The sequence below is a fragment of the Equus quagga genome, chromosome 10, assembly GCF_021613505.1.
Source record: "Equus quagga isolate Etosha38 chromosome 10, UCLA_HA_Equagga_1.0, whole genome shotgun sequence".
Taxonomy (NCBI): Eukaryota; Metazoa; Chordata; class Mammalia; order Perissodactyla; family Equidae; genus Equus; species Equus quagga.
In genome coordinates this window covers 63,190,508-63,262,596 of record NC_060276.1, presented here as the reverse complement: position 1 = coordinate 63,262,596, position 72,089 = coordinate 63,190,508, and the positions used below count along the sequence as shown (strand labels likewise).

The 72,089-nt window shown below is 36.5% G+C and overlaps 1 protein-coding gene across 2 annotated transcripts; it reads left to right on the top strand.

Moving 5' to 3' along the window:
* Positions 1 to 48,990: 48,990 nt before the first annotated feature.
* P2RY10 (P2Y receptor family member 10) lies at positions 48,991 to 65,297 on the top strand. Of its 2 annotated transcripts, none has more exons than XM_046673570.1 (2): positions 48,991 to 49,070; positions 63,551 to 65,297. In XM_046673570.1, exon 2 carries the CDS (start codon positions 63,600 to 63,602, stop codon positions 64,584 to 64,586), a length of 987 nt encoding a protein of 328 aa, XP_046529526.1. In that variant the 5' UTR covers positions 48,991 to 49,070; positions 63,551 to 63,599; the 3' UTR covers positions 64,587 to 65,297. The 2 variants fall into 2 exon arrangements, with proteins under 2 accessions (XP_046529526.1, XP_046529527.1); XM_046673571.1 differs by lacking the exon at positions 48,991 to 49,070 and adding an exon at positions 63,013 to 63,034.
* The last annotated feature ends 6,792 nt before the right edge of the window (positions 65,298 to 72,089 follow it).

The window sequence follows — 72,089 nt, the reverse complement described above, 5'->3', positions numbered from 1 at the left end:
CAGTCGCTTGGAAATATGAATCACTAAAGATAGAGGAAAACAGTGAAAGATAGTATTTCTCTCTATGCGTACCATAAAATTGTTATACAAAGAAGAGGAATTGTTTTGGACTACTACACACGTTTAAAATTTTTAGAGAAAATCCTCCTCCCTATTGATAGAAACATCAATTCTTTCTCTTTATCTAAAGCAAATAGCAAAAGGATAGGGTACTTGCTTCTGGATGTACTGCTTCTCAGAAGCCAGTGTTGAGTAGTACTTCCATTCATAGAACAAATATAACTCATTTATCCAGACTCTGAGATCCATAAGACAATATATTTCTAAGAAGGAAGCAAAAATGGCTCCCAAGTGTCTAAAAGAGATTAATATCATGTTTCTCATAAGTTTCTGCAGAGAATGGTTTGCATCCAAAGGAATCTTAGAAATAATGCTTTGCCATTCACCATATGTCTCACAAATAGAAGATAAAGATACTATTAATTATAACTTATTTCTCTTTGAGACTACATAGCACTTTGCTTGTGTCTTAGAAAACGCATGCGGCCTTGCACTAAAATTATTTGTGTATTTTTCTTATCCTCTCAAACTGAGAATAGGGATTGTGTATTATATGTTGATTTCTTGCTTTTTCCCATGCCTAGGCACAGTGCATTGCACTTAATATATACTGAATACATTTGTTGCGTGGAATTGACCACACAGAGAAAAGTTAAAGGAGACCGTGGATATCACAACCAACTCCTGCAGAGAGATCAAAATGCATGATGACTGAGAAAGGCCATTGAATTTTATGTGCTTCATTTACAACAATTATTGAGCTCCTCCTATGTAAAACGCTCTGATCTAGGTTATGAGTTTCCAGAGGTGTAGGATATATCCTTTGCTGAAGACAATAGCATAGTGTAGTGGAAATATCACTTAATCTGAAGAGGACGTGGGTTCCCATGCTTACTCTGCCTCTTATTGGTACCTACTAAGTATGAGGCACTATATTAGGCATGAAGGTGGATAGAAAGAAAACATTTTATCTCTAAAACTTACCTTCTTCTAGTCTTTATGTTTAAAATAAGAATGAGTAGGACTCACCTCACAGATTTCTTTTGAATAAATAAGATGGTATATATAATATTAGTTGAAGTTGGATCCAATTAAAACGTCAAGGCCAATATACCAATGAAATAATCTTGAGAAAGACAGTGTAGATTGCATTTACACACAAAGTTGAGAGTGACTTTTAAGCTCTTTTCTAGATGATTCAGTGAATTGCACTGATTGACTTCTAAAGTCATGAAGAATGTTAATTATCTGATCCAGCATTTTAATAATTACTGATTGAATTGAGTGAATTTGCCCTTTGAGTCATAGCTGAAGAAGGTAGGTATTGTTATGGAGCAAATGATCTATATGCAATGTGATGATTAGATTTATTAGACAGTAGGTCTTTCCTTACAGCACGTCTTCCCTTTTAATGCTTTGGGTAATAACACGGTTTTCTAAAACTCATCTTATCTTTTGTGGCTTATATTGATAAGTATTATAGTCAAGTAACTTTATTCATAATTTGTGAAAAATATGTTACAATTCCATCAAGAAAAGAAAGCTTAATTCTGAATTGTATGTTAAAATTGGGCCAAAAGTTTGGAATATTCTTGCCTTAAGGTATTTAATCATCACCAAATTAGACTGAATAGATATTACTTATAGTACACTTGCATGCCTAACTTTAATTTGAAATTAATGACAGTAACAAGGCCTTGTATCTTTACAATCAATTTTGCTGGCAAATTCTTAAAATTTTTGATAAATATGAGTATTTTACCTATTCTTTCTATATATACCTGCATCGCACATATGTTGTGCCTGATGGAGCTATCAAATAGCATTATGACTACATTATCATTGTTGAAGTTGTGAAAACATCATATCATGTACTTGTGGATCAGTGTTGACTAGTGTGAGTGCATCAAATAACATGTCATGACTCTAGAACCTATTTGAATCTTCTGTTCAAAAGCCAACAGATATTGGCTGCTTTCAGTTCTCAGAACATATATATTAGTGTTTTTTGACAACTGTTGCCCATCTGGCAGAGGATAAGAGTACATTGTATAATCAAAAAGGACATTGCAAAATGAAGCAAGAACGTTTATTTCTTTTTAAGTTTCAGTTTCTACATTATTAAGTTGTTCCATACTTAATTATCGGCACTAAATGGATCAACATTCTAAAAGGGAACACAAGAGGCAATTGAACAATAGTAGCTATGTTTTAAAATGGAAATATAATTGACATGAAACATTGTGTAAGTTTAATGTGTACAACGTGTTGATTGATACCTTTATATACTGCAATATGATTACCACTGTAACATTAGCCAACACCTCTATCATATCACATAATCATTATTTCTTTTTTGTGGTGTGGACAATTAAGATCTAGTCTGTTAGCAACTCTGAAGTCTACAACACGGTATTATTGGCTATAATCACTAAGCTGTCCATTATCTCTCCAGGACTTATTTATCTACTAGTTCCCACTTTGTATCCTTAAACAACCTATCTCTAATTCTTCCACACCCAGATTCTGGTAGCCAACACCATACTTTGTTTTTATGAGCTTGGCTTTTTTTTAGATTTCATATATAAGTGATATTATACAGTATTTTTTTTTCTCTGTCTGACTGGAAATGTAAATTTGTTCAATCACTATGGAAAACAGTATGGAGGTTCCTCAAAAAATTAAAAATAGAACTACCATATGATCTAGTAATTCCTCTTCTGAGTATTTATCCAAAGGAAATGAGAGCAAGAGTTTGAAGACATATATGCACTCCCATGTTCACTGCAGCATTATTAACAATGGCCAAGATATGGAAACAACCTAAGTGTCCATCAATAGATGAATGGATAAAGAAGTTGTGATATATATATATATGTGTGTATATATATATATAATATAAAATAATATAAAATTCAGCCATGAGAAAGAAGGAAATCCTACCATTTATGACAACATGGATGAACCTTAAGGGCATTATGCTAAATAGCAGCTGTTGTTAATATTATCATCATCATTATTGTTGCTAATGTTGTTTAACATTTGGCCAATGGTGTTCATCATTTTTTGAAGAAGAAGAAGATTAGGCCTGAGCTAACATCTGCTGCCAATCCTCCTCTTTTTGCTGGGGAAGACTGGCCCTGAGCTAACATCTGTGCCCATCTTCCTCTACTTTATATGTGGGATGCCTGCAACAGCATGGCTTGCCAAGCGGTGCCATGTCCACACCCTGGATCCAAACCAGCGAACTCTGGGTCACCGAAGCGGAAGGTGCGACCTTAACCACTGCACAACAAGGCTGGCCCCAGTTCATCATTTTAAAGCATCTACTGCACATTTCTGTGCAGACACATGATAGATAAAACTTAGACCCATTGTCTTGACCCTTGATTTTAGTGAGGGAACAATTATAGAAATAAATAATTACAATACAGAATGATAAAATCCTCAAATAAAGTATTGTTGGAACCCAAAGAGTGAGCAAGTAACTTCCTACAAAAGTGAGAATAATGAAAATACCTACCCCATTGGCTTAGTGTAAGAGTTAGATTTAATAATATATGTAAAACATTTAGCATATAATAGGTGTTTAATAAATTAGAAAAATAAGATAGATAACACATGACTCTATACTTGATAAAAATATTGTGATGGTTAGTTTTTATGTATCAATTGATTGGCCCAAAGGATGCCCACGCATTTGGTCAAACATTATTCTGGTTGTGTCTGTGCGAGTGTTTCTGATTGATATTAATATTTTAATTGGTAGACTTAGTAAAGCAGATTGCCCTCCCCAATTAGTTGAAGTGGGCATCATCCAATTAGTTGAAGACCTGAATAGGACAAAAAGACTGTCCCTCACGTGAGTAAGAGGGAACTTCTCATGTTAGACTGCCTTCAAGCAGGGAAATAATTGGTTTATTCCTACCTCTGGAGTTGAATTAAAACATGAGATCTTCCTGGGTCTCGCACCTGCGAGGCTTTGGACTGGGACAACATCATCAGCTCTCCTGGTTCTCAGGCCTTCAGACTCCAACTGGAACTAGACTATTGTCTCTCTTGGGTCTCCAGTTTTCTAAGTCTAGATTTTGGGACTTGTCAGCCTCAATAATCACATAAGCCAACTCCTTATAGTAAATCCATCTATCTATCTATCCATTTATATCTATCTGTCTTATTTATTCTGTTTATTTGGAGAACCCTGACTAATACAGATTTGAAGATGTATGATACAAAGAAGAACATATTTTATGTGTCTGAAGTATAGGATGCACTGTGTGGGTATGATGCAGGGTATAAGACAGCAGTTATCTGGAGATGGAGACTACCCAGGAATGTTTTTTTTTTAATTTTATATATATATGTATTAGACTTCTCAAATTTCAGGTAGTATAAGGAGAGGTCAGAAGACAGCATGACAGAGAAGTCTTAAATATAAAAACAATTTAAAAAATTTTAAAAAGCATAGGATATATTTTTTTTAATATACCAAACAACTCCAGCTAGTGAGTAAACTGACCAAAAAGCTCTTTTTATGCAAGTAGTTTGGGCTACTAAGAAAGAATCTTTATGAGGTTTGAAAATTGCAATCAATTCATCAGGGAATAGCATTCGTAGGCTGTAGGAGTAATTCCATTACATATATATCCCATTTTTCAAATTATGGATAAAAATTAATGATATAGCTCAGTCTTTTAAGCCTCCAACTGGAAATTTTACTGCAGCCAGAATAATCATTCAAAAACACAACTGTGGGGACTATAGGTCCAGGCAAGACAGCATAGATACATATCTCCCTACTCCTCTCTCTAAGAACAACTATATAACTAAAAATAATGCAGGAAACAATCAAAGTGGTACGCTGAAAGGTGTAAAGAGGAAAGTGAGCTGGTTTGGAACATTGAGACTGAAAAATGTATAAAACTGAAGGGCATCTTAAAAGCCCCTTTAGCCAACAGAAGGCAACCCATGTCTGTTTTTTTCTCTATCACCAACCTAACAACTTAGGGTGGCCCAAGCTATTTCTTCTCCTTTGTCAACAGTTCCCCTGACAACACCCAGTGGTGATCCCAGCACCACTGGCAGGGGAGAATCAATTGGAAGCTTCACTGACTATAAGTGGTTAGGGAAAAGATTACCCTTATCTGTTGAGCTGGAGACTTCTTTTCCCCACTGAGAGTCACTGCCTGGCAGGGTGGCATTGGTGAGGGGATTCCCATCATAGCAAGTGCAAGACATTGGAAACCTCCTTATCCCCATGAGTCTGAGACTTCCTCCTCCATCATAAGACAACAGGAAGGCTGAGAAACACCTACAAGGCGGATCCTGCCATTACAAAATGCTCTTAAAATTAAATTTTTATTGGAACCACAGCCCAAAAAACAAAGCTAAATCTTGTGTGGTAAATCTAAACAGTGTGACTGCCTGCTAAAAGAAAAGAAAAGAAAAGAAAAGAAAAGAAAAGAAAAGAAAAGAAAACATTTCAATAGATTTCAACAAAATCTCCTAACATAATAGCCAAAATTTCCAGGTTACAATTGAAAGTCATGTGTCTACAAAGAACCAGGGAAATCACAACCTGAATGAGAAAAGACAATAAACAGATGCAAATACCCAGATGAGTCAGGTGCTGTGAACTAAGTGACACAGATTTTAAAGCAGTCATCATAAAAAAATGCTTCAACAAATGCAAATTCTCTTGAAAAAATATAAAACCATACAGAATAAATTGGTGATATTTAAAAAGAACAAATGGAAATTATAGAACAAAAAATTAGAAATGAAAAAAATTAGATGGGCCAAACAGTAGAGAGGAGATGACAAAATTTACAATCAGTGGAGTTGAGGACAGACAAATAGAATTTACCCAGTCAAAACAATGGAGAAAAAATAGACTGAAAGAAATACAGAGCCTCAGAGACCTATGGGAAAATAACAGAAAGTCCATCATTATTATCACTGAAGTGACAGAAATAAAGGAAAGACAGAATATTCCAAGAAATAATGGCTGAAAGGTTCCAAACTTTGGCAAAAGACATAAACCTACTGATTCAAGAAGTTGAGCAAATCCTAAAATAAGATAAACCCAAATAAATACATGCCAAGACAAATAATACTTAAATTTCTGAAAAATAAGACAAATAGAAAATCTTTAGAGCAAGAGCAAAATGGTGCATTACCTATAGGGTTACACCACTTCAAATTACTGCAGATTTCTCATCTGAAATTATGGAGCCGAGGATGAGTGGCACAGTATTTTTCAAGTAATGAAACAATGCAACTGGCAATGAGAAGTTCTATATCTGGAGAAACTTTCAGAAATGAAAGGAAAATGAATGCATTCACAAATAAAGGGGGAAAAAAAGAAAGTGTTTTTAGGAAATCTGCTCTTAAAAATGGCTCAGGGCTGGTCAGCAAGATGGCACAATAGGAAGCCCTGGCCCCACTTTCCCCATGAGCACACTGATTAAACAACAATTTGTGGACAGATTCCCTTTGTGAAAAGTTTAGAAACTAGTAAAGAAGCTCCTGTACCCAGGCTGAGTGTGAAACCAACCACATCAAACTCAGTAGGGACATTTGAGATACCTTCTCGCCATAATTCCTATCCCCAGAACAGCATCATATTATTGGGACAATACTTCCCAACTCCCAGCTTCTCCCTGGGGAGGAAAAGGGATGCACTTTGTGTCTAATGCCCCAACGTTTCTGGGGCTACCCAGGACTGACTTCTGTCTAGCCTGTCTTGGAGGGCTGATGAGACATGGCATATTCTAGCTGCCTGAGGCCAGTGAGAACAAAGATGTCAATTCAGGCTGATGGTAGGCATAGCTCCTCCTCCTTACTGCTTGCCTTGCTAGTAGTTGAAAAATTCCAGTTCCAAGCTTCTCTGTGGGGAGGAAAAGAGATACATTGCATATCCAGTTCCCCAACATTTCCAGGGGTTAACTAGATGACTAGTTTCTGTCTGGCCTGTTTTGGAGAGCTGATAAAACATGGGACATGGCATATGCTAGCTACTTAGGGCTAATGAGAACAGAGACAGCAATTCAAGTTGGCGGTAACCATAGCCATTCTCCCCAGATAAGCACAGAGATAGCAGTTGAAAAAACCCAGATACAAGTTTTTCCCTGAAGACTGATAGAGGAACACCACATGTCTAATGTCTCAACTTTTCTGGGGGCTACCCAGAGTGCTGACAGGACATGAGACACAGCATATTCTAGCCAACTGTGAACAGTGAGAACAGAAATAGAAAATCAGAAGATCAATTCCCATAACCACTCCAAAGCTCAACACAGAGAAAGTGGACCAAAAAACTCCAGCTCCAAACTTCTGGGGAAGGAAAGAGGTGCGCTGCATGACCAACATCTCAAAATTTCTGGGGACTACCCAGAGGACTGACTTCTGTATAGCCTGTGTCAGAGTACTGATGGGACTCAGCATACTCTAGCCATATTGGGGCCAGTGAGAACAGAGAAGGAGGTTTGGGGTACTCGTTACCAGAGCCACTCCCTGTGGCTCAGCATGGAGTGAACAGATACAAAAGTCTAGCTCCCAGCTTCTATCAGGTGAGGGAAAGAAGTGTACCATATGTCCAACAATCCAACTTATCTAGGGCCTGCCTCAGGAATTAACATCAGGCTTGTTTGTCTCACAGTGCTAGCTAACAGGACGAGGCATACTTTAGATGCCTGGAGGCTGTTAAGAACAAAGAAAGTTGGTTAGGATAGCACAAAGGTATTAGAGTCCCCTAGAACTTCAGGCTGTGCTGATTGATTAGTGTCTTCTCCAGCAGGAGGCCTGTCCTTGGAGACTAGGAGAAGTAACTGTCTTGTCTAATACACAGACAAAACAAAGAATAAAGGAAAATGAAGAAATCAGAGAAATATTTTCCAAACAAAGAAATAGAAAAAATATCCAAAAACTGGCTTTAAAGAAACAGAAGTATATAATTTATCTTACAGAGAATTCAAAATAACCATCATACAAATGCTCACTGAGGTCAGTGGAACAATGCATGACCAAAGTGAGAATTTCAAGACCAACAAATAAAACTTTAAAAATTACCAAACAGAAATTACAGAGCTGAAGAATAAAATCCACTAAAGGCATTAAAAAACAGACTAGATCAAGCAGAAGAAAGGATCAGAAAACTAGAAGACAGGTCATTAGAAATTAGTCAGTCAGAGGAGAAAAAAAATTAAAAGAGGGAAGAAAGCCTAAGGGACTTTTGGGTCAACAGCAAGTGAATAAATATAGACATATGGGAGTCCTAGAAGCACAAAAGAGAGAGAAAAAGCTCATTCAAATAAATAATGGCTGAAAAGTCCCCAAATCTCAAGAAGAAAATGGACATCCAGATCTGGGAAACCCAAAATATACCAAATAATATGAAACCAAATAAATCTACAGTGAGGCACATAATAGAAATTTCAATATATCTTAACAGTTGAAAGAAAAAAATGCCTGCCAAGAATACTATACCTGGTAAAGCTGTCTTTCAAAAATGAAAGAGAAATAAAGACTTTCTTAGAAAAACAAAAGCTGAAGGAGTTCACCACTAGACCTGTCTTATAAGAAATGATAAAGGGACTCTTCAAGATGGAAATAAAGGATGCTAAAGAGCAACACACTTGCTTAAGAAAGCCAAAATTCATTGATAAGGGTAAATACATAACAAATACAGAGTACTGTATTATTGTAATGATGATAGGTAAATCACTTTGAATTCTGATATAAAAATTAAAGGACAAAAGCATTAAAAATAACCATACTAAAAACTTATTAGTGGATGCACAATATACATAAATGTAAGTCGTGAAATCAATATTATGAAGTGTGTCTGTGGGAAGAAGTAAACATGTAGTTTCTGTATATGATTGAGGTTATTGTCAACTTAAAATGGACTGTTATATTTTGTATAAACCCCATGGTAACCACAAGGAAAATAGGAAAATAGAAGTTACACAAAAGAAAAAGAAGGAAGTAAAGTACATCAATACAAAAGAAATCAATGAAACACAAAGAAAGACAGAAAGGAAAAGAGGGACAAAAAGAACTATAAGGCAAACAGAAAACAACGAACAAAATGACAATAATAAATCCTTATCTATCTGATTACTTAATTTTTTCTGACAGTTTTTTAAGTTTATTTTACAATCAGAAGATAGTTCTCATCCATATTCACTGTCTGTAGATGTTTTAGTGTCATGACTGGTACATAGGTAACCAATGTATAGAGCTTGCTTGGTGAATCTTTATCCTCACTATAGTTTCTGGACGACTGCACACAGATATCGTATGGAACACCTTATCTCTTTGGCCCAGATAGCTTTGTTGAAGCTAATGTCAATGCGCACATCTGGAGTTCCCATTACTTTCATGGCAAGTTTCCAGGTCTTCTTGAGTGATCAAGGGGCACACTTTTAAAAGTTCATCTCATGGACGCATATCTGAATGTTCAGATCTATTCTCTGGTCACTTCCTTGTTGATGGCAGAACAGCTCTTCTTTTCACCAACTGTCTTTGGGAGAATCTTAAAGTCAGGCCTAAGTTATATAGGAAGGGAGTAATTATATTAAATATACATACAATAAACTCACCAATCAAAAGATATAGAGTGGTTGAGTGGATTAAAAAACAAGATCCAACTAATAGGCTATCTGCAAGAAACCCACTTTAGATTTAAAGATACACGTAGGCTAAAAGCAAAAGGATATTCCATGTAAATGACAAAGAACAGAACATAGGTGACTTTATTTATATCACACGAAATAGATTTTTTAATTAAAAATTGTCATAAGAGACTAAGAACATTATATAATATTACAGGGATCAGTTCAATAGGAAACTGTAAAATTTATAAATATATGTGCAACCAAGATAAAGCAGCTAAATATATAAAACAAATATTGACATAATTGAAGGGAGAAATAGATAGCAATGCAACAGGAGTAGGAGACTTAAATGTTCCATTTTCAACAATGGACAGATCAACCAGGCAGAAAATCAACAAAGAGCAGACTAGAACAACACTATAGACCAAATAGACCTAACAGACATATATAGAACATTCCACCAAATATCAACAGAATATACATTCTTCTCAAACATACATAAAACATTCTCAGGATACATAACATATTAGGTCATAAAATAACTTGTAACAAGTTTAAGAAGATTGAAATTGTAACAAGTATCTTTTCCAACCAGAATGGAAGGAAATTAGAAACCAATAGCAGATGAAAAACTTGAGTTCTCTCTAATATGTGGAAATAAATGACACTTTTAGAGATCTTGTCAAGAAAATGGAATAGACAGACTCTGAACTCACCTCCTCCCATGAACACAACCAGGTTATGACTATTCTTGGGAAAATTACCACTGAGAGAGACCTGAAAATTGGATAAAAAGAACCCTCACAACAAGGGATGGTCCTGACTGAGAGAAATTTCTTTCTGGAGAGAAAAAAGTCACCTTTGTGAGCCACAGAACTTCACAGCTGGCCCAGTGAGAGGAAGCCTAAGGTATGCAACCATCTCTGGATTAGTGGGAACCAGAGCAGGGGCGCATTACTGCTATAACCATCCTTTGGACTCAGAACAACTGAGATGAGTGTCATAATATCTGCCTTTGCTGCGTATTAACTACAAGGGGAACTACCCCCAGAAAAGCTATGGGACATAAGTGAAAAAACTCAGTTCTTAAAGGGCCCAAGCGCACATTCACTTGTTTCAGGAAGCAACCTAAAATCACCAGCAAGAAAGGTGCACAGTCCTTTGGAGAAAAGAGACTCACCTGGTAGGCTCTGGGTGCATCCCAGTGAGAGGTGAGGCTTCTCTGCGGACTGAGACATTGACAGCAGCCATTATTGTGACCTAGTAGAGGCATGATGACACAGACACTGGCAGATACCATTGGAGTTCTTCCCCTGGCCTGATAGCCCAGGGTCTGCCCCCTCGACTAGAACACCAATTTGATCCAGCTCACCCAGGGCAGGCAGCCTGTCCTAAAGACTGGCCCCATTCAAAAGCAAGCCCTAAGCTACTTGTTGGCCTTCATAGACTGGGTGCCTCAATCCTCTGCCTGTGATCCTCTGCAGGCAAGTGAGTGTGTCCACCTCTTTAAGGTAGGGCATGAATGAGGAGCATGTGGATTGTGGGAGGCATTACTGGAGAGTGTGGGGGACTCTGCAGTGGGGCAACTGGGTATACTCCAGGGGGTTGAGACATGTGCATGAGCCAGGACTGTGCTGACAGTGTGTGCAGACCTGTGGGGGTGGGGTTTATCAATAGCAGAACACCTGTGCTTCTCAAACAGACTCATAGGGGATCAGCCCCACATTTCAAAGCCTGAAACAATTGGGTGCTCCCATGCCTGAGGACCAGCCTCACTCAGCTGCAATCCTGAGAGAGGTGACAACAGCCTTGCAGGCCTGAGGCCTACATCAATTGTAAGCACCAGAAACTAGCTACCAGCCACACTGGGGGCCTACTGAATTAACAGAAAAACTGAAACAGTGGTATGCTATTAGCTGTTGCATGCAACTGTGCTGGGGCTCCCCAAACCCAACTGACAAACAGCTGGCTGGGGGAGGGGGGAACAAAGACTCCCTGAGTACATGCAGGAAGAGTAATCCTGCCACAGCAGGACACATGTATCCCACACAGGGATCACTCCTGCAACATTAGGACTGGTGACAAGTAAGAAGTATAATGCTGGGCCTCAAAATGTGTCTCTTACATAAGGCCACTTCTCCAAGATCAGGAGACATAGCTGACCCACCTAATACATAGATATAGTCACAGAAGAAGAGGCAAAATGAGGAGGCAAAGGAATATGTTCCAAGCAAGGGAACAGGACAAAACCCCAGAAGAATAACTAAATGAAACAGAAACAATCTACCTGACAAAAAGTTCAAATAAAAAGTCATAAGGATGCTCACTGATCTTGGCAGGAGACTGGATGAACACAGTTAGAACGTCAACCAAGTGTTCAAAAAATAAAAAAGAATGAATCAGAAATGAATAATACAATACTGGAAATGAAAAATTCACTAGAAGGACTCAGTAGCAGAGTATATGATACAGAAGAATGGATCAGCGAACTGTATGAAAGACTAGAGGAAACCACCCAAGCTGAACAGATAAAAGAAAAAAGAATTAAAAAGAATGAGGACAGTCTAAAGGAACTCTGGGACAACATCAAGTGAATTAACATTCATATTATATGTGTCCAAGAAGGAGAAGAGAGAGACAAAGGGGCAGAGAATTTATTTGAAGAAATAATAGCTGAAAACTTTCCTAGCCTAAGGAAGGAAGCAGACATCCAACTATAGGAAGCACAGAGAGCAACAACCAAGATAAACCCAAAGGGACCCACACCAAGACACACTATAATTAAAATGTCCAAAATTCAAAATAAATAGAGAATCCCAAAAGCCATAAGTGAGAGGGAACAAGTGACATACAAAGGAAACCACACAAGGCTATCAGCTGCCTTCACAGCCCAAACCCTACAGGCTAAAAAGGAGTTGCATGATATATTTAAAGTGGTGAAAGGAAGAAAACTACAGCCAAGAATACTCTACATGGTAAGATTATCATTCAGAATGTAAGTAAAAGATAAAGAATTTCCCAGATTATTGAAATTAAAAATTAAATGAGTTTATCACCAAGAAACCACTTCTACAAGAAATGCTAAAGGGACTAATTTGAGTGGGAACTATAGAGACCATAAACTCAATATAGATTGCTATATATGTAGATTATTATATATGAACCTCATGGTAATCACAAACCAGAAACCTATAATAAATGAACAAATAACTAAGAGAAATAAAGAAAACATATTACTAAGGAAAGCCATCAAACCCCAATGGAAGAGAGAAAGAGAAGAAGAAAGGAACAGACAACTACTAAAACATCCAGAAATAGTAAGAAAATAGCAATAAATTCATATTTATCAATAGCTACTTTAAATATCAATGGACCAAATGCTCCAATCAAAAGGCATAGTGTGGTCAATTAGATAAAAAAAAAAAACAAGACCCATATATATGCTGTGTACAAGAGACACACTTCAGACCAAATACACTCACAAACTGAAAGGGAAGGGATGGAAAAAGATACTGCATGCAAATGGCAAAGAAAAAAAAGTGGGGGTAGCAACACTTATATCAGATGAAATAGACTTTAAAACAAATATTGTGGGGGCTGGCCCCGTGGCCGAGTGGTTAAGTTCATGCGCTCCGCTGCAGGCAGCCCAGTGTTTCGTTGGTTCGAATCCTGGGCACAGACATGGCACTGCTCATCAAACCACGCTGAGGAGGCGTCCTACATGCCACAACTAGAAGGACCCACAATGAAGAATATACAACTATGTACTGGGGGGCTTTGGGGAGAAAAAGGAAAAAAATAAAATCTTTTAAAATACAAAAACAAATATTGTAACAAGAGTCAAAGAAAGGCACTACATAATGATAAAGGGAAGAATCCAACAAGATGATATAACACTTGTAAATATCTATGCACCCAACATGGGAGCACCTAAATGTATAAGACATTATTAACAGTCATAACAGGAGAAATATACAGTAATACAATTATAGTAGGGGACTTTAACACTCCACTTACACCAATGGGTAGATCATGCAAACAGAAGATCAATAAGGAAACTTTGGCTTAAATGACACATTAGATCAGATAGACTTAGTAGATATAGAGAGAACATTCCGTACAAAAACTGCAAAACACACATTCTTTTCAAGTGCTCATGGAATGTTCTCCAGGATTGGTCACATATTAAGCCACAAAACAAGTCTCAATAAATTTAAGAATATCAAAATAATACCAAGCATCTTTTATGACCACAAAAGTATGAAACTAGAAATCAACTACAGGAAGAAAATCAGAAAAGCCACAAATATGTGGAGATTCAGGAAAATGCTACTGAACAACGACTGGGTCAATGAAGAAATTAAAGGAGAATTCAAAAGAATACCTGGAGACAAATGAAAATGAAAATACGACATACCAAAATCTTTGGGTTACAGCAAAAGAGATTCTATGAGGGAAGTTTATAGCAATTCAGGCCTACATCAACAAACAAGAAAAATCTCAAATAATTTAACAATGCACCTAAAAGAGCTCGAAAAGAAGAAGAAGAAAGGAAATTATAAAAATCAGAGCAGAAATAAATGAAATAGGGACTAAAAACACAATAGAAAAAATAAAGGAAACCAAGAGCTAGTCCTTTGAAAAGATAAACAAAATTGGCAAACCTTTAGCTAGACTCATCAAGAAAAGAAAAACAAGGCTCAAGTAAATAAAATCAGCAATGAAAGAGGAGACATTACAATGGACACCTCAGAAAAACAAAAGATTATAAGAGAATACTATGAAAAGCTATACACCAACAAATTGGATAATCTAGAAGAAATGGACAAATTCTTAGAATCATACAACCGTCCAAATCTGAATCAAGAAGAAGTAGAGAATTTGAATAAACCAATCAGCAGTAACAGGATTGAAACAGTCATCAAAAACCTCCCCCAAAATAAAAGTCTATGACCAGATGGCTTCCCAGGTATATTCTACCAAACATTCAAAGAAGACTTGATACCTATCCTTCTCAAACTCTTCCAAAATATTAAAGAGGAGGCAAAGCTTCCTAGCTCATTCCATGAAGCCAAAATTGCCCTGATAGGAAAACCAGACAAGAATGACACAAAAACAGAAAATTACAAGGCAATACCACTGATGAACATAAATGCAAAAATACTCAACAAAATACTAGCAAATTGAATGCAACGATACATTAAAAATCATACACCATGATGAAGTGGGATTCATTCCAGGGATGCAGGGGTGGTTCAACACCAACAAATCAATCAATATGATACACTACATTTACAAAAGGAAGAATAAAAATCACATGTTCATGTTAATAGATGCAGAGAAGGCATTTGACAAACTATATCATATATTTATGATAAAAACTCCAGATAAAATAGGCATAGAAGGAAAATACCTCAACATAAGAAAGGGTATATATGACAAACCCACAGCTAGCATCATTCTCAGTGGAGAAAAAATGAAAGCTATCCCTCTAAGAACAGGAACCAGAAAAGGATGTCCACTTTCACCACTCTTATTTAACATAGCATTGGAAGTCTTAGCCAGAGCAATCAGGCAAGAAAAAGAAATAAAAGGGATCTAAATTGGAAAAGAAGATGTGAAACTGTCACTATTTGCAGATGATATGATTTTATATACAGAAAATCCTAAAGAATCCACTAAAAGTTTTTTAGAAATAATAAATGAATATAGTCAAGTTGCAGGATAAAAATCAACATACAAAAATCAGTTGTGCTTCTATACACTAACAACAATGTAGCAGAAAGAGAAATTAAGAATACAATCCTTTTTACAGTTGCAAACAAAGGAATGAAATACATTGGAATAAATTTACCCCAAGATGTGAAAGATCTGTACATTGAAATCTACAAAACATTGTTGAAAGAAATTTAACAAGTCACAAAGAAATGGAAAGATATTCCGTGCCCTTGGATTTGCAGAATTAACATAGTTAAAATGTCCATGCATCCAAAAGCAATCTATAGATTCAATGCAATCTCTATCAAAGTTCCAACAACATTTTTCACAGAAATAGAACAAAGAATCCTACAATTTATATGGTACAACAAAAGATCCTTAAGAGCCAAATGAATCCTGAGACAAAAGAACAAAGCTGAAAGTATCACACTTCCTGATTTCAAAACAAACTAAAAAACTATAATAACCAACACAGCATGGAAATGGCACAAAAACAGACACACAGATCAATTGACCAGAATCACGAGCCCAAAAATAAACCCACACATCTATGGACAGCTAATTTTTGACAAGGGAGCCAAGAACATACAATGGAGAAGCGAAAGTCTCTTTAATAAGTGGTGCTGGATAAACTGGACAGCCACATGCAAAAGAATGAAAGTAGACAAATTATCTTACACCATACACAAAAATCAACTCAAAATGGATTAACGACTTGAATGGAAGAACTGAAACCATTAAACTTCTAGAAGAAAACACAGGCAGTACGCTCTTTGACAGCAGTCTTAGCAGCATCTTTTTAATATACCATGTCTTATCAGGCAAGGGAAACAATAGAAAAAATAAACAAATGGGACTACATCAAACTAAAAGTCTTCTTCACAGGAAAGGAAACAAGCAGCAAAACAAAAAGACAATCTAATGATTGGGAAAAGATATTTGCAAGCCATATATCAGATAAGAGGTTAATATCCAAAATATACAAAGAACTCATACATCTCAACAACAAAAAAACTAACAACCCAATTAAAAAATGGGCAAAAGATCTAAACAGAGATTTCTCCAAAGAAGATACACAGGTGGCCAACAGGCACACGAAAAGATGTTCAACATCATTAACTATCAGGGAAATGCAAATCAAAACTACAATGAGCTATCACTTCACTCCCGTCAGAATGGCTATAATTAACAAGACAGGAAACAGCAAATGTTGGAGAGGATGTGGAGAGAAGGGAACTCTCGTACACTGCTGGTGGGATTGTAAACTGGTGCAACCACTATGGAAAACAGGATGGAGTTTCCTCAAAAAATTGAGAAGAGATCCAGCTATTCCACTGCTGAGTACTTATCCAAAGAATGTGAAAACAGGAATACATAAAGATACATGTACCCCTCTGTTCATTGCATCATTATTCACAATAGCCAAGACTTGGAAACAACCTAGGTGCCCATCAAGGGACGAATGGATAAAGAAGATGTGGTGTATATACACAATGGAGTACTACTTAGTCATAAGGAATGATGAAATCCAGCCATTTGTAATAACATGGATGGACCTTGAGGATATTGTGCTAAATGAAATAAGTTACAGGGAGAAAGTCAAATACCGTCTGATCTGACTCAGAAGTAGAAGATAAAAACAACGATAAACAAACACATATCAACAGAGATTGGATTGGTGGTTACCAGAGGAGAAGGGGGAGGTTGAAAGGTGTGATTAGGCACGTGGTGATGTATTGTAATTAGTCTTTGGCTGGTGAACATGATTTAATCTACACAGAATTCAACATATATTATGATGTATACTTGAAATTTATATAATGCTATAAACCAATGTCACTGCAATAAAAAAATAGAAAAATAAAATGACACTTTTGAACAAGCGAGTCAAAGAAGAAATCAAACTGTAAATAAGAAAATATCTTGAGAGAAATTAAAATGAAATTCTAATCACATGATCCTATTAATAGATACAGAAAAGGCATTTGACAAAATTTAACACCCTTTCATACTAAAATCTCTCCACAAACTAGGTAGAGAAGAAACATACCTCAATGAAATAAAGTCCATATATGACAAGCATGCAGCTAAAATCATGTTCAACTGTGAATAACTGAAAGCTGTTCCTCTAAGATCAGATGCAAGGCAAGGATACTCATTCTCAACACTTCTATTGAATGTAGTACTGTGAGCCCTGACCAGAGAAATTGGGCAAGAAAAATTAATAAAAACATCCATACAAGAAAGGAGGAAGTAAAATTATCTCTGCTCAGAACATCATCTTATATGTAGAAAACCCCAAAGACTCAAAAAAATAAGCACTGTTAGAAGAATAAATGAATTCAGTAAATTGGCAGGATACAAAATAATAATGCAAAGATCAGTTGCATTTCTATACATCAACAACATATGATCCAAAAGGGAAATTAAGAAAATAATCTGATTACTATAACATCAAAAAGAACAAACACTTAAGAATAAACGTAAGTAAGGAGGTGAAAAACTTGTACACTGAAAGCTATGAATTGATGAAAGAAGTTAAAGAATACACCTATAACGGAAAGACTTCCTGTGTTCATGGATTGGCAGGCTTAATATCATTAAAATGTCCATACTACCCAAAATGATCTACATATTCAAAGCAATCTCTTTCAAAATCCCAATACCTTTTTCACAGAAAGAAAAAAAGTCTTAAATTGTGTATGAAACCACAAAAGATGCCAAAAAGTCTAAACAAACTTAAGAAAAACCTGTATGTATCATACTTCTTGATTTCAAAACATATTACGATCAATAGTAATCAACACATTATACTACTGGCATAAAGACAGGCACATAGAACAATGGAACAGAATAAAAATCCCAGAAACAAATGTACACATCTATGATCAATTGATCTTTGACAAGAATAGCAGGAATACATAATGGGGAAAAGATAGTCCCTTCAACAAATGATTTTGGGAAAACTGAATATCCATGTGCAAATGAATGAATGTGTACCCATATCTCACACCGTATACAAAATTCAACTAAAAATGGATTGAAGACTTAAAATTAAGCCCTGAAACTAAAAATCCTGGAGAAAGCATAGGGTAAAAACTGTGATTTTGATCTTTGCAATGGTTTCATGATATGACACAAAAAGCAGGGGCAACAAAATTAATATTAAACAAGTGGGACTATGTCAAACTAAAGAGCTTCTGCACAGCAAAGGAAACAATAGAGGGAAAAAGTAACTATAGAATGGAAGAAAATAGTTGCCAACTATATATCTGATAAGGCGTTAACCTCCAAAGTATATAAGGAACTCTTAAAGCTCGTTAGCAAAATAATAATAATAATAATAATTTTAAAATGGGTTAAATACTTGAATAGAATTTTCCCCAAAGAAGACATACAAATGGCCAACAAATGTGTGTAAAGATGCTAAAAGTCACTAATCATCAGGAAAATGTAACTCAAAAACACAAAAATACTTCACACTTTTTAGGATGGCTATTACCATAAAAAAAAGAAAATAAAGAAAAACAACAAGAATTGGCAAGGATGTGTAGAAATTGTAACCCTTGAATGCTTTTGATGGGAATGCAAAATGGTATTCCCAAGCATATGTTTCTACCTTGGATATTTATCCAAAAGAATTGAAATTACAATCTCAAAGAGATAGTACAACCTCAATGTTAATTGAAGTGCTATTTACAATAGCCAAAATGTGGAAGAAACCTAAATACCCATCAACAGATGAATGGATAAAGAAAATGTGGTATATCTGTGTGATGGAATATTATTCACCCTTAAAAAAGAAGAAAATCAAGTGATGTCAGCAAAATGGTGGTATAAGAGTTTCTGGCACTCCTCCCCCCAAAACCACCAATATGAACAAATATCTGTGCATGAAAATACCCTCACAAGAGCCAAAGATTCCAAGTGAAGGGCTACATCATCCGGGTGAAGCACAGAAATAAGAAAGGACACATTGAGGAAGGTAGGAAAGATAGATTCACAATACTGCCATCACCCCTCCTCCAAGCCTGGGAAGACCAGCATGAAGAGGCACAACTCTCCATGGGAGGAGAGCAAAATAAGCACTTGACGTCACTGTGGACCCCAGAGGTATCCCACCCCAGCACCAGGCTGACTCTTTTTGGCCTAGGTGGTTTCCTGCAGGCTCCCATAAACACTAGTCCTAGAGTAACTTGATGCCTGCCATCTTCATCAGCCCTAGGTGGATCCTTAGCAACAGGCTCCAGGTGGGCTCTTACAAATCCAGGCATCTGGCTCACTCGTGCCTGCTGGCTCCAGTGGCCTGAGTAGCTCTTGCTGACTGAAGCGGCTCCCATGGCATCAGGCCTGAGCAGGCTCCCATGAACCCTAGCAAAAGATTCACCCCAATTCTTGTCAGTTTCCATGGCCCCAGAGAGCTCCTGTGGCCCTACACTCCTGACAGTCTATAAACTGTGGCTTTGGACCCACCTAGGCATTGATGGAGCCCTTGGTACCAGGCTTTCAGTGGGTTCCTGTTACCTCAGGCTCATGGTTCAGCTCAGTGCTGGCTGGCCTATGGGGCCTCAGGATGTTCCCATGGCACCAGTCCCCCAGAAGTCTCCTGAGAACTCCAGCTATCAGCACATCTAAGTCCAGATCCCACAGACTTAGACTCCAGATGAGCTTTCTTGGCACCAGGTTCCCAGGTCACCTCAGCAACAGCCCAGCCTCTGTGGTCCCAGGCTCAAGGCTTGTTCCTAGGGATCCAGGCTTCTAGTCTATCCCAGCACTAGACTGGCCCTCACAGACTCAATCTCCAGGTCAGCCCAAGGCCTCAGTTTACAGACCAATTCCTGTGGCCCCAGGCTCCAGGACCACCCTAAAACCAGACTGGCCCCCATGGCACTAACCTCTAGGCCATCTCCTACAAAATTAAGCTCCTATCCCATCCTAGTACTAGACTTGCCCCTGTAGACCCAGACCTTGGTCCCACCCCAGTGATCCCAGCCACCTGATTGGCCCCTGTGATTCCAGGACCCAGGTCCACCCACACAGACCCAGGCCCCAGGACTATCATCAGAGACTCAAGTGCCAGGCCCACTCTAGTAAACCAGACTCCAGGCCTACCCCTGCAGAGCCAGCCACCAGGCTCATCCCCTGTGAACCTAATCATTAGGCCTGCTCACCTGCTGAACCAAACACCAGACCTGTGGGCCTGAGTAATCCAGCAGCAAGCCTGCCTGTATACACCACGGGATGGCTCACTCTGAATCTCTGGGCAGGCTACCTGATGAATGGTTCTCTGGCCAAAGTTGGCCAGAAAGACTGGAAGAGGTACTTACTTCCTCAAATGCATGGACATCAACACAAGGCCACAAGGATCATGAGTAATCGATGAAACATAACACCAATAAAGGAAACTAAAAAAACTCCAACGCCTGACCCTAAACAAAGTGGAGATCTCTGAACTATATGACACAGAATTCAGTTTAATCCTCTTAAAAAATTTAGTGAACTACAAGAAAACACAGACAACTAAATGAGGTTGGGAAAACAATGCATGAAAGAAATGAGTTCTGCAAAGAAATAAAACCATTAAAAATAACCCCAGAAATCCTACAGTTGAAGAATACAATGACTAAATGGAATAGTTCAATACACAGGTCCAACAGCAGACCCAGCCAAGCAAAAGAAAGAATTAGTGAACCAGAAGGCAGGTCACTGGAAATCATCCAATCAGAGGTCAAAAAGAAAAAAAGAACAAAAAGAGTGAAGAAAGCCTACATGAATTATGGGATATAATTAAAACAAACAATCTATGCTTTATGCGAGTTCCAGATGGAGAAGAGAGAGAGAGAAAAGTGCAGAAAGTTATTTAAAGTAACAATAACTGAGACCTTCTCAAATCTGGAGAGAACTTTGGACTTCCAAGGTCGGGAAACTAATAGGTAACCCCAAAATTTCAACCACAAATGATCTTCTCTAAGATATATTATAACAAAACTGTCTATAATCAAAGATAAATAGAGAATTTTCAAAGCAGCAAGAGAAAAAAAAAACATTTCTCACATAGAAAGGAACTCCCATAAGACTATCAATGTATTTCTCAGCAGAAAACTTGCAGGCCTGGGAAGGTGGGATGAAAGTAGGACTAAAACAAACTAAAAAGAATCTGCATAGCAAAAGAAGCAATCAAGAAAATAAAAAGGCATTTGTAGAATTCGAGAAATATTTGTAAATCCTATATCTGATGAGTTATTATCAAAACTATGTAAAAAACTCATACTACTCAATAACAAAAATGAAAAATCTAATTGAAAGTGGGCAGAAGAACTGAATACACATTTTTTCAAAGTAGACATACAAAGGCCAACAGATACATGAAAAAGTGCTCAACATCATTAATCATCAAGGAAATGACAACCAAAACCACAATGATATAACATCACATTTTTTAGGATGGCTATCATCAAAAAGACAAGAGATAGCAAGTGTTGGCAAAGATGTAGAGAAAAGGGAACGTTTGTGCACTGGTGGAGGGAATATAAATTGGTACAATCAATATGTAAAATAGCTTGAAGTTTGCTCAAAACCTTAAAAATAGAACTACCATATGATCCAGGAATCTCACTTCTGGATATATATTCTAAGGAATAGAAAATAGGATGTCAAAGAGACATCTGCACTACCATGTTCATTGCAGCATTATTCACAATAGCCAAGATTTGGAAAGAAGCTAAGTGCCTGCCAAGAGATAAATGAATAAAAAAGATGTGATATATATATATATGCATATATGTGTACGTGTGTGTGTGGGTGTGTGTGTCTAAACACACACACACACACAGAATATTACTCAGCCATGAAAAAGAAGAAAGTTCTATCACTTGAGAGAACATAGATGAATCTTGTGGACATCGTTATGCTAAGTAAAGTAAGTCATCCAGAGAAAGACAAATACTGTATTATTTCACTCATATGTGGGATCTATGCAAACCACATCATAGAAACAGAGAATAGAGTGGTGGTTACTAGGGACTGGGTGAAAGGAAAATAAGATGTTAGCCAAAAGGCACGAACTTCCAGTTATAAGATGAATAAATTCTGGGGACCTAATATACAGCATGGTGATTATAGTTAGTGATATTGTATTAAATACTTGAAAGTTTCTAAGAGAGTAAATCTTAAATGATTTACCACAAAAAATAAATGGTAATTTTATAACATGATGGAGGTATTATCTAATAGTATTGTGCTAATCATTTTGCATTAGGGTATCAAATCAACACATTCTGCACTTTAAAATTACACAACATTATTTATCAACTATATCTTAATAAAGTTGGGAAAGATTAACCTTCATTATAAAAGTAGAACAAAAGAGGAACCAACATATGCGTTATGGGAATTCTAGAAAAAGGGAGAGAGAGAGAGATAGAGGCAGAGACTTTATGTGAACAAATAATAGCTGAAAAACTCTCCAAATTTGAGGAAAGACGTGGATGTACATATACAAGAAACTTCTATTATCCCAAGTAGGATAAACTCAAAGAGTCCCATACTGAGACACTTTAAAATCAAATATTCAAAAGAAAACACAAAGAGAAAATCTTGAAATTATCGAGAGAAAAGTAACCCATCACATAGAAGGGATCCTCAATAAGATGCTTAGCAGAAATCTCAGCAGAAACCTTACAGGCCAGAAGATTGTGGGATAATAGATCGAAAGTTCTAAAAGAAAAATCCTGTCAATTGAGAATTGTATATTCAGCAAAATTGTCATTCAAAAATGAAGGAAAAATTAAAACATTTCCAGATAAACAAAAATCGAGAGAGTTCATTAGCACTACACCTGTATTACAAGCAATGCTATAGTAAGTCCTTCAGATTGAAATGAAATGATGCTAGATAGTAACTGAAGTCATACAATAATATAAACTTCTCCAGTAAAGTAAATATAAGGACAAATATAAAAACCATTATTACTGTAATTTTGATTTGTAACTCCACTTTTTTATTCTTTTACAGGATATAAAAAAGAAAACTATAAATATATCTATGTGAATGGATGCACAATACTTAAAGATGAAATACAGGGCATCAATAATAATGGGGGTGAAATGTAAACAAGTTCTTGTGTACAATTTAAGTAAAAATGGATTTTTATAATTTTAGGATGATATATGAAATCTCAATGGGAACTACAAAGAAAATATCTGTAAAATATATACAAATGGAAATGAGAAATGAATTAAAATAGGTCACAAAAAATCAACTAAACACAAAGAAAGATAACAAGAGAAGAAATGAAGGACAAAAAAACCTACAAGACATACAGAAAACAAATAACAAAATGGTAACATTAAGTCTTTTGCTATCAGTTATTACATTACGTGTAAATGGATTAAACTCCCAAACAAAAGATATACGTTGGGAGAATGAATTTAAAAACCAGAATCAAACTAGACTGTACAAGAGACTTAATTTAGATCTCAGGACACATGTAAGTTGAATGTGAAAGGACTGACAAAGTTATTCCATGAAAATAGTAATCATAACAGAGAAAAGATGGCTAAACTAGTATCAGACAAAATATACTTTAAATTAAAAAAACTGTTATGAGAGAAAAGAAAGGATATTATATAATAATGAAAGGTTGAATTCACCAAGAGGATGTAACTATTATAAACATATATTCAACAAACATCAGAGCTCCTAAATATATGAAGGAAACATTGATGGAATTGAAGGGAGAAATAGAAATCTCAAAAATTGTAGTAGGAGACTTCAATATCCCATTTTCAATAATGGATAGAAGAACCACATAAAAGATCAATAAGGAAATAGAGAAATTAAACAACACTATAGACAAATTGGACTTAGACGTATGTAAAATACTCAACAATAAGAGAAGGCATATTTTTCTCAACTGCACGTGGAACATTCTCTGAGATATAATATATGTTAAAACACAAAGTGATTTCTTAAAAGTGTCAAAAGATTGAAATTATATAAACTATCTTTTCTAATTGCCATGGAATAAAACTAAAAGTCATTAGCTGAGGGAAAACCAGAAAATACAAAAACATATGGAAATTAAACAATAAACTTTTAAACAACCAATGGGCCAAAGAGGAAATCACAAGAGAAATTAGAAAATATCTCAACAGAAATGAAAATGAAAACACAACACACCAAACATATGGGATACAGCAAAATCAGGGCTAATTATAACTATAATTAGTAACTGCAATTTATAAACATATAAATGTAATTTAGCAATATATAAAACATAGATGTGCAATATATAAATGTAATTTATTAGCTGGAAATTTTAAGTATAAATTTATAACAGGGAAATTTGTAACTGTAAATCCTTGCCTTAAAAGAGAAAATATCTGAAATCAACAACCTAAATTTATGCCTTAAGGAAGTAGTAAAAGAAGAAAATACTAATTCCAAAGCTACTACAAGATGGAACTAAAAAATATTGGAGCAGGAATGTTTTAGAAAATAGAGAATTCAAAAACAATAGAGAAAATCAATGAAATTAAGAATTAGTTCTCTGAGGGGCCAGCCCGGTGGCGCAGTGGTTAACTGTGCACATTCCTCTTTGGCGACCTGGGGTTTGCCGGTTCAGATCCCGGGTGCAGACACGGCACCACATGCCAGGCCATGCTGTGGTAGGCGTCCCACATATAAAAAGTAGAGAAAGATGGGCACCAACGTTAGCTCAGGGCCAGCCTTCCTCAGCAAAAAAGAGGAGGATTGGTGGCAGATGTTAGCTCAGGGCTAATTTTCCTCAAAAAAAAAAAAAAAGAATTAGCTCTTTGAAAAGGTCAGGAGGATTGAAAAACCTTCAGCTAGGAGTGACTAAGAAAAAAAGATTCAAATAGTTAAAAGCAGGAATGAAAGAGGGGACTTTGTTATCTATTTTACAGAAATAAAAAGGATTATAAGAGAATATGTTGAACAATTATATGCCAACAAATCAGATAACCTAGATGAAATGGAAAAATTCCTGAAAAATCACAACCTACCCAAACTGGATTATGAAGAAATACAAAATCTGAACAGACTTACTGCTAGTAAGGAGATTGACTCAGCAATCAAAAACATTCCAACAAAGAAAAGCCAAGGAACAGATGACTTCACTGGTGAATTCTACCAAACATATAGAGAAGAACAAACACCAAACCTCTTCAAATTCTTCTGAAAAATTTTAGAGGATGGGAGACTGAAAACTCATGTTATGAGGCCAGCATTACCCTGGTATCAAAGTCAGAAAAAGGCATTACAAGAAAAGAAAACCACAGAACAATATCTCAGATGAATATTAATGCAAAAATCCTCAACAAAATACTAGCAAACAGAATTCAACAGCACGTTAAAAGATTTATACAACACGACCCGCTGGGATTTATTCCTGGAATGCAAAGATGTGTTTTAACATACGAAAATCAGCATAATATAACACATTACTAGAATGAAGGGAAAAATGCACAATCATGTCAATTAATGCAGAAAAAGTGTTTAACAAAATTCAATACTCTTTCATGATAGAAATTCTCAATAAACTAGGAAGAGAAGGAAACTACATCAACATAACAAAGAGTGTAAATGAAAAACCCACAACAAACATTATACTTAATGGTGAAAAACTGACAGCTTTCCATCTAAGATCAGAAACAAGACAAGGATGCTTGTTTTCACTTCTATTCACCATAGTATTTGAAGGCTTAGCCAGAGCAATTAGGCAAGAAAAAGAAATAAAAGTCCTTCAAATCAGAAAGGAAAAAGTAAAATTATCTCTTTCACAGGCAATAACTTTTATTTCTAGAACACTCTAAGGATTCCACACACACACGAAAAAAACCTTCACAAAAAATAAACAATTTCTGTAAAGTTGCAGAAGGGAAAATCAACACGCAAAAGTCCATTGCATTTCTATACGCAAACAATGAACAGTATACAAGAAAATTTAGAAAACACTTCCATTTACATTAGTATCAAAAAGAATAAAATACCTAGGAATAAATTTAATTCTGGAGGTTAAAGACCTGTACTCTAAAAACCCACAAAATGTTGCTCAAATAAATTGAAGACAATAATAAATGAAAAGACATCCTATGTTTGAGGACTGGAAGACTTAAAATTGTTAAGAGGTTAATACTACCCAATGCAATCTGCAGATTTAATGCAATCCCTATCAAAATCCTAATGGTGTTTTTGCAGAAATAGAAAAGTCCATCTTAAAATTCATATGGGACCTCAAGGGACCTATAATTGCCAGAACAGACTTAAAAAATAATTTTAAAAGTAGTAGATCTCACACTTTCTGATAACAAAACTTACTACAGTACTTGATTACTTACAGTAATCAAAACTATTTACTAGCCTAAAGACAGACATTTATACAAATGCAATAGAATAGAGAGTTCAGAAATAAAGCCTCATATATATGATCCAATGATTTTTGACAAGGTTGCTAAGACCATTTAATGAGGAAAGAAAGTCTTTCCAATAATTGATTCTGAGAAAACTGATGATCCACATGCAAAATAATGAATTTGGACTCTTACCTTGTATCAAATAAAAATTTACTCAAAGTTGATCAAAGATCTTAAAGTAAGAGCTAAAATTATAAAACTACTAGAAGAAAACATTGAGAACAAGCTTTATGACATTAGATTTTGCAATCATTTCTTGGACAAGACATCAAAGGCAAAGCCCCCCCAAAATTAAAAAATAGCTAACTTGGAATTCACCAAAATTGAAAACTAGAATAGGCATAGCAATCTAAGGGGGAGACAAAATTGGAATTGGAAATTGGAAGACTCACACTTCTTGGTTTAAAAACTTACTACAAAGGTACAGTAATCAAGCCTGTGTGGTACTGACATAAGTAGGGGCATGTGGATCAATGTGATAGAACTTAGAATCCAGAAATAAACCTGTACATTCATGGTCAATTGATTTTAAACAAGAAAGCGAGGACATTCAATGGAGGAAAAAATAGTATTTTCAACAAATAGTACTGGGACAAATGGATATCTACCTGTATATAATGAAATTTTACCTCTTCCTTAAACCACACACAGAAATTAACTCTATATGGATCATAAATATAAATGCCAGAGCTAAAAACATAAAATTCCCAGAAGAAAACATAGAAATAAAATACTCTTGAAATTGGATTTGGCAATGATTTTTTGGATATGACACCAAAAGTACAGGGAATAAAAGTATTAGATAAATTAGACTAAATAAAAATTTGAACCTTTTGCATATCAAAGGACCCAATCAATAGAGTAAAAAAGGCAATCCACAAAAATTGGAGAAAATATTTGCAAATCTTATATCTGATAAGAGATTAATATCCAGAATATACAATGAACTCCTACAACTCAACTGCAAACAAACAATGTGATTTAAAAACATGCAGGGGCCTGCCCCATGGCCAAGTGGTTAAGTTCATGCACTCCACTTCGGTGGCCCAGGGTTTCACCAGTTCAGATCCTGGGCATGGACCTAGCACCACTCATCAAGCCATGCTGAGGTGGCGTCCCACATAGCACAACCAGAAGGATCTACAACTACAATATACATCTATGTATGGGGGAGCCTTGGGGAGAAGAAAAAAAAAGAAAAAAACAAAGAAGATTGGCAGCAGATGTTAGCTCAGGTGCTAATCTTCAAAAAAAAAAATGTGCACAGCACTTGAATAGAAATTTCTCCAAGGAAGATGTACAAATGACCAAATAAGTACATGAAAAGATGCTCATCATCACTAATCATTAGGTAAATGAAAATCAAAACCAAAAGGAGATACCACTTCACACCCATAATAATGGCTACTATCAAAACAAACAAAGAATAACAAGTGTTGACAAGGATGTGGAGAAATTGGAACTCTTGCACACTGGTGGTGGGAATGTTAAATGGTGAAGCCACTATGGAAAAAAATTAAAAATATAATTACCATGTGATCCAACAATTCTAGCTTCTGCACAGCAAAGGAAACTATCAACAAAAAGACAGCTAAGAATTCGGAGAAAGATATTTGCAAATCACATATCTGATAAGAGGGCTAATATCCAAAATATATAAATAACGCACACAAGTCAACAATAAAAAAAATTAACAACCCAATCAAAAAATGGGAAGAGGATCTGAACAGACATTTTTCCAAAGAAGATGGACAGATGGACAACAGGCACATGAAAAGATGTTCAATATCAATATTAGGGAAATTCAAATCAAAACTACAATGAGATATCACCTCATGCCTGTCAGAATGGCTATAATTAACAGGACAAGAAATAACAAGCGTTGGAGAAGTTGTGGAGAAAAGGGACCTCTCATACACCACGGGTGGGAGTGTAAACTGGTGCAGCCACCATGGAAAACAGTATGGAAATTCCTCAAAAACTTAAGAATAGAACTACCGTATGATCCAGCTATTCCACTTCTGGGTATTTACCCAAAGAACACAAAAGCACAAATGCAAAAAGATATTTTCACCGCTATGCTTATTGCAGCATTATTCACATAACCAAGACTTGGAAACAACCTATGTGCCCATCAATAGGCAAATGGATAAAGAAAATGTGGTATATATACACAATGGGATACTTCTCAGCCATAAAAAAGATGAAATCTTGCCATTTGTGACAACATGGATGAAACTTGACGGCATTATGCTAAGCAAAATAAGTCAGATGGAGAAAGTCAAATACTGTATGATTTCACCCGTAAGCAGAAGATAAAAACAAGAACAATGAACAAACACATAGATATAGAGATTAGATTGGTTGTTATCAGAGGAAAAGGGAGAAGGGAGGAAGGAAAAAGGAGTGATAGGGCACACACGTACATGATGGATGGTAATTTGTCTTTGGGTGGTACACATGATGTAGCCTACACAGAAATCGAAATATAATGATATACACCTGAAATTTATATAATGTTATAAACCAATGTTACATCAATAAAAAAAAGATGAGAAAGATACAATACTCAGTAGTATACATTCCAAGAAGGCTGAAAAATGTGGGATCCAGTACACACATGGAGAGATTATCCCCTCCTCTCCAAGATGGCATATGGTTAAAAAACAGTTTGTGTGACTTTAGGGCAGTGGTTGAAGAAGCAGTCTTGGAGCCACATAGTATCCTCAAGATTCTCACAGTTTTTCCAGAAAAAAAAAGTTACAAAGAGAATTACCATGTGATCCAACAAGTCTACTTCTGGGTATACACCCAAATGAATTAAAACCAGGAACTTGGAGATATATTTGTGCGCTCATGCTTACAGCAGCATTATTCACAATAGCCAACAGGTAGAAGCAACTCAAGCATCAACAGACGAATAGATAAAATGTAGTTTATTAATACAGTGGAATATTAACCTTAAAAACGAAAGAGTTTCTGACATATGCTACAACTTGAATGAACCTTAAAGACATAGTGCTAAGTGAAACAATCCCTTCACAAAAGGAGAAATATTCTACGATTCCACTTATATGAGGTATTGAGAATAGTCAAATTCATAGAGACAGAAAGTAGAATGGTGGTTTTCAGGGGCTGAGGGAGGGAGGAATGGGGAGTTGTTATTTAATATGTACAGAATTTCAGTTTTACAAGATAAAATATGTTCTGGAGATGGATCCTGGTGATAGTTGCTCAGCAATATGAATGTACTTAATGTCACTGAACTATACACTTAAAATGGTTAAGACAGCATATTTTATGATAAGTGTATTTTACCACAACCTGGAAAAAACTTTTAAGGTCATGACAAAGAAATACGAGGAAACTGCCACATACTGTGGGAGACTAAGGAAATATGATGAATAAATGCAGTATGGTTGCCTGGATTGAATCCTAGAACAGAAAAGGGATATTAATGTGAATACTGGTGAAATCTGAATAATGTATGAGCTTTAGTTAATTATATTGTACCAATATTCTTATTTTGACAAATGTATCATAGTTATGATAACATTAGTAGAAAATGATTGTAAGATATTTAGGAACTCTGTACTATCTCTGCAACTTTTCTGTAACTGTAAAGGTACTTCAAAATTAAAATTTTATTTAAAAAATTATTTACAGGGCCAACCTCAATGGCCTAGTGGTTAAGTTCAGTGCCCTCTGCTTCAGCAGCCTGGGTTCGGATCCCCGGCACAGACATACACTACTCATCTGTTAGTGGCCGTGCTGCTTCCCCTCTGGTAACCACAATCTGTTTTCATCCTGAGACAAAAGAACAAAGTTCGAGGTATCACACATCCTGATTTCAAGATATACTACAAAGTCATAGTAATAAAAACAGCATGGTACTAGCACAAAAACAGACACACAGATCAATGGAACAGAATTGAGAACCCAGAAGTAAACCCACACATCTATGGATCTTTGCTAATCTTTGACAAAGGAGCCAAGAACTTACAATGGAGAAAGGAATGTCTCTTCAATAAATGATGTTGGGCAAACAGGACAACCACGTACAAAAGAGTGAAAGTAGACCATTATCTTATACCATACACAAAAATTAACTCAAAATGGATTAAAGATTTGAATGTAAGACCTGAAACCATAAAACTCCTAGAAGAAAACATAACTAGTACACTCGTTGACATCAGTCTTAGTATCTTTTTTAATACAATGTCTCCTCAGGCAAGGGAAACAAAAGAAAAAATAAACAACTGGGACTACATCAAACTAAAAAGCTTCTGCATGGAAAAGGAAACCATCAATAAAATGAAAAGACAACCTACCAACTGAGGGAAAATATTTGCAAATCACATATCTGATAAGGGGTTAATTTATAAAATATATAGAGAATACATACAACTCAACAAGAACAAAATGAACAACATGATCAAAAAACGGGAGAGGATCCGAACAGACATTTTTCCAAAGAAGATATATAGATGGCCAACAAGCACATGAATAGATGTTCACCACCACTAATTATCATGGAAATGCCAATCAAAACTACAATAAGATATCACTTCACACCTGTCAGAATGTCTATAATTAACAAGACAGGAAAAAATAAGTGTCGGAGAGGTTGTGGGGAAAAGGGAATCCTTACACCCTGCTTTGTGGGAATGCAAACTGGTTCAGCCACTATGGAAAGCAGTATGGAGATTTCTCAAAAAGTTAAATATAGGAATAATTTATGATCTAGTTATTCCACTTCCGGGTATTTATCCAAAGAACATGAAAAACTAATTCTAAAAGATGTATGCACCACTATGTTCATTACAGCATTATTCACAATAGTCAAGATTTGGAAGCAACCTAAGTGCCCATCAATGGATGAATTTATAAAGATGTAGTGTGTGTGTGTGTGTATATATATATACACACACACACAATGGGATATTACTCAGCCATAAAAAGGAAATTGTGCCACTTGTGACAACATGAATGGACATTGAGAGTATTATGCTAAGTCTGAAATAAGTCAGACAAAGATAATTATCATATGATTTCACTCATGTTATAATAATTTATATCCATAAGTTTTCTTCCCCAATATAATATGAGCTCTTGGAATAGCAGACGCTACTGTTTATTGAGTACCTATAATGAATTAGGCATTGTAATAAGTAGTCTAAATATATTATCTTGTGTAATTATCTCCAAAAACCCAATTGGATAGCTATTAACTACCATTTTACAAATGAGGAAACTGAGGCCAATTAAGTTACTTGCCCAGGTGGAAAATGGCTGACTTGAAAGCACTTGAAATCAGAGGCTGTGTCTTATTTTTCTTTGTATCCCTTTAGAGCTCTTGCAACACTACTTTACAGATCTGGTCTTCTCAAATTCTCTGTGGTGAATGACAAGTTGTTTCCTTTTCCAAATTCATTCCAGATAATAAAAATTATTGTAACGACAAGCAATAAGAATAAAATAATGCCTACATTTTGTCACATATATGTATATACTTTTGGGTTACAGTTGACAAATTAAGTTCAAAATATCACACTTTGTCCGACGATCCTACTGTACATGACTAGTTTGCAGTTTGTGCCACATGTGACATACCACATGAGTTTGACAATACCTGAACTGGACTACATAACCTTGAATGATGACAATGTCCAAGAATTAGATAGTGGTGATGGTTACACAGGATAGTGAATACATTAAAAACCACTGGATTGTTCACTTTAAAATCATACCCATTGGCCATCTCTCTTTGTCTTTCCCCCTGCACCCCGCAGCCCTAGACAACCACTAGTTAACTTTCTGTCTTTGCCCAATCAGGACACTTCATATCAATGGAATCATACAATGTGGGCTTTTTGTGTCTGTTTTGTTTCACTTAGCATAATATTTTCAAGATTCACCAATGTAGCACATTTGAGTACTTCATTCATTTATAGGTGTGGGTAATATTCCATTGTATGGATATACCATATTATATCAGTTCATCAGTTGATTGACTTTTGGGTTGTTTCCACTTTTTGGCTATTATGAACAACGCTGCTATGAACATGTAGACATGATCATATTATTCTTCATGTTTTATTCTTCTAGGAGTGGAATTGCTGAATCATACGATATGTTTAACTATTTGAGAAACTGTTAGGCTGTTTTCCAAAGCAGTTACCATTTTACATTCTCATCAGCAGTGTAGGAGGATTCCAGTTTCTCCCCATCCTGACCAACATCTGTGACTGTCTTTCTAATTATAGCCATCCTAGTAGATGTAAGGTACTATCTCATTGCAGTTTTGATTTTCATCTCCTTAATCACTAACGATGTTGAAGATCTTTTCATGTGCTTACTGAGCATTTGTATGTCTTCTCTGGAGAAATGTCTGTTCAGATCCTTTGCTTATTTATTTATTTATTTATTTTGAGGAAGATTAGTCCTGAGCGAACTACTGCCAGTCCTCCTCTTTTTGCTGAGGAAGCCTGGCCCTGAGCTAACATCTGTGCCTATCTTCCTCTACTTTCTATGTGGGATGCCTGACACAGCATGGCGTGCCAAGTGGTGCTGTGTCTGCACCCGGGATCTGAACCGGCAAACCCCAGGCCTCCAAAAAGAGGAACGTGCAAATTTAACCACTGCGCAACCAGGCCGGCCCCTCCTTTGCTTATTTTTAATAGAGTTATCTTTTTGTTGTTGAGTTGTGAGAGTTCTTTATATATTCTGAACATAAGATCCTTATTGGATACATGATTTGCAAATATTTTCTCCCATTTTGTGGGTTGTCTTGTCACTTTCATGATGGTGTCTTTTGAAGCACAAAATTAAAGAAAAATTTCTTGTTCATTTTTTCCTTTGTTGCTTTTGTGTAATATCTAAGAAAACATTGCCTAATCCAAAGTAAAATATATATATATATATACTGCTGTGTTTTCCTCTAAGAGATTTATTGTTTTAGCTTTCACATTTAGTTCTACTTAATTTTCAGTAAATCTTTATGTGCGGTGTGAGTTAATGTTCCAATTTCATTCTTTTGCACATAGATATCCAGTTTACACAGCATCATTTGATAAAAAGACAATTATTTCCTCATTGAGTTTTCTTGACAACCTGGTTGAAAATCAATTATGACATAAATATAAATGATTGTTTCTAATCTCTCAATTCTATTCCGTTGATCTATATGTTTGTTGTTATGCCAGTTATCGTCATTACTGTAGCTTTGTAGTAAGGTTTGAAAAAGAAAGAGTTTCTTCATCCAAAGTTTGTCCAACTTTATTCATCTTTTTCAGAATTGTTTTGAGTCCCTCTGGGTCTCTTGCCTTTCCATATGCCTTCTAGGTTCAGCTTTTCAGTTTGTGTAAAAATAAAACACTCCTAGGGTTTTGATAGTGATTGAATTAAACTTGTAGCTCAATTTAGGGAGTATTTCCATCTTAACAATATTAAGTCTTCTGACCCATGAACATGTAGTGTATTTCCACTTAGATGTTCTTTAAATTCTTTAAACAACACTTTGTAGTTTTCAATGTATATGTCTTCCATTTCTTTTGTTAAATTTATTCTTAATTATTTTTCTCTTTAATATTATTGTAAAAAATGTTTTCTAAATTTTGTTTTTGGATTTCTCTTGTATAGAAATACAATGGACACTTTTTAAATATTGAGCTTTTGTCCTGCAACTTTGCTGAACTTGTTTATTGGTTCACATAGTTTATGAGTGGATCCCTTAGGATTATTTGTAGCAATATCATGTTACATGTAAATAGAGATAGTTTGACTTCTTCCTTTGCAATCTGATTGTCTTTTATTTATTTTCCTTGCATAATGCCTTGCCTAGGAATTACAGTAGAATGTTGAATAAAAGGAGCAAGAGGGGATGGCCTTATCTTTTTGGTGACCTTAGGTGGGACACATTCAATCTTTCACCATTAAGTATATCTAATTAACTATAAGTTTTTTTGTAGATGCCTTTTATCAGATTGAGAAAGTACCCATCTATTCTTAGGTTCCTGAGAGTTTTAATAATAAATGGGTGTAGAATTTTGTCAAATGCGTTTTCTGCATCTATTGAGAAGATTATGTGTTTTTTATATTTTATTCTATTAATATGAAGTATTGAATTGATTGATTTTTGTATATTGAACCAACTTTACATTCCTGGGAGAAATCCCACTTGGTGATGGTGCATAACCCTTTTTATATGTTCCTGAATTGAGTTTCCTAGTATTCTGTTGAGGATTTTTATATCTATATTCATAATGGATATTGATCTGTACTTTTTTCTTGCAATGCTGTTGTCTGGTTTCTTTCAGGGTAATACGTGGTTCCTTGTAGAAGTAGTTGGAAGTGATCCCTCATCTTCTATTTTTTGGAAATATTTGTAAAGGATTTGTGTTAATTTTTTCTTTTGGTGATTGGTAAAATTCACCAGTAAAGTCATCTGGGTCTGGGGCTTTCCTTTGTGGGAAGTTTCTTATTACTAATTCAACTCTTACTCATTATAAGTCTGTGGATTTTCTATTTTTCTTGAGTCGGTTTTGGTAATTTTTGTGTCTCTGGGAAGCTTTCCATTTAGTCTAGTTACTGAATTTTGTTGGTATGCAGTTGTTCAGAGCATTCTCTTGTAATCTTTTTTATTTCTCTAAGGTCAGTAGTGATGTCCACGCTTTCATTCCGGATTTTAGTAATTTGAATCCTCTTTCTTTTTTTGCTAGTCTAAGTTTTGTCAATTTTGTTGATCCTTAAAAGAAAACTTTTGGCTTTACTGATTTTTCTTTATTATTCTATTGTTTATTTCATTTATTTATTCGCTAATCTTTCTTATTTCTATCCTTCTGTTTATTTTGGGTTTTGTTTGTTCTTCATTGTCTAACTAATTGCCTACGTTGTTTAAGTAAAAGGCTGGGCCAATGTTTTGAGATTTTATTTTATAATGGAGTTGTTTACAGCTATAAATTTCATCCTGAGTACTGTTTTCACTGCATCTCAAGTTTTGGTGTGTTATAATTTTGTTTTCCTTCTTCTAAAAGAATTTTCTAATTTTCCATTTAATTGATTACTTTTTAATTTATTAGTTACTTAGGAGTGTGTTGTTTAATGTCCAGGTATTTATGAATTTCCAAAATTTCTTCTGTTATTGCTTTCTAATTTTATTCTTCATCACTGGAGAATAAACTGTCTTAGTATATAAGGGCTATCATAACAAAATACCACAGACGAGGTGGCTTAAACAATAGAAATTTATTTTCTTCCAGTTCTGGAGGCAAGAAGTCCGAGATCAAGATATCAGTAGCTCTGGTTTCTACTGACACATCTCTCCTTGGCTTGCAAATGGACACTTTCTCACAGTGTCTTCACATGGTCTTTCCCATGTGAGCCCATATTCCTGGTGTCTCTCTTTGTGTTCAGATTTCCTCTTCTCATAGGGATAGTAGTCAGGTTGGATTAGGGCCCACCCTCATGGCCTCATTTTAACTTAATCACCCCTTTAATGGCCCTATATCCAAATACAGTCACATTCTCAAGCCCTGTGGGTTAGAGCTTCAACATAAGAATTTTGGAGGCGGGGGGGCAAAACTCAATAAATAGCACACACTTTGTATGATTTCAATCCTTTTCCATATATTGAGGCTTGTTTTATGGCTTATATCTGATCTATCCTGGAGAATGTTCCATATGTGCATGAAAAGAATATGTAGTTTGCTATTGTTAGGTGAGTGTTCTAGTGATGTCTGTTATACCTAGTTGGTTCTTTATAAAATTATTTATGTCTTCTATTTCCTTTTTTATCTACTGTTTTTCTAGCCATTATTAAATATATGGTATTGAATTCTCCAACTATTGTTTCTGAATTGTTTATTTGTCTGTCAATTTTTGCCTCATGTGTCTTGGGACTCTGTTTTTAGGTGCATATATGCTTATAACTATTATATATTTCTGATGATGTCACCCTTTTATTATTATAAAAATATCCTTTTTACCTCTAGTAACTTGTTTTTGTTTTGACGTCTATTGTTTATTAGTATAGCCACTCCAGCTCCCTTTTGCTTGCTGTTTGTATATTATTTTTTGTTCTTTTACTTTCACTCTATTTTATCTATGAATCTAAAATATATCTTCTTTAACAACATCTCTTAAATTCTGTTTTGTTATTCAGTCCGACAATCTCTGTTTTCATTGTATTGTTTAATCCATTAGCATTTAATGTAATTATTGATATGGTTGGAGTCATGCCTGCCATTTTGCTTTCTATTTTCTTTTTGTCTCATTTGGTTTTCCCCTTCTATTCCTCTTTACTTCTTTCACCTACATTGAGTATTTTTCTAGTTTAGATTTTAATTTATTGATAATATTTTATTATATATATTTGAGTTATTTTTTGTGGTTTTTCTATAGTTTACAATATACATTCTAACTTATTCAGATTCTATTTAGACTGATACAAACCAAATTCCCATGGGATATAGAAATGTTAGTTATAAGGCTTTATTCTCTCCTTTTTTCATGTTATTATTATAATTATTTCTAAGTCTATATATGTTAAAAACCAACAATACATTGTTATCATTATTATTTTGTATATTTTTGCCTTTTAAAAGAGCTGAGAAAGGATACCAAGTATATATCTATAGATTTTTTTTATATTATCATTCTTTATTTGCAATTTCTGGTTATTTTTAATTCTATTTATTTATTTTTTTTAAGAGAGATTGGCCCTGAGTTAACACCTGTACCCATCTTCCTCTACTTTATATGAGGGACGCCTGCAAAGGCATGGCTTGATAAGCAGTGCATAGGCCTGCACCCACAGTCTGAACAGGCAAATCCTGGGGTGCCAAAGAAGAGTGAGCAGACTTAACCACAATGCCACTGGGCCAGCCCTAATTTCTGGTTATTTTTGTTTGTTTTTGTAGATTAGAGTTACCATTTGATGTTATTTTCTCACTCTAATATATCCTAGCTCCCATCTATCTCCCTTGTGCTCTTAGCGTAGAATGTATTTTTTATATGTTATAGTTCAACAATACAATTATTTTAATATTGTTCTGTACATTACTTTTTAAAATTAAGAGAAGAAAGGAGAAATATCCATTTGTGTTATGTCTTTTATGTTTACCAAATTTACAGATGCTTTTTGTTTTTTATATGGATTTGAATAATTGTCTGGCATAACTTGTTTTCAGCCTGAAGAAATTGCTTAGTATTTATTATGTGGTGAGTCAACTAGCAAGACATTCTTTTTGTTTTTATCTGAGAATGTCTTATTTTTATCTTCATTTCTGAAAGATAGCTTTGCATCATATAGAATTTTTGGCTGACATTTTTTTCCTTAATTAGTTTGAGTATGTCACTTCACTGACCTCTGGCTTCCCTGGTTTCTGATGAGATGTAAGCTTTTAATCCTATTTTGGGTCTTTTATACACAAGGCGCTGCTTCTCTCTTGCTGCTTTCAAGATTCTCTTTGTTTTTGCCTTTAGACAGATTGGTTATGTATGATCTGTCAAAATATGAATCTCTTTGAATTTATCATATTTGGAATTTGTTCAGCTTCTTGGATATGTGGATTAATGTTTTTCACCATTTTAATGTTTTCACCAGATTAATGTTTTCAGTAAATATTTCTTTGAATATTTTTTCTGCCTTTTTCTATCCCCTTCTGGAACTTTCATTATGTGTTCATCTGTATTCTTGAGAGTGTCCCACAAGTCTCAAAGTGCTGTTCAGTTTTCCTCATTCCTTTTTTTCCTTTCTGTGTCTCAGAATGGAAAAATCTCAATTGTTCAATCTTCAAGTTTACTGATTTTTTTCTTCTACCTGCATTATTCTGCTCCTTGATATTTCTAGTGAATTTTACTTCAGTTTTTGTACTTTTCAACTCCAGAATTTCTATTTGACCTTTTAAAAAATTTTGTATTTCTTTTGATATTCTCTTTTTGGTGAGACATCATTTTCACACTTTTCTTTAGTTCTTTAGACATGATTTCTTTTAGTTCTTTGAACATATTTATAGCTAATTTAAGCTTTTGGTCTAGTATATATACTCTCTGGGATTCCTCAGGGATATTTTCTTTTGACTTCTTTATTTTTTCTGTCCATGTGCCATACTTTCTTGGTTATATATATATTTCTAATATCTTGTGTTATAAACGGGATTTTAAAATAACAATACATGACTATTATAGAAATTAGATTTTCCCCCTCCTTTGGGTTTGTTGTTGTTTCTGGTTGTTCTTGTTGCTGCTTATTGTTTTGTTGTTTGTTTGTTTGTTTGGTGACTTTTCTAAACAAATTCTGTAAATTTTTAATGTAAATTCTATAAATCCTTCGTTGTGTGTGGCCACTGAAGTCTCTGTTTAATTAACCTAGTGATCATCTAATTATTGAACAGAAATTTCCTAGCACCAAGTCTCCCAGTTCTTGTTGAGGGGATCTGTGTGCATGGTGTGACAACACTTAGCCTGCCAGTTCCCAATCAGACGTAGCCTTCACTTCCTCCTTGTTCAGAGTTTTAAGTTAGGCAAGATGTGAAGGCTTAGGGTTATCTCAGGTTTTTCTTGAGCATATGTCCAGCTCTGGGCATGAACGTAACCCTACACATGTGTATGGCCTTCTAGATTTCTAGTAATATGATGAAGCTTTTCAAAGCATTTTCTAGACTATTATTTTCTGGACTACCATTCCATAGCTTTTCCTTCTAAACATTTTGATTAGGTTATTGTCTGTCCAGGTTGCTATTCACCACTTCAGGAATCTGTAATCTGAAACAATTACTGCAAATGTTTCTGAAAAATGCCCCAGGGAAAATTCTATTCACACTGGAGATCTCTGACTCAGATCAAACAAGCCCTGTTAGTGGCATTTTCCAGAGAATGTCCAGACAGGTCCAATAATGACAATTCTCTTGGAATATCACCTTGGAAGTCCTCAAACTTCATCCTGACCTCTTTGGTGACTGCTAGACTGCTGGTTTTCACTGTGGTTACTGGCTTGTGGTACTCAAGGTTACTGTGGATCTCAGGGGAGGGTTATGGAAATAGAGAAAATTAAAACATTAGAAAGCTCACTGTTCTTCTCAAGATTCATTTTTCTCTAATAAACATTCATTTTTCTCTAATAAACCTTCCCTGGGTTGTTGTAAGCCTTTAGTAAATTTCCAGAGTACTGAAAAAGTTGATTTTGACAATTATTCCAGTGTTCTTATTGCTTTTATCAAGGAGAGCACTTTTAGGGATCCTTACTACACCATTTTGAATCTATTATACTTAGAGTTCATTGAACTTTTTAAATGTGTAGATTAATTTTTCTCATCAAGTTTAGGTCATTTTAAGCCATTATTTCTTTGAATATGTTTTTGAACCTTTCTATTTCTTCTTTGTTTCTGGTACTCTCATTATGTGTTATGCATTTAATAATATCTAATATTTCTCTGGGTCTTCATTCGTTTATCCTCCTTTTTTCTCTCTATTCTTCAGATTGTGTAATCTCTATCAATATATCTTCTGTTTTATTTATTCATTTTTCTGTCACTGCACATCTATTTTTGAGACTCTCTAGTGATTTTTGTTTATTGTACTTTTATCTCCAGAATTTCTATTTTTTAATATAACTTCAACAGTTTATTGATATTCTCTATCTTATGAGTTATTGTCACCACACTTTCCTTTAATTCTCTCATCATGATTTCCTTTAGTTGTTTGAATATATTTATAGTAGTAGTATGTGTTTTAAAGCCTTTGTCTGCCAAGTACAAGATTTTGCTTCCCTCGAAAAAAATTTCTATTGCTTGCTCTTTTTCCTATGTGACACATTCTCTTGTTACTTTGCATGTATCATAGTTTTTTGTTTAAAAGTGGAAAATTTAGATAATATGTTGCAGCAACTCTGGATGCTGAACTGGATGCTGAACAAGGCCCTCTAGGGCCTTGTTGTTGTTTGTTTAATTGCTTGATTTTCTTTTAAAGACTTGGTTAGGTTAGTTTGGGGAAGTTTATTTCTACTACAGTGTAAAGCAGAATATTCTCCTCAGACAGCACAGCCTTAGGCATACATATAGTTTTACTTATTACTAAGATTGCTTTAGATTTTTACCCTATAAATTTTGGAGAATATTACATCAGTCAAGGAGCAGAATTTTGGAGGGCAGAGTGCTTACTGAAGTTTGAGATGCATTGAATCAAGGTTAGAAATATATTGCAAATAATTGGTAAATCTGTTCTGGAGCTTTGTGTTTATTATAAGAGTACAGATTTTAATTTTTTATGAGATTACCAAAGAAGAGTAAAGAGAGAAGAAAAGAAGCCTAACGATAGCATGTTTTGGAACACTAAGATTTAAGGCCTGGAAGAGGAAGAGGAGCCAGCAATGGATAAAAAAGAGCAATTAGACAGGTAGGACAGCCAGGATAATGCAGTGTTAATGAACACAAGAGAATATGGAGAAAGACAACTAATATTTATTGTAAGTTTATTCTGTTAAGGCCCTTTAAATGAGCAATTACATTAAATTCTCAGAATCAGCCCAAGAAGTAAACACGTTATTTCGATTTTACAGATGAAGTAACTGAAGCTCAGATAGATAATGTAACTTACCTAAGATAACCTGGCTAATAAGCAGAAAAACAAGGATTTGAACCCAGGTTTATCTGAACCTAGACCTAATTTCCTGTTGATGGTGTCTTCATACAGGTTAACTTTGTCAAATGGCAGACAGTCCAAAAAATATGAATATTGAAGAAAGATTCATCATAATGAGTCATTATGATACGATACAATTATAGCATTTGATAAATTTTCTTAGACCAATTTTGGTAAAGGAAGGGGAGCAGAATCCAGATTTCATGGATTTGATATGAAAAATGAGCATAGAGAAGGTTATTGGCATGGGTAAAACCAGATTATTCAAGTAAGGGAAGAAAAGGTTAGAATTGTGTAATTGAAAGAACTTTAAAGCCAGACTGTACTGAGTTCAAATACTGGATTTGCCAGTCATTTCACCTTGGGCCCATTAACGACTTCTTTGAGCCTCAATTTCTTCATGAGTAAAATAGAAATTCCTATCTTGCAGGATTTCTTTGAGGACTACAGATTATGAAAGTAGAACACTTTATATATGTTAGGCATTTATTCATAAAAGGGACTTAGATAAGAGTTGCAATGCAAAAGAGGCTGATGGTATAAGAGGGAATTAGCTGAAGGATTTGATCTGGTAGCTACTTTTTGTTATTTTTGAGGAAGGCTAGCCCTGAACTAACTGCTGCCAATCCTCCTCTTTTCGCTGAGGAAGACCGGTCCTGAGCTAACATCCATGCTCATCTTCCTCTACTTTATATGTGGGACACCTACCACAGCATGGCGTGCCAAGCGGTGCCATGTCCGCACCCGGGATCCTAACCAGCGAACCCCGGGCCTCAGAAGTGGAACGTGCACCACTGGGCCAGCCCCTGGTAGCTATTTTATTGTTATTATTATTATTAGCTAATTTGGAACTGATCTGAATTGAAATAAGTAAAGGGAAAATAATGACAGAGGCGAAAGCAAAGAGAATGCCGAAGGTACATTTGAAGATCGCCAAAAAGGCTCTACAGAGAACATATCACTTTCATGTTAATGTCAGAATAATACAATATAGTATGTTATAACTTGATTCCAAGCACAAAAGATTGTATAACTGTGTCTGTAGGTATGAGGTATTTAGTCACAACATTTTGACTGAATTTTTTAAACAATTCCTTACATGGTTATCTATGAAATATAATTTGAGACAAGGGTTCTCAAGGTGTGATCTTGCAGATCCCCTGGGATATGAAACTCTTTCAGTGGACCCTCAAGGCCAAAACTATTTTTATAATAATACTAAGACGTTATTTACCTTTCTCAAAGTATTGACATTTGCATTGATGGTCGAAAAACCATTGGAGGGTAAAACTTCTGGTGCCTTAATAAAAGTCACACAGTTGTATCAATCTATACTAGTATTTTTCACGACAATACATTTGTGGGTAAAAAAGTAGTTTTACTTAAAAATATCCTTGATGAAGAAGTAAAAATTATGAATTTTATTAAATCTTGACCCTTGAGTATATATCTTTTTAGTGCTGTGTTTGAAAAAAACGGGAGGTATATATAAATGTGCACTGTATACTCCAGCTGTACACTGGAGTATGATGATTGTCTCAAAGAAAATGTACTTGCAACATTATTTAAGCTTTGTGCTGAACTAGACCTTTTTCACAGAACAGCATTTTTACTTGAAAGAAAGACTGAAAGAAAATCATGGTTATTCAAATTTCAGTACTTGGCAGACATTTCTTGGTAATGATTGAAGTGAATATGCCACTTCAAAAAAAAAAAAACAACTGACAAGTATTTGTTGCCAATGTTAAAATTTGAGTTTTAAAGTAAAAATTAGAACTTTGGACAACTTGCGCCCATCACCATGTGCCTGACAGCTCCATATTGCTTACAGACTTTTATGATGAAACCCATGGTGATAGTAACAAACGTGATGCATTTTTGACTCTGTATAGTTAATTGTATCAACGATTGCAAAGCTCAATTAACCAACACGCTATTATAAATAATGCATGGCTAAAAGATCCATTCAAAGTACAAGACAGATCAATGAATTTTATTGAAATAGAGTAGAAAAAGTTCCTTGATATGTTTTCAGAATCCATGTTGCGATTATCCTGTAAAAAGCTACTACTTGTCTATTCTAATGTTGTATCAAAGAAGAATATGTACACTTATATGAAAAGGTTATTAAAATGCTCTCCCCTTTTTCATCTTCATAGGCATGCGAGGCCAGATTGTTTTCTCCTATATTACAACTAAAATAACATATCAGAAAAGATTGAATGAAAAAACAGATATGAGAATCCAGCTATCTTTTATTAAGCCAGATATTAAAGACGTTTACAAAAATGTAAAACAATGACACTCTTCTCATATTTATTGTAAATTAGCTTTATCTCATAAAATATGTTATTTATATTAACATACAATGGATTTATTATTATAAAAACATCAGTTTTTAGCATCTAATTTGGTAAATGTTGATAGATACAACTCATAAATAAAAGCCCTTTGAGATCCTAAATAATATTTATGAGTATAAAAGAGTCTGAGCCCAAAAAGATTGAGAATTGCTGATTTGAGAAATTTTTTGCTGCTTGTCAGTGCCTGAAATTCTAGATAATTGAAATCCATTTTCTTGTGTTCACAGTGCCCAGTTCCTAAAAACCTTTCCTGTCTTAGTATTAAGGATCTACTCAGATCACATTCTTTAGTGAAAACAGGAACCCAGAGGGTCTGGAAAAGCATCATATCCTTGGAGAGAAAACTGAACAAAAAGGTCTCAAACTACAAATACAGAAACCAGTTTAAGAGGCAAAGCATTTATTTGGGATCAAAGAAGTACAATTCAGGGAGCACAGATTCATGTAAAAACCAAAATAATGTCCCAAATACAGGAGAAGGGCTCAAGGTTTTTATGGGAAAAAAGGAGGAGCATGAGGTAAGTTGTATCAAAGAATAGTAAATTGGTGCTAGATGAGGTAAGGCTAGACTTGTACTTCATCGATTGGTTAGTGATTCGGTCATCAGCAAAGTCCAACTTCATCAGTCCTTACGAACACAATATTCTTGTCATTAGTGACTCCTTAGAATGCTGGCAGTTTGATCCAGTTTAGAAGATAAAGAAATCAATACTTGCTCGTTAAGTCCTACAGCAAGGAGCTCGAAGTAAGAAACTGAGACGTGATAGACCTTTGCCTCATCTCTTGTCCTTTTGCCCATTGTTCATGGCTTTGACTATATAAAAACCAAATAGATCACCAAGAACTTGGGGAAATCCCATCATTCATGTTGATTCACAACATGTATACCCAAACAGACCGTTATTTAGCTGAACGAAACCTCTTGTGGAAATTATCTGAAATACATTTCTTTAGAAACTCACACCCTGTGAGACTAACCATTTCCCTTTTCAGGAGAACAGGTTCCTCACAGGGGGTCTCAAGAAGTTACCTTGTGCTGAAATTTGTCTCAAAAATAAGCCTCTGGAACTCAAGAAAATGAACTCCTCTTCCAGCTACAAAGTATGTTTTGCTCATTGAAGAAGGGTACTTCAGTATATGACTCGAAAAAGTTTTAGTCAATAATATGCAAGAATTAAACCCCTTCAAAGACTAATTTATTCTTGCTCATGAAGATTCATTTCCTCTTTCATTTTACTGATTACAGTTTTAAGTGCTCTTTTGAGAAAAATAATTCCTTTGAAATTACCCTCTGTCTTTATTTTTACTGTCACTGCCCTAATCCATGCCCTTATTATCTTAAATTTAAATTACTAGTATATTATTCAATAGGGCTCTCCACCTCCTGTTTTGTGCCCTTCTCCACTCTGTTCTGTGCACCTTTGTCTCAGCAATTTTTCAGAGAGTTGTAGAAAACAGGTTGGGCTCTTGAGGCAGACAGAATTGAGTCTGAGGCTTGCCTCTCCTCTCTGCTTCAATTCACTAATGGGTAAGATGGTAGATAATATTAGTCCCTCCTCCATAGGGTTGTTCTGAGGATTAAATGAGATAATATGTGTAAATTGCTTAGAATGGTGTCCTGTACATAGAAAGTACTCAATAAATAAGAGTTTTTATCTCCCTTTCTCAGCTCTGTTTAAAACCCTTCAGTGACTTCCTGTATCCTATGGCTTCTATACTCTATGATCTGATTTACTTGGTTCCACCCTCCAAGCTTCCTTCTCTCTGTTCCCTAACATGCCCTATGCTTTAGTCAAATTGTTTCCTTCACTATCGCACAAATAGTACGTGTTTACTGTTCATTCATGTCCTTGGCAATATTTCTTCTTTCTCCTTGAATTCCTTGCCTTCTCCCTTCTCTTCAAGCTGGTATTTGTCAAATGTTAGATACTCAAATGTTCCTCCATAGTTTTTGCTGTGTCGGCTTACCCTTTATACTTTTATTTGTGTGTGCTTGTTTAATCACAGCTCTTAAAACTTAACTACCTACTTTAGCCTCATCCTAAATAATATTATCTATGAAATCACAGATTTGAAGGGCCAATTTTATCACATTTTAAAGCCTTAAAGCAAATGTATAATTTGACAATGTTTAAAACACTATTCTTTGTACCACCAAAAATAACCTTGCATGCTTTCAGTGGGACATGTTCCACCCATTGGGAACACTGTTTAAACCAAACATCTATTAAGAAAGGACCAGCCAACCTTCCCAAACAGGTTCAGTTCATAGTGAACTCATCTTTTTAACTTCCACATAATTTAATGGTAAATAATATACTATGCTATGTTTTGTAATTCTTTTATGAGTGATCAACTTGTTACTTAAACTTTGGGCTCCTGGAAAATAGGGGACATATTTTATGCTTCTGAATACCACTCTTCCCGCTCAGCATCCAACAAAATTGCTCGTTGTCATAGCTCCTTAAGTACTTGTTGAATGATTAATTCCAAAGAAAAGTGCAGGAATACTCTGTGGATACAGAATCAGATATGGGAAACTCTTAAAGACAATTTATCTAAAGCAATTAATATTCCCTAGTTCTAATGCAAAAGGAATTGAGTTCACAATTCACTCTTTCCTTTTTTTACCTTTTTGTTTCACTGTTGTTCCAGAAAAGAATGAAGGTGGTTTAAAATATATAGCAAAATAATATAAATGAATAGTAGGTAAAAAGTAATAAAGAAAAAATGAGCAAGGACTTAAAAATAGAGCTATGAAAGAGGATAATCAAAATAAGCACACCATAAAAAGATCTTCATATTTGCTACCAGTAGACTATAAATTAATCCCACGTTTTTCAGCAGACCATGTAAGAAGAGACACATGACACAATTATCATTATCCATAAGAATCAAATCAAACCAATTGCTTTGGAAAAATCTAGTTCTTCCTAACACTAAGATAAGATAGTATTCTTGGGTCCGCCTGGAAAATACAGTATATTGTAATGAATATTGTCCTCAACAATAGCTATCACTCCTAGTCTACTGGTACTGTCAGAGAAGGCCTAAAAGCCTTTAAAGCACCAACTCAAACTTTCCCCAGCCTAAGGAAGATGTGATGTGCCAGTTAAAATCAACTTTAAGGTGATACACAGAGAGAAGGGAAGAGTTTGGGCAAGATGAGACAGCTGTGCTACTTCTTAGACTCTTATGACTGGATAGTTACTACTTGGTTTGAGATCATAATGATTCTTAGACCACCAGTCTTACTCGATGACTACAAGACTCTCTTCTAAAAGTTAATTTAAGATTATTGTTAAATTATCAGATTTTTTTGTTTGTCCATAGCTTTGCTTTTTTTAATTAAAACTCAAAACTTTACCTGAATCGAAATTTTTTTGCCTAAACTGGGTCACTAACTTCTGAGCTATGTTTGCTTCCCTTTTAGGGCCAATGAGAAGAGAGGATACTTGCATGCAAGAGAGAGAAAAGAGGTAAGCTGGCAAGCTTCCTTCTTAGTAATGTTGAGATGTTGTCTGTGAAATGAAGGTGGGAGGTAATGACAACAGCTCATTGTTACAAAAAGTTTTCTTTTCTCCCTCTGTCCCAAGGTTTGGCTTTAAAGCTCAACAGGCCTGGAAATTTCTTTGTCCAGAGAAAGATCATACCCTAGGAAACCTGGCTCACGCTGCCTATAATCACAAAGGATGGATTTTTACCAGAAAGCCAATTTAATAATTTATAGTGGGGAAGAGAACTTCCAAATGGATTGAAATCTGTGTTGGCCTGTCAGTGTATTCTCCTTTTGGTAGGGATGTCAAGTCAGAAAATGAAATTAACAACAAATTGGAGCTCGATATACATAAAATTGGAATTGAGAAGGGGATTGCATGGTCAAACATGTTTCATTTGATATACCTCAGCCAGGAGGGTACCCTCTCCCTTTGCCAGTCCTCACGAGTCATCAGCCAGGTCAAGCTTTTATTTTCTAATGCCAAAAATGTCTCTTTTCCATCTCTTGATACCCTTGAACTCTGTATTAGAGATCTCTGAGTGGTGGGCATGGCTCCATTTAGTTTTCAAATAGTTCTGATTTTATAAGGAGAGCTTCTTGCAGGTCCAGGTGGTTCTCATACAAAACTATTGTCATCTACTTCCTTCGTTAATCAATCTTATCCATAAATCCAAATGCTACTGTTTGACCAAACCCACAATACTTTCTTTTTCTCCTTTGCTATGGTTATTACCGAGAAGGCTCTTTGCAGTTTCAGGCCCTGGGTTCTGAATGTGATTCCATTACAGTCCTAGAGAGGTTTATGCTGCTTTGAAAGCCTTGTTTCTCAGAACTACTCTCAGACTTGGCTAACACTATAGTCCCAAGAGTATGATCTTTTTTTATTTGCGTACTTATAAAGGCCTCGTAGATATTATACATAAAGACCAAAATCTTAGTTCACTAGAGAGAGACTCTATGGTCAACATTGTTTATTTATTCATTCATAATTTGAACATTTACTTTTTCATTTATTCCCTTACTTATTCATCAACAAATATTCATGAAAGTACCTTGTGATGGACTAATTATGACTACAGAGATGAGTCAAACATGATCTTTGCCCTCACGCAGTTTGCAGTATACTAAGGGGATAAGAAATGTACAAAAATAACCAAACTAAACATTAAAGTATGAGCCTTGAGATGAGAGGTAGAGAGAAGGGTACTCCAGATGGGAGAAAAAGCTTAAACAAAGGTAGTCCTACTGCTATTTGTGTTCTTGAGGTTTCCTCACCAGTTGCCCCTCAGGCTTGAAGGAGTTGCAGCTTTCTTGTTCTTAGGTAAACTCTCTTCAGATTTTGCCTCAAAATCCCATCTTGCCATGGAACCTATTAGAATCTAGTGAGACAGATAGGCATGCGGGTTGTGGTGGAAGGAGATAGGGTGAGGAACAGTGAGGAAGGCTGAAACGCAATCATTTGATTTTGTACAGCCTTTGGCTCCCTGACATTTGAATTTCTCTGCACAAATAAAATAAAAATGAAATAAAACTTGAGTAGTGTCATCTGCTCAAGGGACTTACCTTCGGTCTTTGCAAATAAGGTTTCTGTGGTGAGACACTAAATGCACTCAACTTCCTCTTTCAACAACAAATTTTTCAGTTATCAGCAGGATCCGTGCCACCCAGTTAGGCTTTTTTTTACCTCCAGCTCCCTGCAAAGAAACAAGAGTGCTAATACCGGCAAGGCTCCAGGGTAAGTTACAGCCTAGTATTTGGGAATTGGTGTTCCATATGGGAAGATTGGTGGGGATGTGAAGAACCAGGAGAGGGGCAGATGTAGGGCCAGTGTCCAAATTGAAAATGGTCCCAGGTTTCTCATTTCAGACTTCTTACAGCAGGAGAAGTGGTGATTGCCCTTGAGACTGACTAGAGTACAAAGTTAGGGTTAATGCCATCAGTCTCTACCATTACTCCAGGAGCATGGAGTCTGTGAGGCAGCTTATTCTTTGATGAGGGCTCACTCTTTCTTCATCAACCAGAGAAGATGGCACAAAGTGGTAAGAAAATAGTGTGTTCAGTGAGACTCATTGGGACAACTTGACATATTCAGTCAAAAAATAGGATTTGAATTTCTGCTCTCTACAATTTGTCTAGTTGCATAATGAAGGAAAATTTTTACATATAGGCTCCTTACTTTGGTAAATTTCACTTTCACAGATACGGCAGCAAATAGTTAAGTTCTTTCAAGAGAGAAGGAAAGAAAGTCAGATCATACATTTTAAAGCTGAAAGAGCTCTTACAAATCCAAGTCTCTTACAATACGGATGGGGAAACTGAGAGCCAATGAAGTGAAGACACTTAGGATCATCCAGATAGTTAGTGGCAGAGCTGGAACTAGAACCTGTGTCTTAAGTCATGTTCTCTTTCCCCTACAGCAGCCTAAATCTCCCAGAGATTATACTGTAAATGTATTTATAACTATGTTGAATTTTAGGTTAGGAAACGACAAAAATATCCCAGATGACAAGCCCTGGTGAAATGATTTCAGAGTCTATTCAGAGGTGTTTCTTGATCCTTTGAAAGCTGCTTTATGACTCAAGTTCAGCCATACTGGAGAGCAGAGCCCAAAAGAGAAGCATCTGTCTTTTCAATGATTATTGTTCTTATTGCTAGGAGTGCTAGCAACCTGCCTGGTTCTAAGCCAAGAAGACTGAGTCAAAAGGAGATTGCCACTTGGGGAGTCCTTGAAGGTGGACTGTGCCACACCATTTGGTACCAGGATCATTTTGGAAAGAATGATAACAAGCTTTGTTGTGCCTTTTGGAGGAAGTAGTCTCAGTCTCCAGGATCCTGCAAGTGGGGACATTTTTATTTTGGTTGTTCAAACAGATACAGGGAGTCATTGCCATTTTTATTAATTGAGGAGTTTATCTCTTAGCAAGTGTGATACAATAAAATTATTCACTGCTGAAAATAGGTAATATACTGGTATACTGAAGTGGCAAATGGCCTGAACTACATTGAGAATCGGGTCATACATTTGGGGTAATTGTCTTTGCAATGGTTCCTGTTGAACACAGGTCCTTCTTTGGTCAAAAGCAGTTCCTTTTTTGGCTCAACTGGAAAAGTTGTTGAGTTCAAGTTATACCGACTGCTCAAATCCTGGCAGTGGTGGAGCATAAGCCTTCAAATAAGTAAGCGTACTTCTGGGTGGTTTTGGGTGGCTTTTCATGGCCAGTTGTGTTTGACATAAGTCAGTTGGTGTCCTAGGAGGCAAGACAGTATATAACCCTCTGTCACAGCTCTAGCAAAGAAGACAGAGCTGTCTGTTGTAAACCCACCCTTTCGAAGAGTTCCACCTATCAAGGAAATGGCTGGATGAGAGTCTATGCTTTATTTAAAAACTTTTGGTCAAAAAGTCTGCTTACACTCCACGTCAGGATATTTTGCAGGGAAGTTTTCATCTAATATTGGTTCACAGGCAGAGTGATGAAGGAGATGGATTAATACGCAGAGTCAGAAGTCTTGGTTCTAACTAAAGCTCTCACTGTGGGTCCTTGGAAAAGTTGCTGTATTTCTCTGGGTCTAAACATTCTCTCCTATAATAAGGGGAGAGAGCTTGGAATAGATGGTCTTTAATTTTTTTCCTGGCAACAGTGATTTGACTCTAGGCTTCTAGGTACCTAAGAAGAGTTACATATCCTGAAGTGGTAAATAATGGAGCCATAGTAGAGAAATCTAACCAGAGGGTACCTTCTGGAAATAATAGTCTATATCTCAAAGGGAACCCAGTAAACTTTGCCAAGGGCCATTGTGTTTTTTTCAGAATAATGTTATCATGAGAGTTTCAACTTTTAGACCACAGGCCAGTGTTTCGTAAGCAATTTCCTTTTTTTATCAAGTGATAGAACACAAACAACAAACAAGAGAAAGAGTTCTGAAATCTGATTTCCACAATGACAATGTCGCTCAATCAGTATTTCTCAATGTTTTATAACTCAGGTTCCTTTTGAGAAACATAAAAATCTCACTACAAGGTTATTGTGGACTTGCCTGCCTAGGAACCAGACCCTAGACTCCTAGAAAAAACTACCCCATAGCATTGATATTTTCCAGGTACTGTGTGTCCAACAGCCCAAAAAGATTTTGTAGATCAGTACTTTCATCAGTTTGTATTATAGGGACAATTGTTTTGATTTCCAATATATTTACTATAAGAAGGAATATTTTTTTCAAGTAATGCATTTTCCACTCTTCAGCTTTAAGAATTATTGCTTTGATCCTGCCAACCATCTCTCACAGCTATACTTTTTGGGGGATTTTCTAAACATAGAAAAGTATAAGATCCAACCAAAGGCCCATGGAAATTACTCTCTGTACAAGTAAAGGGTAAATAAACTAACATTTATTTAATGTCTACTGTGTACCAGGCATGAAAATAGGTACTTTCATGCACATTTTTCATTTAATCTTCACAATGATCTATGTTGCAGGCACTGTGATCCTAATTCTATAAATGAGGAAACTGAAGCCTAGAGATATGACATGAGTTGTTTCAGACTAGACAGCTGATAACTGAGTCAAGATATTATCCCACATCTGCCCAAAGAACATAATTCCTTCCACCTCTAAAATGCTGCCCCAACTGCAAAAATGATATCTTATTAGGCTTCTTTCCTGGATGATTAAAAATCTGATAAACATGAATGCATGGAAGTTCAATTTTAACTTTAAGATATTAGTTTGTGAATAGTCTAATTGCTTTAATTCATTTTAAGGATAAAAATAATTTTACTCCCTCTAATTTATAGAAAAAAATGTCTAGACTTACAAAACATATCCAAATCTTTGTCTTTCTCACATAAAGCTGAGTTATTTAGAGTTGATTTGAATTAATTCAGGATATAGCAGAGCTCCAAATTCCAATGGCTCTTCTTTGGCTGTGGTTATGTGTGACTGAATGAAGGACATCACGGTGATGGGGGTCAGACTGGCTTGGGCAATTTATATGAGACTTATGTGGTTTAAAAAAGAAGAAAAAGTAAGATAAGGCAAAGTAAGTTAGGTTCCCAATGGCCTGTAAATGTTGTCCCTAGAGAGTGGGAAGGGCACCCATTAGCAGTCTTTCCCTTTTTAATTTTTCCTTCTCCTCCCAAAAGGACAGGTCCACATATTGGTCCTATCATCAAAGAAAATAGAAAAAGCAAACTTGATAAACATATCCACTTAGTGGTATTAGTAACCTGATGAGACATTAAAAGAGGAAAAAGACAAAGAGGGTGAAGCTTTGTAAAGTCATACTAGAGAAAAAGCAGTCACGTTGATGCCAGAAGCCTAGATTCCACTCTACTCACTCTGTCACTTGCTAACCTTATGTCTTCAGGTAGATGAAGTCACTTCTTTGAGCCTCAGTTTCCTGATCTGTAAAATGAGGATGATATCCTCTGACCTGATTATTCATAATACCTTTAGTAATGATTAACAGCAATTATAGATGTAATAATGCTTTGTAAAGTGTAAATCAGCAGGTGAGCTGAGACAGTGGTGGCTGCATTAATGATGGCAGTGGCAGTGCTGTGGTAATAGGGGCAGAAGTTGAGAGGGGCCATTCCTATAAAGTCATGGCAAGTTAGAACTGTGAGGGAGTTAAAGATCATCCAGTTCAAATTGTGTTATTTTAATAATGATGGAAATGAAACCAACAGAAGAGAAGGGGCTTAACAGGGCAGCACAAAGAGTTAGTATTTGAATAGTTACCGGAATCCAGGTGTCTTAGCTTCAAATCCACTCACTCCTTTCAATATATTCTACTGCATTTGAATCCTCCTCACTACAACGTCTTGTCAAGCCAGGTCACCACTATTATAAAGAAATTGTTCCAGTACTCTATCTGCAGATCTATTATGGTTTGGGTTCATGGGCAAAACTCCATAAAGATCCTTGGTTTTGATACAATCCTACCCTGACACCTGGTGGGCAGTCATTTGCCACATATGCATAGTTATACAAGTGCTAGAACTAGAACTGAGAACAATAGCTTCTTTATCTTTGAAGAACAGTTTATTTACAGAAAATCCATTTTAAAATATCTTTCTGTCTGTGCAATAAGTTGTTTTTATAAGAAGAATTTTAGCTTTTTCTGCTCATGAAGACCCTTATCACAACTGAAATCATAATAGCTATGACTTTGAGAAAGAAACTCAATCCTGATGAACCTCCATCTTATGATCTGTAAAAGGGTATAATAATTAACTCAGAGCTCTTGCAAGGATTAGAGGTAACATATGAATAACCCTTAGCTAGTGGCTGACAGGATGTATGTGGAAACTTCTTGGACTTAGTATTTCAGTGAAATTTAGGAGTCTGGTACAAATTCTGATGACATAATAATATAAGCTCACTTTTGCTGTTCCTTTGTGAAACCACAGCGTTGACCTAGGTGTTTGGGAAGGGAAGCTGCCTTTGGGAGGATGTTACTGGTACCTGCTAAGTTTTTGGATTCATCTCCATTGAATCATATTTAAAGACCTGACATACTTTTGTGTTCTGAGACAAAATTTAGTTATTTTCATAAAGTCAAGTGTTTAATGACCAAATTCATACTTAAACTTATGAGATCCTGTTGGATTTTAAATAAAAAGCTGGGAGTGCAAGTTTTGGAGCTCTTAAGCATCCACATTTATTAGACTCCAACTTTTTATCCTTGCCTTGACCATATTTTCCTCAGTAGCAAAGGGAGAAAGATTATGATTGTGGCTTGGGAGAGTAGCTCATGAGAGAGACGTTAGAAGTAAAATTGCCTTAGGCTCTGCTAACTTGTGTCTGTTCTCCATAGTCTTACCTTTACAAACAAATGTGCATGAACTGAGATCCTACTACATGCCTAACCTTCTGCTAAACAAAATGAAGAATATAAAAGTCTGACACAGAGTTTTCCCTCAGAGAGACTACATTCATATAGTGCAGCCCTTACATCCAGTAAGAGTACAAAGAAGGAGGAAGTTAGAACAGAGTTGCCCAGTGCAAAGACAAAATGAAAGTTGACATGGGACCTTGAGAGAGGAGTAAAATATTGATCTCTGAGATGGAATCTAGGGAGAAAGGAGTTTGATGGCATTTTAGTCACAACTTTACACCAATATTCTTTATCAGGAACATCCTTAGAGCCACACATTAAAAGTGAATCTTGATGGCTGAAAGATGGTAGCTGATTTTTCTACTTTAATTATTAGAATAGAACTCTGTGCTGGCCATTCCCTTTGAATTTGGCTTCTGTCATCAAATACCTCTTTCAGGAGAAGAGGCATCCCTCTTCATGGTCCTGGCCTTTGGTGTAGGTAGCATATAGCCTGAACAGAGGACTGCACACTAGAGAAAACAAGAGGCCTTTACTTTTATAAGGCTGATATTGAAGGCACTGGGAATTCTGTTCTCATCTCTATTTGGGTGTTCACAACTGCAGAGTTAAGGGCTGAAGTGTTGCTGAGGATATGGCATTTTCACAGGTCATAATTCTGCCTGGCCTTTTTTGTCTATGTGGTCCTACTTAGCTGAGTTGGTTATGCAATATCAATGACATTAAGTCCTTGGAGTTAATTCTTACATGGGCCAGTTAACATCAATTGTTTTAATACTGCTGTATATTTAGCCTTGTTCTAGGGTTAGAGAGAAAGAGAGAGAGAAAGACATTTAGGGCATGGTCCCTGACTGCACAATGCTCACAGCCCAGTGTCAAGAGATCCATAAATAGTTAAACAATGTAAGAATTGTCATAAGGCAAAATCCTTGTTCAGTTAAAGATATTTACTGAATGATTATGTGCCAGTCATTCTGCTAGGTTCTGGAGATTTAAAGATCAGTAAGACATGCTCTTTGCCCTCAAAATGCTCATAGTTTAGTTAGAAATACAGAGACATAAATGGAAACATTAAATATAATGAAGTAAATGTATTGTTAAAGTAATTCCTGTGGTGACATTGTAGCCCAAATTGTGTTTTTGATGCATGATTTGGTAGCAGAGTAGAGAACAGATTTTAAAAGGACAATCCTTCAAGCAGATAGACCAGTTAATGAGTGTTTTCATAATCCAGAGAGATAGGAAAGAGAGAGGGAGAGGGAGACAGAGGAAACTTGGTTTATTGAATAAAAGAGAAGAAGGGGTCTAAGATTATTCTAAGGATTATGGCTCTTGTAACTCGATAGATGCTGGATAAGTAAAAGGTCAGGGAGTATGGTGTTTTGTTTGGGACATATTCATTTTGAGATGTCTGTGAGACATTCAAATGGGAAATCTCAGCTGGAAGTTGGACATATAGATTTAATATCTGAGGAGAGGACAGGCCAGGACATAGAGACGTGAAAGTCATCAGGAAATGAGTGGTAATTGAAGCCATGAAAGTGGATGATGTTACTTAGCTCGAGGATGCTGAATAAAAAGAGAAGATATAGACCTAGGGAAATGAACATTTAAAGGATGTGTACAGCTAAAAGAAGCCATGCAAGAGACTCAACATAAATATACATATAGATCAAAAGAGAATTAAGAAAGAGTTGTGGCTTAGAAGCCAAGGCAAGAGAACGTTTCAAAAAGATGGAAGTGGTCAGACTGTGTCCAAGGCAGCAGAGAACTCCTGCACGATTTAGCAACATGATGGTCACTTGTCATCTTTGCCAAAACAGTTTCAGTGAGGTTGTGAGAGTATACACACCACTTTAGAATGCATTGAAGAATGGATATAAAGTGAGGAAAAGGAAACAATCTGTGCAAACAACTACTGTGAGAAGTTTATTTAAGAAGAGGAGGGGAGTGACAAAGAGCTAGAATAAGATGCATAGACAAGAGAAGAATTATTTTGGAGATTGGAGAGACTTGATAACAAAGATCTAACTAAGAGTGGAGGACAGCATGATGATCTAGGAGTGAAAGAGAATGATTAATGAAAGAAGATCCTGAGAGAGATAAAAGGGATTAAGAGCATGGGAACTCATCTTGAAAAACAGGAAAGGCAGCTGTGTTGAAAAGTAAGAATGACACAGCTATAGATAAGATTGCGTGTGTTGGGAGGAGACAATGGATGAAATTGAGTTGCTTCCCACCCAATAACCTCAATTTTCTCTGAGATTTAAGATGTAAAACCCTTTGCTGAGAAAGATGAGGGTGGGAGATCAGGAGAGAAGAAGCTTTAGCAGAGTTGTGAAGGTGCTGAACGGCCACCATGGGGATAGGAGAAGGTACTAATCAGGGGTGTGCAAAAAGAGTCTGGAGCAAAAGATTTTAGGCTGGAGATCATAAATTTCTAGTTTCGACATTCCAAATAGATCCTGGTATTTTTTAATAGCATCATTCAGTAGTTTGGATAGTAAAAAAGAAAATGGATTGTGGACTTGATCTGGGATTAACGCCTTGCTAGGTTGGTGCAGCAGAAGAATGGTGAATAAGGGAGTTGAGGGTTCTTGTGTTAGAGCAGTTAATTTGACCATTTAACCTAGGCTGTGTAGGGGAGGAAGTAAGAAGGAGGAAGGTGCTAAGTCAGATCAGGAGAAATGGAGACATTTAGAAATTTAAGGTCTCTGGGAGTGTATGGTGAATTTGCAGTGAAGCGATTATAATGTTAGAGAAAGAAGACCATTTGAAGAGTCAGGAATTGCTGAAGTTTGGCAGAAAGTATACATTTGAAAAGTCCTGGAATAAGGAAGAAGTGATTTGGCTCAGATTGTCAGGAAAGGTGAATGCTGTGAGCTGCTGATCTGAAAAGGCTTTGGAAAAGTGCAAAACTTTGCTTTCATTCTATAACATTTCACACGTTTTATAAATGAAATTATCTTCAACTCTTCAGTCAGTCTCCAAAACTGGTCAATTCCATCTCTGTCTTTCACTTGAAATTCTAATATTCCTCCCATACCAAGTTCAGAGCTTATTTCTCATTACCTTGACTCTTGCAACAATAGAGTGACCAACTATCCTGTTTGCCCTGTACTGTCATGGTTTTAGGACTGAAAATTCTACATCCCAGGAAATCCTTAGTCCTAGGCAAACCTAGACTGTCACCCTACAAACTCCCAACTAATTTGGACCTCCTGTCTTTAGTCTCCCATCTTTCCAATCCATCTTCCACACTGTTGTGGGAGTGATATTTCTACAACACAAGTATGGTAATATCACACCTCTTCCCAGAATCCTTCAGTGATTCCCTAGAAAACCCTCCATGATCTGATTGCACCTACCTTTTTAGTCACTTTTCCCTTCCACTATCTTCTCCCATTCTCACCTGCCATTGCACCTTCCCCACCATTTCACTGTGTTCTTCAGCTGGTCTAGAACACTTATTATTCCTTTCCATAGGCCATTCATTTTTATATGTTGGGACCTTTGAATTCTATTCATTCACCTTTGGAATTCCTTTTCCATCCTTTCTTCCCCTACACTCTGCCCATCCTTACAACTGTTCATTGAAAATGGACTTAAGCTACAAGTTGACCTTCCTATCTTCCTCTGCTGTACAGGATTCATTTCTACTTCTAAAGAAAGAAACTTCTTTGTTATCTTTTTCATGGCATGTTTAAACATATATTTTAGTTAGTTATTCTTATATCTGTCTTTTCTAAATAATTATAAAGTTCTTGAGGACAACAGTCATGTGTTATTCTTCTGGGAAATTTTCCACCACACTCCACCGTCCTCAGCAATTAGCATATTGGGTAAACACAGAGCAGAATGTCCTTTTGCTGGATGAAACTGTGAATCGCTAAATCCTAGATGAATCGTAGTGATAATACAGTGTAGGTTTTCCTGAAGAGATTGGACTTAACCACAGTTTTGAAAAGGTGCTAGGATTTAAATACAATAGTGTATAATTCAGGCAAAATAAGGTTAACGTTATCTCTTCCCCAGCCACTATCTTTGTTTTTCTCTCCACACCTGTCCCTACAGGAACAAGTAAGAAAATGTAGTTGGCTTGGCACAAGTGCCATGTTGTCTGGCTCAAGGTGCTCTGTCTCTCAGAATTTAAAGACTTTATCTTTCCTTTTTCTCCAAAAGCCCCCTGGGTACATAGTTGTGTATTTTTAGTTGTGAGTCCTTTAGTTTGTGGAGTCTCTTAGAATTTAATAGAAGAATCCTGACATGGTATACAGAGCATTGAATAAGAGGCCTAAACACCTGAATTCTGGTCCTAGTTCCACCATATTCTAACCCTGTGACCTTGAACAGGGAACTGGATTGTTCTTGAATGCATCTCTTTGTCAACTAAACACTATGGTAGGGATATTACTGGTATCTGTTCCATTTACCTCACAGGGATGATGCTATGCTACTGTGAGGATTTATCACCTATGCCATTCACCTCAGTTCTTGTCACGCACTGATTGTGATATTGGAGATTTTTTAAAATATTTCCCTCACCAGACCAGAAGTTTCTCGGGGACAGAGATTATGAGAGACAATTCTATATTCTTCCAGCACAGAGTTCACAGAATGGTGCTTATTAAATATAGGTTGAATGAATGATGGCCTCCAAGGCAGTGAGAGACCTCAAAAAGCCATGGAAAAAAGTAAATAGACAAGAGTCATTTTCCCTTTATGCTTACTCTCCATATGTGGAGAGCTTTGCGAACTACAGATGCAGACTTCTCACTCTCATTCCAGGTTCCATGCATAGGTGGGTAGAAATTCATCTGCTGTTGAGATGAGGCAGGTGTACCCTTTGTAGAATGACACCAACAAAAATATGGGATTGAGATGCTTTTGGAAGCAGATCAAAAGGACTACCCTCTTCCTGAGATCCAGGTAACAATGTTGATAGTATTCTGAGAACTTGGGCTGTGCTGGTTTCTACCCAGAGGATATATCTGATCATCTGTGATTTCTAAATTAGTTATTTTGATTTTCTCTCAGGCTTCTACAGGCATGGCTTTTCTAAGTTGAAAGGGTTAAGTGCAGGGAATATTGAGGATAAAGTTGACATATCAAGGTTTATACTTTTGCTTATTGCTTCTAAATAGGGACTTTAAACTATCGTGTATGCAACTCATTCCAATCATACAATCTTTCTTTGAGTGTTTACTAAGTAGCAGGCTAAGTCTAGGATATATGGTGTGAACAGAACAGATCTTGCAATAGCACTAAGGGAGCTAACAGCACAGTGGGTAAATAGCCAATAAATAAGTAAACAAACATCTAAATTAGAGATGTTGATGCTGCAAAGAGAAAGAATAAAGAGTATGAGAGTACGTAATGATGTATATGATTGCCTAGATAGTATTGGCCATGAAAGTCTCTCTGACCTGCAAACTGATGTTAAAAGGAGCCAGATATGTGAAGATTTAGAGGAACAGAATTCCAGAAAGAAGGAACGACATGTGCAGAAGCCTTTGTCAGGAAAAATCCTTGGCTTGTTCTAGAAACTGAAAGCATCTCAGTGCAGTTGAAACATAGAGAATGAAGAAGAGAATGGTATGAGGTGATGTTGAAGGGCACAAGAGCCATATTAGATATGGCCTTTAGGCTACAATGAAAAGATTAGCCTTAATACAAAAGAGAACTGGGACAAGAACTTTAGGCAGGAGAATGACATGATATTTCAAAAGAAGATCACTTGGGCCACAGTGTGGAAAAAGTTAGAAGGGATCAAGAGATAACATAGTCCCTGCCATGAAGGAGTGCAAAATCCAGTTGAGAAAAACATGTTAACAGAATTTCAGTAAGTGTGGTAAGTGCCATGACAGAGATAAGGAAGTATAGAGACAAGCATGGGTTCCAATTCCAATATACTACCTCTACACTATGCAAATTTTGTGACTTTGGCGTAACTTATTCAACCTCTCTTGGTCTCGGTTTCCTCATTTATAATATGAAAATAATCTTAGGCTGCTACGAAGATTAATGAAATAACATGTGAAGAGTGCTTAGTCTGTAAATAAATTGCAGCCCTCAATAAAAGGTAGCCATAATTAAAATTAGTGTTAGACACAGTATAGGGAATGGACTGCAGGGGGCATGATTGGGGTGCAGGAAGCCCAGTAAGGCATCTGTTACAACAGTCAAGAGGAATGTTCACAGTGGCCTGTATTAGGATGGCAACAGTGGAAGTGTACATGGATTGGAGATAAGTTTGAGAGCATTTTAGGGGAATCACTTGGTTTCTGACCGGATGTGGACAAAATGTAGTCATAGGGGTTGGATAAATCCCCAGTTTCCAGCTTGAGTTTCTGGGAGGGAGAATCATGACACATTTAGAAGTGGAGCTCAGATTCATGAGTGAATCACCAGTCTCCCACTTCTTTCTGCGACAGGAATCAAAGATATGTCCAGATTGAAGGGGAGGAGAAATTAGCAACACAGGGGACACAGACTAACCAGAAAAATCAACCATAGAGTCAGAACTAAAGGAGAGACCGAGAGAGAGGCAGAGACAGAGAGAAGGGTTATACTCTCTCTAGAGTTTCTCTTTAGCCCTTCTATTCAGCATTTTCCTGTTAGTAGCTTCTCAGCTTGTTCTCCTTTCTTAAATTTCAGAAACGTCACAAATTGTCCGTAGCAAGCTAAATGTTCCCTCTCTGAGAGAGTTTATATTTCTGTCTTACCCAAAACAAATTCCCCCAGCCTCTCCCTACCATGGGGATTTTACATTTAATTGTCATCAAACAGATTTGGGGAAAATCCCTTCCTATCTCCCCTTCGGTCTGGAAAAGAGAAGAGGTTTTGGAAAGCAGGCCATGCAAATCTCCAAGCTTACAATAAACTGAATTGCAAAGGCATAAGAAGCCACAGAAAAAAGAAAGTGTGAACGTGACCTTTAGCATACTGTTCTGGCCCAATAGGGCTCTGTTATTTAACACAGAGGTATGAACAGAACATGCTGCTTTAGAAAATGAAACTTTCTACACCAGTTATGCAGAAACAAATACCCATGTCTCTAAAATGCAAAAGTGGAAGTGTAATTTTGGTGAGTGTGAGCTTTCTTAGTTCTTGGAATTATAATGTATTTGATGTATCTTCCCTTGCTCTCTCACAGTTTCATCATGGATAATAGATAATAGTAGAAACAGTGCCAATACTGAAGTCAAAGTGAGTGGTGAGAAGGGATGGGGGACATGTGTGGGGGCAGGTGTTTAGTTATATCCTGATGGCTTAATCTTAGTGTTATAAGTTCATAAGTTCTTACTATGGGATTAAAAATGTTCTGCCATAATGTGCCTTCCAGATGTTACAATGAGCCTCATTCTCTTAAGTAGTCCCTCCTGAGCAGAGAGAGGCAAGTGGTATAGTGGAAATAGCATAGACCTTGGAACAAGTAAGGCATGATAGTAAATCTCATTTTTACCATTTTCTAGTTTTGTTACCTCAGACAATTTACTGAATGTCTCTGAACCCCAGTTACCTGATCTGCACTATGAGAGGAATAATGGTACCCATCTTTTAGGATGGTTGTAAGAATTAAATTAAACAATGCATGTGAAAAATTCCACTGCAGATTCTGGGGTCCATCATTGATACTCACAACATGATAATTATTTTCTGTCTTTTCACCTGTGGGCACATGTCCACCTTCTGTTCAAGGTCATACATACATAAGTAAGATGACTGCTTGACTCTTTAGGATATATCACAGATAGGCTAAGTACGGGGGATGGAATATAAGGGGAGGGAAAGTGAAATTACTCTTTAAAGTAATAGTAGCTCATAGTGTTGACTCTGTTTTATCTATGAATTTATCACTTGGGGTTCTGTTCTAATGTTACATTTCTATGTCTTGAAACAGGACTTAAAATGACATAGGAAGTCATTCTGCTACTTAGGAGAAGAATCTGAAAGCATGCCACTCCTTTATTTTTGTAAAATTACTTAAAATAAAACAAAATAAAATCAAGAACAACAAAACCCTTACTCCATTTGAAGAATAACCTCATTACTTATTTCTTCCACTTTTAGTTCTAAATGCAATAAACATTCCTGAAATATGGACAGAAGCTATGTTTGTAAAATTTAGTGTTTGGGAGGAAAATAAATGATGAAGAGAAGGGTGTCTATAAAGATTAGGCACCTTGCCCCTCCATTTGAAGTCCCAGATCTTCCATTTAGTAGCTTATGGCCTTAATAAACTCCTCTCTGGGCCTGGCTTCTTCTACCTGTATTATGTGGAGGCTGAATTAAATGATTTTCCAATGTCCTTTCCAGTCTGAAATCATACAAGTAAGTTAAAGTAAAATAATGATATTGTTGCTCTCCTGCCATTCTTATTTGCAGGCAGCCTGCATAAATCCATGGCCAGATCTTAAGAAGCCCTAAAGATTACTCTGTATTCCCCATGCCCTACATATAATACATAATACAAACTACACTAAAGCATAAAATAAGATTAAGGAAATCCACAAAACTTTTTTTCCTTATGATGACTACTTTAATGAAAAATAAGTATTAAATCTTAAGTTTTTCCAAAAAAATGATTTTAGTAGACTGTTTTGCTGGTGCTCTAATCAATGTTCACTGTGACTATTGGATAATCTGCAATGTCCATGATGTCACATCAATACAGAATTCCCCTTAGACGGAGAAATGATCTCTTCTTTTCTAGATAATACAAAGGAAAATATCCTGGTTCAGTTTCTAAATTTATATATTACTGAAATTTTTCATGTAAATTTGGAATGAAACCTAAGCCAAGAGAGAAAGACAAAGTGCACAAGAACAACCAGCTACTGTGATACAATAATAAGGAGGTAAGATTCCCAAGCCCTGAAAATCAACTAGGATACTGGCAATGCAGGCTAAAGGAAGCAGGGTCACTTTTCAAGTGCTGGAGTGCCAAGACAGGAAGTCAGGACCTAATGGGCAAGGTGGCAGACAAAGGAGAGGCAAGGGGACCTAAAAGGTGAGACAGTATTCACTCTAATCAGGGCTTGGGGCAAGACAAATTTGAACACAAAAGCAGTAGTCTCAAATGCCACACCCTTTTGGCTATGGTGAGAACAATAGACTGAATATTTCAGTACATCCTTGTCTGCAACACAACTTAGGCTCTAGCAGGGTAGTTTGGAGACGATTTCATGATTCCCTAACTGATTTCACTAGGTGACTTTGGATCAGTATATCTTCCTTGAGCATCTACTTCTTCATCTGTAAACAAGCCCCTTCTAATTTTAATATTCTATGCCTCTGTAAGTATAAAAAGGAATCTGAATGTTGGCTAAAGAACTACTTAACTAATATACTCTTCTTTTTTTTGTTTTGGGCAGGGATCATAACTTCACGGCTTACTTTGATGATTATACTGAAATATTCGTGATGGGTGGCAACAGTACCAGCAATGCTGAGACTGACTGCAATGTCACTAATGTGACATTTCAGTACTCCCTTTATGCAACCACCTACATCCTCATATTCATCCCTGGTCTTCTGGCCAACAGTGCAGCCTTGTGGGTTCTGTGCCGCTTCATCAGCAAGAAAAATAAAGCCATCATTTTCATGATCAACCTCTCTGTGGCTGACCTTGCTCACGTGCTGTCCTTACCCCTCCGGATTTACTATTACATCAGCCACCATTGGCCTTTCCAGAGGGCCCTTTGCCTGCTGTGCTTCTACCTGAAGTATCTCAACATGTATGCCAGCATTTGCTTCCTGACGTGCATCAGCCTTCAGAGGTGCTTCTTTCTCCTCAAGCCCTTTAGGGCCAGAGACTGGAAGCGTAGGTATGATGTGGGCATCAGTGCTGCCATCTGGGTCATCGTGGGGACAGCCTGTTTGCCATTTCCCATCCTGAGAAGCACAGATTTAGCCAACAACACTGAGTCCTGCTTTGCTGATCTTGGTTACAAGCAAATGAATGCAGTGGCTTTGGTTGGGATGATTACAGTTGCTGAGCTGTCAGGATTTGTGATCCCAGTAGTCATCATCGCATGGTGTACCTGGAAAACTACTATATCCCTGAGACAACCACCAATTGCTTTGCAAGGAATTGGTGAGAGGCAGAAAGCACTGAGGATGGTTTTCATGTGTGCTGCAGTCTTCTTCATCTGCTTCACTCCTTATCATATTAACTTTATTTTTTACACCATGGTAAAGGAAACCATCATTAGCAGTTGTCCCATTGTCCGAAGCACCCTGTATTTCCATCCTTTTTGTCTATGCCTCGCAAGTATCTGCTGCCTTTTGGATCCAATTCTTTATTACTTCATGGCCTCAGAGTTTCGTGACCAACTATCCCGCCATAGCAGTTCTGTGACCCGTTCCCGCCTCATGAGCAGGGAGAGTGGTTCATCAACGGTTGGCTAAAAATAAAACAACTCTTCAATTATGACTTTGTTTAACTATGTTCCCTTGCTTTTTCCAAAGGCCAGAATGACCAGCCAGACAATTTCTTTAATCGATCTTTGGAAACAACATGAATATCTTGTTGTATGATAGTTGTGGTCGCAGGGGTGTGATGGTGGAGGCAGAGTGTGAAAAATGTGGGAGAGGAAGGGAAGATGGAATTTGCCTGTTTCTTCTTTGAAATTCAAGGCACTTTTTTATTTAGGAAACCTAGATCAAGTTTTTACAGGTATTTTCAACCAAATGGAAATTGGATATTTTATCTTAAACGTTTCTTCAGTAAATATGATGTTAGTAAGATACAATAAATACATGAATCTTTTATAGTACATGAATCTTTTATAGAACGTAAAAGCAAATCTCTTTCATATGAAGACCTTTATTTGTGAATGAGAGGAAAAATATCCAGTCTTTCTAAGAGATAAATGCACAGGCAAGGGGGAGTGAAGATTGAAGCAGTGTGCATAAATTTTAAGACCCCAAATCTATTACTGAATAAAGAGCATGGGAATTTGTTCATTCACTGAAAATGTATTGGATATCTATTGTATTCTAGGTTCCCACTTTCTTAGGTACTTACACATGTAGGATCTCATCTGGCCGTTTAATAAACTTGTGGAAATTTCCAATACAAATGAATAAATGGAACCTCAAAGAAGTGAAGCAGCTTGCCTTGGGATAAACAGTGGTGAGCCAAATTTTTTCCTGTATATACGACATATGCTTAAGTTATTCCCTCTATTTCTGTTGTTGCCTTTATTAAGTCGATACTAAACTCGGTTTAAAGACACAGACTAAAGCTAAGCTACATAAGACCAAGACCATTTCTACACAATTTGCCTGAGCTTATCTGAAAAGTCTGTGGGTTGTGGGGATGGCATGTCAGGCTTCAGGCTGCAGAGTATCAAATGATAAATAGATAGATTGTTCTAATACTGCCCCTATCTACTGAGTCTTGATGATCAGGGCTATAGAAGATCCAAAGAGTTCATCATTTCCCAGAAAATATATTTTAAGGCTTAATATAGGTCATACAAACCCCATAAAAGGATAAAGGAAAGAAAGCTGTAAAGCTGAGAGATGAGCATTCCGTGAAATTTAGATATTTTTTGGAATTGGTCCAAGGTCTTTTTTCTTAATCATTACTCGACTAACTCTCAACAAATTTGTGTATATTAAGAAGCTTCTCTATGAGCAGAGCTCACAGAACTGCATTAGAAAGAGAAAACATCACATCATGAATGAACTGAAGAAAAGTGTGTATCTTCCTTCTAGCAATCTTCTTATCTTCATTTTTCTAGAGGTTATAGCTATTATTTCAGAGCCATTATGGAGGATTTGAATACAAGCAATCCTCAGCTTATCACGTTGGCACTTATGAACCTCAGTACATCACTCTAATCTTTTATGCCTGCAACTTAAATAGCACAGATGTTTGGTGTGCAGGGAGAAGGGAAGTGGTAGTTCTCAGAATATCTATTTGAATAGACTAGCTATGAAAGAGGAAGGAGGGACAACTGAAAAAGGAAGAATTAAAAGAAAAAAAGAACAAGTTTTCTAGGGAGTGAGAGTCTTGTAATTGTAAAATAATGAAACTGGTTTTCTTGTGCTTTATTAGCCTGCATATGGCACTGGAAGCTTTCCAGACTTGCTTGAAGTTAAAGGGAGCGTTATCAGAATGTCTTGACAGCCCCACTCTAAGGAGATGATTTTGAAAGAAATCCATTTGGAACTACACATTCTGCTATATTTTGTGAAGAAAAGGAACCTCAGTTCTAAATAGTCACACTTTATGTTCCCTTTTTTCAAGTTTTTGTCAAGAGGTAGTTCTTCAAGTACAGGATTTTCAGATTATTGGGCAAATTAAATTATCTGCTTTCCATTTGGCCACTATTAAAGTGAAATCTTTAGGCTTTTTCTGATAGGTGAATTCTAATTGTAGTGAGAGAGAAAAAGATGACATCAAAGCAAGCAATGATTTGTTCTTAAATATTAAAGGCTGGGATGCCTTATATAATACGAGGGGGAAAGGTGACAATGCTTGGTCTTATGAGACAGCTCAAGAAATCAGTGAGACTACTTTAAGGTATTGCAATAAATAACAATTTGAACAGTTATCCCTATGCTTATCACAGGGACATGATGTGAGACAAAGAGGACAGCAAAAAATATATCCTTGAATAAGCTTATCAAAAAGTCACCAAAAAAAGCTCTACATTGCCCCAAATCTCTGGAAGACACCTGTCAAAATCAACTTAGAAACCATTCAGAATCCCATAATCCTCACAAAAGACTCTTTAACCTATAGCTTTGGTTAAAAAAAAGGTAAGGGATTTTGAGCAATATAATAACTTTGTGCAGCAATCTATATGACCTTACTTCAGTTTATGCATGATTGGTTATGTTGTTGACTTTTACAAATATTAAAAAACTAGCACAGCGTACATTTTCATATTTAACATTTATGATAGATTAAATAGGTTATGTTTATGGAGTATATGGTAATTTTTATAAAAATATTAAGCCTCATGCTCTTATTTGAAAATGTAACTCCTCTATTATAAAATTGCTTTTATAAGAAAATTAGTTTCTTCTTAAATTATTTTGCATATTTTCCAGGAATATAACCCACCATAAAAGTAAGGTTACTGCTTATAATGGAAACTTAAAACCACATTCCTCTTTTAAATAGTAAGTGGTTTCGGTGTCCTATTAAGTCTTTAGATCTAATACTGTGCCTTTAAGTACACTGCAAATGCAATATGTAATTATAAGTAAAAGTATGCTGTTATTCTCTAAGGCTCTAAAAATTAATTTCCCAAAGTTCCAAATTTACCACCAATGAATAATTAAGGTACTTTGGTGCCCTAATGTTTTAATCATTAAACCACAATTTTATTTTTGGAACAGAAAATTTGTTTCCATTTTTCATATAGATATTACTTTGTCCAGGTAAATTACATGTGCAGAATTTTCAGTATACAGAATTGATAAAGTAGGAAGGGAACAACTGGTTTACAGAAACTGAATTTCAAATTGGGTACTAAAGAGAAAGACGGAGAGTAACAAAATTCCAGGAGATGTTAGCATAGACTAGCAGATTTCCTGATCTTCTGGAGTTGGGGGGCAGATTTACATGACTTGCAAAATTACATCTGAACTCAGTCTTGCATGATGGGAAAGTTTTCAAGTTTTGCTAAATATAGAGAAAGAGTAAGCATTCTTATTGGAAACTCCCCTGATCCAAGTGTGCAAAGATAGAAAAACTGGGAGGTGATTAATACTGAATATTATCATTTGGCTAGAAATATACAAGGAAGCAGTAAGTAATGAGGTGAAATTTGGAAGCCTGGTTCAAGATGGTGACTTAGGAAGATCCTGTACTTACTTCCTCCCATGACACATGAAATCAACAGTTATATATGGAACAACTTTCATAGGAAAAGATCTAAAAACTGGTGGACTGACCCCTTCACATGGGGAGATGAGAGAGGGAAGTCACATGGAAGCGGGTAGAAAAGGCTGAGGTGAAATCTTGCCATGAACCTCACCCCCGGGTGGGGTGACTCACAATCAGGTGGGAACTCAAAACGCAGAGCTTCAACTTGAAGAGTAAAGGGTTTATACCGCACATCCAGCACTCCAAGTTTTAAGACTAGCACCTAAAAGAGGAGCCCCAAAAACATCTGGCTTTGAAGACCAGTGGGGTTCATTCCCATGAGACCCATGCGGCTGTGGTGAACTGAGAAGGCTCTTAAAGGGCTCACATGCAGACTTGTTCACCCCAGGGCCCAGCACAGAAGCAGCCCTTTGAAAAGCACTTAGAGGTCATGTAAAAAAGAGACTCATTTGCTAATTTTAAAGCATTGATCTGAGGGGCAGGGGCCTGTTGGAATATTCTGTGGGCGATGGAAGCTCGTGGGCACTGTCGTCCTGCTCTCCCTCTGCCTTGCTAAAGCCGGCAGATGCAATCATTTTTTTCTCCTTTCTAACGGGTGTTCCAGCTGATGGAGTCCATCTTCCAAGCTCTCTCTCTTCTGCCTTGGTAAAGCCTGCAGGTGCTATATTTTTTTAAAATTTCTCCTTTATGTTTTCTTTTTTAACCTGTCTTCTATTTTTACTTTTATTGTTCTTTTTTCTATTTTTTGTTATTATTTTTTCTTTGGCAGGTGCCATCTTTGCACTCCCCCTCTGTCTTGCTCCAACCAGTGTTCACCATCTTTACCTCTCCCTCTGCCTCAGTCCAGGGTGCTACTATTTTCCAGCAAGGAGCTTCTACACATGTCTGGCACCCAAGTTTTTATATCTGGTGACCTGATTTTTGTGGCTGCCACCCAGAGGATGCCCCTTGAAAGTCTGGCTCTGGAGGCCAGGTGGGCTTGCAATCCTGGGTCCCATTACACTATAACAATCAGAGAGAGAGTTTTTGGGAGACTACCACCCACAGGGCACTTCACAGATAATAGACTATAACATACCCCTAACTTTTCTGAGAAAGAGGTCTATTTGCTTGTCCAGGAGCTTTGGCCTGAGGTGCAGACTTATGGTTTGGCACTCTTATAGGAGTCTATGGAAGTGCTTCCTGGGAATGGAGGCTTGTGGATGCAATCTTTTCAATCTCTGTATGCCTTGCTCCAGCTCACCAGTATCTTTCAGAAAAGAGCTTATACTCTTCTCAGGTGCCCAGATTTATGCAGCTGATGCCAGAGGACATCTCTTCATCACCTGGCTCTGGAGGCCAGAAGGGCTTACACTTGTGGGTCCCACAGGACTGTAACCAATGGAGAAGGAGCTCTTAAACGCCTACCACTCCCATGGCATAGCAAGAGACAACAGACCCAGGAGTTCGGTCTTTCTGTGAAGGAAGCCTATTAGCTAATCATCATGACTGGCCTGAGGGACAGGTTTCTAATTAAACACACATCTAAGGACTGACTGTAAACCTTCCCTGAGAGCTCAAAGGGCAGCACTATCTTTTTGTTCTCTGCCACACAGAGCGCCAGCATCTCTTGAAGAGGAGCTCCTATATGTGTCTGGTGCCCCAGTTTTCATGTTGGGTGCCCTGGTTTTTGCAGCCACAATCCAGAGAATAACCCTTAATCTCCTGGCTCTGGTGGGCAGGAGAGCTTGCATTCTTGGGTCCTGTGGGACTGTAACAATCAGAGAAACAGTTCTTGGCAGGCTTACCCCTCAGGACACTACACAGACAGAAGACTAGAACACACTCCTGGCCTTCCTGTGAGAAATGCCTACTTGCTTGTCCTGGAGCTTCAGCCTTAGGGGCAGGCTTCATGTTTGGCACACATCTAGGGGCTATAGAGGTGCTCTCAGGGAACTTAGGCTGAGGGATGCTGTCTTTGTATTTTCCCTCTACCTCACTACAGCTTACTGATATCTCCCAGAAAGGAGAAGATGAAACAGTCATCTGGAGCTCAAATTTTTGTGACTGCCACCCAGGGGACACCTTCAGATCTCCTGTTTCTGATGGCCTGCAGGGCTTCACTTGTCGTCCCACAAGACTATCTATATTTGCATTCTTATCTTTTTGAGGAAGATTGGTCCTGAGCTAACATCCGTGCCTGTCTTCCTCTACTTTATATGTAGGATGCCTGCCACAGCATGGCTTGAAAAGTGGTGCCTAGGTCCATGCCCAAGATCTGAACTGGCAAACCCTGGGCTACTGAAGTGGAGCATGCGAACTTAACTGCTATGCCACCAAGTCAGCCCATATATTTATTCTTTAAAAGCTGTTGCCTAAGGGCCTGGCTTCCAATCAGCCTGAATCTAAGTGCTGACTGAGATCCTCTTCTTCATGACACTGACTGGTCTTGGCACAGCCTCGACTACTGGGAACTATAAAAAATAAAATAGGCTGCTTGCACAATGAGAAAGGTTTGAGAGACAATCAAGAGCTAGGGAAGAGTGGAACAATAAGGTTCATCTACTTGAGGTCACTCTTTCAAGATTGGGAGAGGTAGCTAATTCATCTATTGCATGGAAACCAAGACAGAGAGTCAAGCAAAATGAATAAATAGAGAAATATGTTCCAAATAAAAGAATAAGATAAAAATCTCAGGAAAACCCTTAATGAAACAGAGATAAGTAATTTACCAGATAAAGAGTTCAAAGTAACATTCATAAAGATGCTCACTGAACTTGGGAGAAGAATAAATGAACACAGTGAGAACTTCAACAAAGAAGCAGAAAATATAAGAAAGTACCAGACAGAAGTCACAGAGCTCAACAGTACACTAACGAAAGTGAAAAATACATTAGATGAAATGGAAGAAAAAATCACTGAATTCAAAAACAGGGCAGAGGAACTCACCCAATCAGAGCAACAAAAAGAAGAAAGAATGAAAAAAAGTGAAGATAGCTTAAGAGACTTACGGTACAACATTAAGTGGACTAACATTCACATCACAGGGGTCCCATAGAGAAAGGGGCAGAAGACTTATCTGGAGAAATAATAACTGAAAACTTCCCTAACCCAGGGAAGAAACAGAAAATACAGATCCAGGAAGCTGAGAGAGTTCCAAATAAGATGAACCCAAAGAGACTCACAGGAAGACACATTATAATTAAAGTGTCAAAAGTTAAAGACAAGGAGAAAAGCATCAAAGCAGGAAGAAAAAAACAACTTAGACTATTCAGAAGATTTTTCAGCAGAAACTTTGCACACCAGAAGGGAGTGGCACAATATAATAACTTTTTTTCAAAGTGCTTAAGGAAAAGACTTCCAACCAAGAATACTCTACCCAACAAAGTTATTATTTAGAATTGAAGGACACAGAATATTCTGTACAATCAGAAGCTAAAGGAGTTCATCACCACTAAAGAAGCCTTACAAGAAACAGTAAAGGGACTTTCTAAAGCTGAAAAGAAAGGGCACTAGTTAGCAACAAGGTAACATATGAAAGTATAAATCTTACTGGTAAAGGTAAGTATATAGTAATGGTAGTGAATTAATCACTTATAAAGCTAGTATGAAGGTTCAAAGACAAAAGTAGTAAAGATAACTGTAACTACAATAATTATTAAGGTATATACAAGATAAAAAGATGCAAAGTGTGACATCAAAAGTATAAAATGTGGGGGGAGTGTAAAAATGTAGAGCTTTAGAATGCATTCAAACTTAGGTTGTTTTCAACTTAAAATAGACTGGTAAAAATATGGTCATGCATCACTTAATGATAGGGATACATATGAAAAATGTGTCATTAGGCAGTTTGATTATTGTATGAACATTATAGAGTGAAGTTACAGAAACCCAAATGGTATAGCCTACTACACACCTAGGCTATACAGTATAGCCTATTGCTCCTAGGCTACAAACCTGTACACCATGTTACTGTACTGAATACTGTAGGCAATTTAACACAATGGTAAGTATTTGTGTGTCTAAACATAGAAAAACCACAGTAAAAATATGATATAAATCATAAAAATGGCACACCTGTATAG

What these genes read in the sequence shown, in the direction of transcription:
- P2RY10 (XM_046673570.1), top strand. Translation starts at nt 63,600, where the DNA reads ATGGGTGGCAACAGTACCAGCAATGCTGAGACTGACTGCAATGTCACT.